Below are 50,819 nucleotides of genomic sequence, written 5' to 3' on the forward strand. Positions count from 1 at the left end.
TGACCACAGGGTAGAGACAGCAGCTCTTGCTAGTACTCATGAGCAGTAGTGACCACAGGGTAGAGACAACAACTCTTGCTTATACTCATGAGCTTGTCCACAAGCACCTGACCTCCAGGAACCAAGCATAGGAATGGGAAACTTAGAGAAGTGAGTGATTTAGAAAGTTGTAGCTGCCTTTCTCTGCTTAGACAGAAATTGGCCTAAGTCTGGCTCCCTCAAGGGTGTGGGATTCTTTTGTTGACTCTAAGGTTAGACACATTCATTGTAGGTAGAACATGAGATATCAGAAGTCTTAAATCAGCTCATTTGAAATTTCTTCCACATGTCTGTTGTGCAACATTGTGGCAATTTTTATGCATGGAAGTATAGATACAGAAGAAAAGTGGGCAATCTGGAATATAGTATTTCAGATGTGGTAAAAATATATACTTCATAATATATACTTTGGTATCTTTGTGTACAAAACTATATGACAACTGTTATCTCCAAAATCTCAAAGTAACATCAATTAATCTTGGAATTTTGAGCCTCATATTTCTTAATATAGCTTCTCTTGTCTTTGTGTCAAGACTTCATATATATTAATTCACACACACATACTTTCAAACAATAAGCATGAATAACTAACTAGTGCCTTCATTTCTTTTAGCTTTCACAAGTATTAATGTTAATCCCAGAGAGAGTGTTTTGAGACATAAGAATGGTAAGTTTGAGTATATATTTGCATTTACCTCTTAAAAAAGTGTTTTTCTTCTACCACCTCATTTTCTGAACATTCTTGGATTGAGGTAAAAAGACAAAAACAATTGCTAAATGCTGTGGAAGTCTGAGTTGCATTTTAAATCAATCTTTTTCTCCATGTCACTATAGATTACAATTTCCATCTGAAACTTTACCTACAAAAATAGAAGTTTTCTTTCCTTTATCAGAAAGATTTGCACTGAAATGCTCAGCCTTGGTAGTTAAAAACAATAAAAAAGAAGTAATTTTCTAAGAAATATTAAGATGCACCAAGTAAGTGCTGTAATGCATGGCTGTAATCCTAGCACTTGAGAGGTAGGGGCAGAAGAATCAAAAGTTCAAGACTAGCCTGTGATAGATGAGAGTGTCTTTGTTAAATGTTTTCATGTGTTCATGGGGCTGGCGGGGGGGGGGCATCTGGGAGAGTATGTGTTCAAATTCATGTGTGTATATGCATATGTGTGTGTTCTATTATAGTTTCAGTGAATACATTTTTGAGACCTATAGCTAGTTTTCCCGTTTTAAGTTAGCTATTCGTGTGTGTGTGTGTGTGTGTGTGTGTGTGTGTGTGTGTGTGTGTGCTACAGGAAAACCTTTGGTGTCATCCTCTGAAATGTTAAACACCTTAAGACAGGTCTTTCACTAAGCTAGACTGCCTGGCCATCTAGCTTAAGGGAGCCTGTCTTTCTGATTATATAGCACAATGATTACCAGAAGGTACCTAGTCCTAGCATTTTTATGTGTGTGCTGGAGATCAAACTTAGATTCTTATATTTTGAAAACAAGCACTTTTACCAATGGGTTTATTTCCCAACCAATGACCCTGTCTTTAAAAGAAAAATCATGTAAGATTTTTGACTATACCATTTAATCCTATTTCTTTTCTCACACATGGAATCTTTCAGAATTTAACTCATTTAAGTGCTATTGTGTAATTAAATACAATGAATGTGATTTGTTTAATACATTGCCTGGTATAGTAATTATCAGCTTACAAGTATGAACTTTCATTATCAATTCTGTCTGATCCTCTCTCTCTCTCTCTCTCTCTCACACACACACACACACACACACACACACATACACACACACACACACACACACACAGAGAGAGAGAGAGAGAGAGAGAGAGAGAGAGAGAGAGAGAGAGAGAGAGAGAGAAAGAGAGAGAGAGAGAGAGAGCATGTCAAATAGTGTCCATGGTAACTCACTAGAACTTGTTCTCATTTCTTCTAGTTAACAATTCTACTAATCTGGAAGCTTACGTGAAAGGAAGAAAGGGTATGTCCTCATTTCATTTCTTTAACTTTATCTTGTCATAGAGAACATGGTCTCAATCATCTTAAGTTTGAACTTCTGTGCAGTAAAGAAAATCCACGGCTGGAGCCGCAGTTTAGACTGAGTGATATTGTAATTTGACCCATCATTTCCTAGTCATATCAACAATTTGTGTTTGTACAATACGATTTTGACTAGAGGCTATAGATTTTTTACTACTTTTCCCCCTACTAATCACATTTCCTAATACCTACAGAGTCCATTTTAGACAAAAGGCCCTTGAGCTGGGTTCTGTATGTCTTGTGTATCTCTCTTGTTACTCCTCTATACTCTGTAAGTTTCCTCCATTGTTCAGATGTGGCTAGTGAGCTAATATCAAGTCCCCGGTACATGTCACACATTCAGATCTGGGGTATAACTCAGATCATCAAATGGCAGCTTGATCTCTCACTCAGTTTTGCATTTTCCCTCTAAGTCACAGAATAAGGTATTGTCTTGTGTAAAATGCTATGAGTGAGGAAGAGCTTGGGCTTAATACTGGATCTTACTAGTGGTCCAGTCCTTCTAATGATCCTTCTGTACATATGCATGAGTGACTTTCATTCTGTAAGCAAAATGTGCTTCACCTAGCAATACAGGATGATTACCCTAAATTCCCGGGTACTGAGATGAGTGCCACAATGCCAGATGCCCGGCATATTTATCATATTTAGTGAACAAAATGAGTCTCTGGTTCTTTCTCCTGATATATACACCAAAATGAGACTCATATATTTATTCTAGGGCTAACTCCTCTTCCATTTCCTCGGAGCCATGAGCTCAGAATCTGAGGTACCACATGAGGAATGGACCTGACCAAGGACAGAGTTAAAACATTTCATTACTTGCTATCTTTTATCTTTAGTTCAGAAAGAATCATGGCCTTGACTGATTAAGTAGCTACTTTTGTGGCTCTCCAATTCCGTCATTGCACTAGATGACAACAGCATATATTTCTTATAAAACTCCAATTACCCATTATATACTAATGAGAGCCCTGAGAGAGAGAGGCGTCTTGAGAAACCTGGATTGACAGGTTGCCTCAGGCTTTTCTGTAGTGCTCTCTTTTACAATCTCCTGTTCATCCCACTGTGCTAGCATTGGATTTTCATAGTCAGAGTCTCCTGGAGGAGCACTGCAGGCTTCATCTACAGTACTTCAGATGTTCTATGTTGTATTTGTGCTTATATTTTTATGCCTGGGCTGACTGTTTTTCTTGAAAAAATACATAAAGAAATTAGGTAACATTTATTTAAAGTCACTTCTGTAGACAAAGTCTTAGGCTGTGGGTTACTCAATACATGTTAGGCAAACTATTTTTTCTGTGCCCTCTGTTTGATAGCAAATAGAAATAAAAATTCTTCTTTTACCAAAAGCTATTGATTTATGAAAAAGATAAACATTTTATGTGCAGAGATATCAGAATATTATTTAGAATTTGCTTTGTACATGATGGATATTATGTTATTACTTAGATACTCCAGAAGTGAAAATTTCTAAACTTATACTTCACTTAACCTTCAAATGGATGCATCTATCCTGAGTGCAACTTCTCTTTTCAGTGGTAGGAAGATTACAAATGAACTTATCAAGGTTTGTTATTAATTTGACTTCTAAGATGAATCCTCTTGTTCCTTCTGCTAAGAGCAGTAGTTGCTGAGTTGTCCCTCAATGCAGGACACCAGAAAAACAAAGTTGCCTTTGTGTGCTGTTTTGTCAAATGAGCAGATGAAACTAACTCCAGGATTCTTTTAGATATGCTGCAGCTTCAGGTCACCACCACCTATGCATTCTATACCTACCTCATTCTGTTCTCCAAGAGCATGGTCCACTTGGCCTTCGTCGTATTCTGTCTGTTCAGAAGAGCATCCTTGCCTTGTAATGGTCAACGTTCATAATGGATGATGAAACAGCAGGGTCCTGCTCTCTTCGTCCTTTCTGCATCTCAATATCTGCTGAGGGTCTAGCTGGCTTTGCTTGCTGTCTTTGACCTCCTCAGGGACACATATTGTGGGTTTTGTATCATTCATTTCTATACTTCTCACAGCAGAGAAGAAACTGATCAACTTCACTCTTCAACGAATAGTAGCTCCCAAGCATGCAGCCATCATAACCCATCCTCTCTCAGCCCCGCTAGCAGCCCCTAGCATCACAGGCCCAGCATACACAAACTGCAGTTCCTAGTTACCTCACTTCATGCCCTAGAACCAAATAACGCCCCCAAAGCCTCTACTTCATATGCCCTAAATAACTTTATTTGAACTTGAATCTTGTACTTTGTTTTACAAAATGTAATAAAAAAATCCAGCCTACTTTTAGTGTGATGTGTGTTTTTGTGACAGTGATTGAAGGTTCAAGGTGCAAAGGAATGTGACAACTGAACTAGGACATGTTATGTCTGTTGGTAACAAGGTCCAAAACTATAGTCCTAAATCTTAAATGATTGTTGGGAAATATTTTGGAGCAGTGGGTCCTAGGAGATACAGCCCTGTGCAGAAGCCAATGGGACTGCTCTCTCAGGGGGAAACTACGTCATCCAGTTTAAGTCATTCCCATGGAAACAGGATGTGTGCTGTGTGACCTGTGCCTGTTTCACAGTAACATGCTTCCCAATCCTCACATTGTTCCCAGGAGAGCTGCCTGAACCCCAGATAGGAAAGCTAGTGGAGGAGATGAACACATGGACTGTAGACCTGAGGACCTAGGTTTCAACCCTGGATCCAGAATTTAGAATCTGTATGAGATCAAATACTGAACCCTAATTTCGTCCTGTGAACGAAAGTTAGGATGTGTCTTTTGGAGCTGTGCACATTACATGGGTTAATAAAGTTCTTTGCTGGCCAGTCCTTGAGAGCCTTGGGTTATACTCCAGACTCTACCTTAGAAATATTGGATACCACACCCAGACCTCACACAAAGGCACAGACTTAGCTTATAATAATGCACCAGGCAAATTACAATTCTCTGAGTGCACTGATGTGAGTACAATTCTATCCTATAGAAAATTTACATTCACTGATTTTCAATTAACAGTCATAATTTGAAATGGTTTGTCTGAATTCAGTGCACTTGTTTTATAGACATAGGTAAATTATGCAAGTATTATGTGCCTTCCTCTAAGTCACTCTCCATTGAGAAAACAAAACAAATGGCTTGAATCATCCCAAGAATTTCTTGAGGAGCGTGCATGTCTGTTTTCCTTACATATACTCCAGGTCACCTGTTGTTCATCAATTCTCAGTCCTTCCTCTTTGGGAAAGACTCTGCTCTCCTCTGGGATCACAGCAGTCTCCCCCTCTGCCATCAGCAGAGGCTCGGCCTTCACCTGTGAGTACCTATCCTGCCTCTGCTCTTTCTGGGAGAGCATTAATGAAGTGGGCTATGGGCTGCAGGTACCACGGGGCCATTATTAATGCTCTCGGGATGTGAAGAACATTCTGACACCAGCTTTTCCACTCAGTGGGCTCCAGAAGTCCTCAGACTTGACTTATGGAAGACTAAGATGAAGCCAAGTACATTTCTGAGGAGGAAGACAGTTGTGCACCCTTCTTCATCCAAGACTTCCTCACCAAAATTGATACATATAGGAAAGGCATGTGCTTTGATGGGAGCACCCTGGACCAGAAATCACACTTCAAAGCCATTTCAAGAGTGTGAGAAAGTCTCTCCCTTCCCACAGTGATCCACAACATGTATACATAATTACGGAATCCCATGCTTGATGAACGTCTACACTGTAAAAACTTCAAATCATCGCAAACATCTTTTCCTTAAATATTTTACAATCTTTGAAAGCATTAATTTTTTTCTCCCAGCTATGTGAAATAGACATTATATTATGTGTATGATTTGGTCTCATGATGAAATTTAACTATGTTGTAGAGAACATATTCCAGGTTCTATGCACCTGCAAATTCACAGAAAGCCTAATGAAGAACATTTATCATGGTATGTGGAGCCTTAGTTTAGATCTCATTCGTACTCAGTGAGACAAGGGAAAGCGACAATAAATAGGTTGGGAAACCAAGGCCAAGATGAGTAAGAAACCCTCCTATGACTATGCAACTAAGAACTAGAGAAAGGAATTGAACCCAGGCTGCCTGGGCTCAGCAGTCCAGCTCTTGCCTTCTAAATCATTTGACTATGGAGCAGAAAACGATATGTATTCCTCAGGAAAATCTTCCTCACCAGGCAAAGAACTGATTGAGAGAATGACCCGTCTCCCTTTCATCTCCTGGTTTTATGCTGTTGTGAAAAACTACAGAGCTAGAGGCCAACCTGTTATAGGTTGTTTATGCAAGGCCAACTTCCACAGACTTCCTGTCCACCAAGGCTCTTGTACTACATACCACAGGTTGGGATAAAATAAATTTGGGAACAGAAGTCTGCACTCAAAGGCACTCATAGAAAACAAAGATTGGCACAATCTCACAAGCAGAAAGTCCTTCATATACTTCTCATTATAAATACAACTAGTTTAGAAACTCTATGACTCATTTATAAAGCAAAGAGAAAACTTGTAGACAATGCACCTCGGAGTTTTCTCCAGTACTTTGTACATTTTTTTTTATTTTGCAATTAAATAAATTCCACAAGACAAAAATACATGTTATAATGACGAAAGCTCAAATCAATCCCTAAAGTCCTCAAAAGAATTCAGGAATGGTGAAATGCACTTTTAATCTCAACCCAGATGAGGCTAATATGCATATTCTTGGTGCTCACTGGCCGGTCAGCCTAGCTTATTTGGTGAGTTCCAGGCTACCAAGAGTAGACAGTGCCTGAAAGTCAACACTTGGGCTTGCCTCTATGTGGACATGCACACTTGCACATTTGTACGATCACTAGTACCTTATTCATGCTCTAGAGAGACACTGAGAAGATATGCCAAATCCACCTTCAGAGAGCCCAACTTAGCTCTGCAGCTCAGGTGTATGCGAACACCTGGAAGAGGCTGTCACACTTCAGTGCTACCTTCCAAGTAGAAATCAGGATCTCACAGTGGCATCAATTTATTTTTTTCTGAAAATAAACATCTCATCAGTTTGCTGCCTGTTTAGATGTCTGTTTACATGTGTCTACTCATGTTCTTTCCCCATTTCCTACTGTGTAGTATGACCAGCAAACATGGTACCTCTTAGTGCATCTCTGTAAGCAGAGATAATAAGCCAAATGTTCTACATGCACTAGCTAGATGAACAAATGTTCTACATGCGGTAGCTAGATGAGAGTTCAGTGTTTGTGACACACCTTTTCTAAGGGACACTTACGAAGTCAGGACTACCTTTGAGTCAATAATATCTAACTTTAACACTGGAAAGGTTGTTTTACAATCAGCCTCAGTCTAAAAAAAAAGGAGGTTCTTTGGGGAGCAAGCTGAGCGACATTTTAGAACAATACGTGAACAAGACCGGGAAATAACTCCTTGATGGTCCCGAGTTGATCAGACTTTTTCAGTTCAAGTTCCTGGCCCAGCTTTCCAGACATGGCACTCTTTCTGCAGTGGCAAGTACAGACTGGGAACTGACAACCAGCAGCAGGAGCTTTGTGAGGGCGTGACTAGCCGGGACACAGGAGGCATCTCCTGTGGTCAGACATCTCAGCACCCTCCTTCCAGAGTCCACGTGGGCTGGCAAGTCCCAGCAGTACAGAGTGCCAGCTGCAGGGGAAGGGGGCGACGCTGGAGGTTAATGGTGTGCAGGGTGGCACTGCTATGGCTGGTGGCTTTATTTTCTCAGGCATCTTTTGTTTACCTGCTTGGTCAATGTGGTTGCTTCCTGGAAAATGTTCGAAGTCAAACCCACCACTACTGATTGGGCCAACACAAAGGGTAGCTAGGGTGTTAGAAGAGAAAATAAGAGCAGTTAGACCGCAGCTAGCTCTGCTCTGCTTCACAAGGCCATGGCTAGTATAAAAAAAAAAAAGCTTCCTGCTGGGTGGTGGCTGTCCCACTGAAGAGTCACACTGAGGACAGCAGGACTCCTGGGGTGGACATTCCATGCTCAGTTGCTTCAGCTGGAACCAGATGCTGACACTTTTAACTTTTTTTTCTCAGAGTACAAAGAGGGGTTAACCGTACCTTCTGATTCCAGCTGACAGAGATGTGGGCCACAGCAGTGTGCTTTATGAGGGAAGAAGTGGAAGTCAACTCAAGGCACTGAAACACTCATCTGGGCTGATACCAGAGGCACGGCAGTACTGCTGACTCTAGGATACCATCGTGCAGTAATGAGAGGTCAGAGAACAGGCTGGGTGCAGAATTAACACCCACACCCCAGGCCTCATTCGTCCTGAGCCAGAGGAAGCATGACTACCCCTGAGCTAGTCTCCCTAGAACACAGTGTCTGATTTCACAATTGCATACATACAATGTCCACCTGTGACTGTGATTGATCAACTAAAAACACATGGCTGCCATCTTCCCGAGAGGAGTGTCCGCATCTACTAGCTCAGGTCGGCACTCTTTCTCAGCACTGACATCCAGCTAGGTTTCAAGTCCTTACTGCTCCACTCCCGACACAGGAAATTGTCACCGAAATGGTTCCATCAAGTTCCTGAGGTCCTGTCCCAAGAATATACCTGGAGACTTCCCTCTACTCTCCCTTACTATAAGGAGCACTTTGTGGTTGCACCCAGCCTCCTTGCCAGACTCCTTGTGGCACTGCTAAGGTGGGCACCCTCTTGAAACAGTGCATACGCGGGACTGGATCTGCACAGGGCCTGTTTCCACCTAAGCCTGAAGCATTGCTGCTGCATGCAGTTAACCTCCTTAGCATGACACAGCCAATGATGGAGCCTCACAGTCTGCCCTCCTGGGAAGCCGAAAGTGAATTTGGAAAAGTGACTGGAAAAACAGTTGATGATGTAAATGAGTTCATATTAATACTAAAGAAGTAAACATCCAGGAAACGTGGTAGCAAAAGAATTCTCAGCCTTTGCAGGTTGTTTGTGAGCAGAACATCAGACCCTACCTCAGAACAAGAATTCCCAAGACAGTCACACAAAACACAGGACAATAACGTCTACGCACCCAGGCCACACCCTCTTCCTTTTGTAAACCACTACTCCTGGTCAAACGTATAATATAGACAAAACACAATAGTTATTTTGATATGTTGGATTTATTATTTTAAAATTGTATAAAGAGCACATGTGCATGAGTTTAAAAACACAAGTGAAATGTAAGGAGTTAAGAAAGAAATACAAAAGAAATCTGAGACATGAAACAAAAAAAAAATACATTCTGAGAATTGAAATAAAAAGGTATCTCACTTACTACAAAATTGTTACTTCAATATATTAAGCAGTCTTTTGATTCAGATGCAGCACAAGACCAAGTTATTCATTATCAGGTCATACTGAAACTCACAGACTAGAGGAAGGACCACAGCATGACCCAATGGCCACAGGCAGGGATGATGTGAGTGGAGCAATGTCCATGAGGTATCACCATAAGTAAAGTCACTAGCTCATCAGCATCCAGCAGTGAGCAGATCCACCACTTCAGCTTTCGTCCTTGGATGACTCGCAGTGAGGCGCTTCACACTTAGAGAAAGAGTGAAGACACAGTGAGTACTGCCGGAGCCAAGTGCTGTGCTGCCTGCCAGTTACCTCGCTCAACTGCAGGCGGGCTGTGATGGAGACATAAAGGACACTGGCATGACAACATATGGCTTTATTTTAAAGGGTTTAACATAAAGACTGATTGTTGTTTCATGCTGACGGTTTTGCCTCTGTGTGTCCAGCTGCTGTGCTGTGCTGTGTGCTGACAGTGTCACAGACACGGGGCCCATCTGCTGTGGCATTGGCTGGGCCAGCAGCCCATCTGCCTTCCCTTGCTTTGAGAGCCACAGTCTGATAGCCTCTTCCCCAGTGGTTATGGTCAGAAGTACTGCTGCCTCTCTGCTACTTACTGTGCCTGCATGAGGATGTTCAAGTGACCTTCCTGTCATATGAAGACACTCACCAATGTCCTCCATGCTAGAGCTCACAGCTTTCCTATGAGAAGTGCTAACACCCTTGAGATGCATCCCTATGGGGAACTGCAGATGTCCCTGGGGTCCAACTGGGTGGCTCTGAGCTCAGTTCCCCACTTTATGCTGTGCCGTCTCTGACAAGTCCCTCACCCACCTTCTCTATCCACAAGTGTAACAGGGAGGCACATCAATCCCATACCTCACAGGATGGCTGACCTTAAGACATGTTAGGACAGTGTTTGAAATTAAGCCAGCAGCTGGCACTGATAGTCTAGCCAAGTTAATCCTTATTTTCTTAGAAAATGCAGGTCTCTGAGGGATCTTTCAAGCTACATCTTTACAACCCATATATAATAAGAAGGCCTCGATCTGAATTGTTTTTACACACACACACGAGCAGGATAAATCTGGCTCTGGCTGGTCGCACACTCCGTGACACACTTCAACACTTTGTTGGTACAATTTCATTTATTAACACTCACTTCACAGAGCAGAACTCATAGTTCTAAAAGCGGTTTCTCACTATCCTGCTTTTCCTCAGCTTCTTCTTCAGATCCTATGAGGGGGGAAAGAAAAGAAAAGCCAGGGTCTTACTGTGTTAATGTTACAAATTTCTTTGCTGAAATGTAGTTACAAAGTATAATGTAGATATAAAAAAAGAAACAGATTAATAAACTGTCATTTGAAAGTCTGACCTTAGGTTCTGTAGGAGAAACTTCAAATGCCGCATCTAGCTTGGACTAGGTTGGTCAATGGACTCACTTAAATACTAGTCAAAAGTCTTCACATAACAAGAATTATTATCAGTTCCTAAGCTTCATCTCCCTCTTTGTTAAGACTAGTTGGTGTGTTTTAAACTTTTAAAATATATGTATAGGTGTTCTGTCTGCATATGACTGTGAAATACATGCATACTTGAACATAGGTCTCCAGAACTGGAGTTATGAACTATAGTAAGCTCTTACATTAGTGCTGGGAATTGATTCCAGGTACTCTGAAATGCCAGCCACTGTTGGCCACTGAAGCATCTCTCCAGCCCCACTGTGTATATATTCTTAAGTATAAACCACATTTAATCTGGATGTTTTTAGAAACCATGGCACAAGTTGAACTGGGCATGGTAATGATTCCTTTTTTTTTTTTTTTTTTTAAGATTTATTTATTTTATGTATATGAGTACACCATTGCCCTCTTCAGACACACCAGAAGAGGGCATCAGATCCCATTACAGATGGTTGTGAGCCACCATGTGGGTGCTGGCAATTGAACTCAGGACCTCTGGAAGAGTCAGTGCTCTTAACCGCTGAGCCATCTCTCCAGCCCCACAGTAATGATTCCAAATGCTAGAGGAAGGTGCTGCCAGATGGTCAAGTGCCCCAGGGATCATTGACCAGCTCTCTGGATAGAAGATTTTCAACTTTAGGTTTTTCCACAATTGTGCAAGTTGTCTAGTTCTGAAATTCCTTCCTTTTTATCTTTACTAAATAAAAAATACTAACTATCATCAAGGACTTTTTCCTCTAAAGATCAGAATTCAGAGCTACCAGTCTGAATTATATTCTTTTGAGCTACATTTCTGTGAAATAACTTGCACTCACTTAAAATTAATTTATATATAATTTATAATAACATGGAAATTATTGCAAAAGCAAACTCATAACAAATAGTTAAGTAAAAAGTTTACACAGTCTAAGCTTACATATGACAAAATTAAAAACCCAAATATAAATACGCATGTGTGTATGTGTGTGTGTGTTTGTGTTTGTGTGTGTGTGTGTGTGTGTGTGTATGGAGAAATAATAGAAAGTAACCATATAACATAACACATATCTTTGAAAATTTCAAAATGTCTACAACAAAATGAAGGAAACTAATTTTTAACTCCTAACTTCATAAACAGAATGTTGCTTTTCCTATAGGAAGTATAGGCACCATGGTGTGAAGTTACACACACACACACACACATACACACACACACACACACACACACACACACACACACACATACACACGCACACACAACTAGAAGAATATACCATGAGCTATGAGCTGATATTGCCCCTCAGTTTGATGGGCAGGTCAGCTTTGCATGTTTTTATGTACGTATACTGGCCAAATGCTCCTGGGGTTGTTGAGAGCCATTAACCCATATACCTAATGGCTGAAGAAATGTGAATAAGGATCTACACAAAGAGCCATGTCACCAACCTGTTGATAATCAGGAAACACTACAGCAGGTCAGAATACGTGCGTACCACTAAAGCAAGATCTAGAAGAAACTAGAGCTTTAAAGGCCTGTATCAGATCGTAAGAAAGGACATATGCCAACCAAGTAAAATAAGGTACGTTTTTACAAAGTAGGAAAAGATTATACTAAATGCAATCCAAAGGGAGTCAAAGAAACCACTGGCTTGGCACACTCTGAGTGAATGACTTTTAGCCAATATCAAATGGGTCAGTGGGGAGTCACTGTTTTAATAACTGTTTCAAAATGGACAGAGATATCTGACGTCAATAGAATACGCATGTAGCCTTGTATTTCTTTTATATATGAAAAGTAATTAAAATATACTATAGTCCTAAAAAAATGCAAAACCAGCCAACCAAGAATACCCTAATCTTGATCGAAACTTCTAGATAAAATCCACAGGCAAATTCCTTTATGACCCAGAATGAAGGTTGAGATCTTAGCTATGACTGCTAAAACACTATCATCACAAGACCAGACTGCTGGGAACCATGAGAGCCCTGAGATAAATATCCTGCCCCAGCTAATTGAGAACCCGGAGATTAACATCCTGCCTGACAATCACAAGGATCCGGCTTGGCCCTGGGAAAAGAACATTCATGGAAATCCACCCCCTCTCCACCTGTCATCCACCCCCTCCTCACCTGTCACACCGGAGCTCAACCCCAGAAGAGTTTGTAACCCTCCATCTCCCTCCTTCCTCTCCCCCTCCCCTCCAAGATTTTTGCTTTAAATATGCTCGGCTGCACTAAGTAAACGGCTCTTGACAAGCAATGCTTCCTTGAGTCCTGTCGTCTCTCTCGCCCATTCTTTATTCACAGGTTGTGACTCTCCTCGTTCCCCCGAATAACATGACCTGCAGGCCAGGTCACCAGACCCATCATCTAGGAGTAATTAACATTAAGACACAGAACCCAAGAAGACCATACTCTTAGGGTCTTGGATGGTTGGCCTGAGGCTTCAGCCTTGGTCAGAGAAGCTTCTTTTTGCCACAAACTGGGGTAACTGCAGAGTCTCCTGGCTGCTGAGTGCTGAGAATAAGAGTGTGTGTGCTCAGTCCTAACGAGGACACCTATATATCCTTGGAGACTCAGAGACCATCACAGGGAAACAGCAGACTGCAGGACCACAACAGGGAAGACAGTGTGAACCACTCTATCAGAGGGGCACGATCTGGATAGCTGATAATAAACTTGCAGAAGCTGTAGCTACCTACACGAGACTGGGAAGATCAATAACCAATCATGAATGAGGTTTGGGTGGTCAGGGGGGCTCTACTTCTCCCTGGGGAGCTAGTGAATACTGGTGGCCACTGGGGAAGGAGTAGTCGGTGTCGTCAGTAGTGTGGTCACTGGTGAGTTCCCCATGCTCCAGTGGACAGCATTACACCTATGTAACAAGGACTCTGGTTAAATCCAGTAGATAACAAACCAAATGAGAAGGCATGAGAATGAGAGAGGGACCTGCAGAGAGAAGAGGGGGGTTCACCAGGGTGAGAGGGGTGGGGTAGAGTGTATGGAATTATTACAGAATTTAACTGAAATGTGAAGTAAATATAAAGTGAAAAGACACAAGGGATGTGGAAGAGATGTCAGCATGTAGGAACATGTAAGTTAAAGACAGCGAGCACCTCTGTAGTTCTGTGATCCTACCAAAAGCAAAAGTGTGCAAACAGCAAATAGTGTTGGCATGGAGTCATAACAATAAAGCCATACTGCCAGAAGTATGTGTGGAGTAGAGGACTGCGAGGAATAGCTTATGAAAAGTTCAAGAGGCATTTACCACATCATTTAAAAATCCATCCGAGAAAGGTATTAAATGTCCATACACGTAAGTGGCTGTTCATGGCTCAATTACTTATTAACAGCCAAAACTGCATTCTGAAGTGGCAGTGACTGACAAATGGTGCAGCGTCACACTGTAAAGAAACAAGAACTGATGCCTGCAGAAAGAGCAGCTGAATGCAGAAACCACAGAGCATGACTGTTACTAGTATATGTCCAGGAGACAGAGCATCAAGATAGGAAGCAGAGCAATAGTCACCTTAGCATGACTGTACAGGAACAGGGGCTAAATGCAACCATGCATGAACAGTTTATTGATATAATAAAATGATCTAAAAAACTACCACTAGCCATAACCCAGTGGTAATTCCCCAAATGACCACTAGGTGGCGGACATCACAGATGAATTGCCCTGTATCCTCCTGAGAAGTTTGATGGGGTAAAACTACTTCATTTAATTATCATTCACAAAAGATGTATTTATTTGTAGTATGTAAAGTTATATATACTTCCATAGAGCTTAAAATATCCATTAATTAATAATCCCGAAAATGGGTTTTTAATGCTTTAAATATTCCCTATACAAAGGGTGATGACCTAATTGAGAACCCTTCTGAGGGATGAAGGAATGAGGCAAGGCTGTCCGCAGGCAAAGCAGGGGCATGATAGCTCTTGGAATCTTAGCACATTTATTTTGACGTGCCCAGAAAAAGTTAATATTATACATCTGTCCACTGACTGGGATCAAACCCATGCCAGACAAGTGCTACACTTCCATACTACACATCTTCAGTCCCAAACTAGTCGGCATTTCAAACCAGACTTCTCATGGGGCTAAAGAACTGTCCTGACGTAAGCATTCCACTTAGTTCATTTGTGCCCAGTCAGTATCTTCACTCCAGTCCCCTAAGAGGCCTGTGACTTCCTCCTCTGTGCACGGAACAAGCAAGCAGGCTATTGTTAGACACATCAGCAGGCTTTGTGGACAAAGCAGGGTCTAGTTCCCAGACACACATCCACTGGGATGTGATGATTCCTGAATGCCCATTCTAAATTTTGAGCTGTTCCTTCTTAAGAAAAGAAAATACCATTTCTAGGTTTACTTCCTTGAATCTCCCTCTCTACTTTAACCCACTCCTCTCACAGACAGAAATCTATCATGTGTCAAGTATTAGTTTGGGTGCTGGGCACAAGGCGGGCAAGGCAGCCCCAAGTCTTCTGACAGCACCAGTCTCTGCAGGCAAGCAGCGCTCCTCCCTCTCGAGAGTATTATGAGAGTCTGTGTGAGAGAATAGCTTGCCAGTTTTAAACACATTACCTTCTATAATAATTTTATTTTTTTCCAAATTGAACATTCAGTTAACACAAATGTAACACAAGAAAGCAAGCTCTTTGAGAATCCACCTCTGTTTATCAATACTGATGTGTATCTTGTATAAATATAGCAGCTACCTAAAGGAACAGAATTTTCTGTTCCCAGTGGTAATTCCCCAGAAGACCACTAGGTGGTGTCAGACACCACAGACTAAAGGCCCTTGCGGGACCAGGAAAGCTTGACCAGGAAGAACCACTTCATGGATATTATTAGCCTGCTGATCTGAGAAATCGCATTAGCATGGGGAAACTAGGCTAACAGTTACATTTTTAATTAGATTGAAAATTCCATTTTTTGAAACAAGTCCTATGACAAAAAATATTGGAATCAAATAGTCAGATGAAGTAGTCAAACGTTTCACTTTAAATTCTCCTTTCTCTAGGTTTCAGACTGATACTAAGCTGTACATGTGATTTGTCCATTTCATGCTGTTTTGGACCCTACAAGAGCGACACACAGTGTAAGTAACCCAGAGCTCCTGCAGTCCGATCCCACTCACTGCACAGAGCTGCGCCTTCCCTTATTCTCACAGCCTCTCGCCTTAAATATCCGTCTATCTAATGCTGGGACTACACCGCAGCCTCTAATTCAAGTTACATCCCAGAGGTAGAAACAGACCAAATGACTGCTACCTATGGGACACATGACAGGGCTGTAGAACAGGACCTAGAAGTCTAAGGGTCCCCTAACCAAGACAGTAGCAGGATGGGCAATGGACAAGGCTGGATGGAGGCTCTTGGAGCTTTAGCTAGAGCTACAATGTTCAGAACAGAAGCAAAAGGAAAAACTGCGCAATGGCTTGAGGCCTTGGAGCCTAGATTTTCTGAAGACTACGAAAGGTAAAGAAGGTAGTGTAAGAGGTGGGACAGTGAGGGAGGGAGGTCAACAGAGATGACTTGGGCCAGGTCACTGAAGGCGTTGGGCAGAGAGCTGACCCGGCCACTCTGGCACTTCCACAGACACGGGAAGCTATAAGCAGCAGCTATGAGCATGGACTCTCCGTGAGCATGGACTCTCACACTGGAACCACCACTTACTGTGTACTTCTGCTCTGTGTCTGACTGTTTCTCTCTTGGTACAATAAGCTCACAGAGTGGTGGTAAGATGTGAATGAGCCCCAGTGCCCCTTACTTGCCTGGTGCCTGTAAAGTCCAAACAACTTAAAATATTTGATATATTGTATGAAAATAAATGTAAATGAAATCAAGTCTTTTAGGCACTGTTTTTACCTCACCGACTACAACATGTAACCACTTTGAAGTGTTCCATGCAGTGGCTCCAAGGTCTATACTCCTTCCGCCATCCTGAGCAAGCACTATTCTACTGACTCGTTGGATTTGACCTCACTAGTACCTTTGTGAATATACAAAGGCCTGCAATGGTTACTTTTTACATCTGGCTTATTTTATCTCATGCATTCTGTTCAAGGTTCACAGATGGTCATGGGTCAGGATTTAGTTCCTTTTTAAGGCTCTCATATATTCACCTGGATGCACGTGTCACATCTGTCATCTGTTGAAAGCTACTGTACAAAATGCTGCTAGGATTACAGGAGCTCACTGTGTCTTGAGTTTGTTTTCCTTTCTCTTGGATAGATAGTCAGACAACCACGGGCTGAGTGACGTCATAACTCTACACTGAATCTTGTTGGGAAGCACCCAGCTGTTTTCTACTGGGGCTGCACCATTTTGCCCTCTCAACTGTTGTGCATGTGGGTTTGACCTCTTCCATGTGTATGGGACTTTAACAAGGAATCCTTACGTTAACACGGTACAGTGGTGCCTTAGTATGGTTCTGTTTGTATTTTTCCCAAAGGTTACTTGTGTTGGCATGCTTTCCCACAGAACTGGGTCTCTGCACACCTTCTTTAGGAATGAACATTCCAGACCCTTGTATGTTTTGGTCAGGCCCACTGCTGCTGCCATCTGTCACCACTGGTCTCCTGGAAGACTCCCCTACTTAGCTTTACATCACGGCATGCTCAGGGTGTGCTAAACAGACTGGGAAGTAGACAGGACATGAGAAGGAAAAATGGACCAAAACACAGTCAGTGATGGCTTACCTGCTTCAGATTCAGGAGGGGAGTAAAACTGACCATCAGAGAGCCCTGCAGGGATGAGAGCTGCCCTCTCTGATGCATCTTGAACTAGTAGGAGTCCTGGGGGAGAAGAAACACAGATGTTAAGAACCACATCTCTCTCCTGGTAGCTTCCTAGCAGGATTAATTGTTATAAAAATGACATTTCAATATATCAAGTAAACTATTAGAAAAACAAGGTACTTTGACAAATTTTCAACCATCAAATAAAGATTTCATTAATAAAACCACACACCAACCTTGTACAGATTAAAGGAAAACAAATCAAATAGTTTTAATAATCATTTCCAATTACACCTGGGCTCAGTATTTAGACCAATCTCCTGAGGAGTCTCACTTCTCTACAAACATTAACACCAAGTTCAAAACCAAAAAAGACAAATGACAGAAACTCATACAAGGAGGAAGACCATCTGTCCTTAAGGCTTCTTTGCTAAAACCAGTGTCAGTGTCAGGAACTGTGGTAGCAAGTCCCTGGCCACAACAGTAGAAACCAGGTATGTTTCCTATGTGCCACTACAGTGAAGGCAAATGATACTTTAAATTTCATGAAATATGTACTCATTTTTTGACATAAAAGTCAGTTCACTGTTAAAACAACAACAAAATCCCCTCACAAATAAATCCCCTCACAAATCCCCTGTGCAGCTAAATGAGCACAGGCACCAAGTGAGCACTTGCCCAGCCCTGAATTCTGCACCTCTCTGTGGACGTCTACGTTAGTATAGCTATTTTGAAGCCATGGGGTTCCACTTAAGTGTTTTATACTGTTATTATCAATTATAATCTTATATGCTTATCTACCACAAAAAAGAAAAAAAAACAAGTTAAAACTAGAAAAACAATTTGCTTCATATCCGTTCATAAGTCACGTGTCCTTTACCTGCATTGTCCTTTCTTAGCACCTAATATTTTCCTATTCTTTTCTACATGTGATACTGTAGCCAAAAGTATGTGTTTTTACACACACACACACACACACACACACACACACACTATATCTAATGTATATATTATAAGTTAGGATCTACATATGGCAGAATATAGAAAGGATTTTTTCTGATACTAGGTAGCTTTGCTTTTCCCTTTTTTTAAAAAAAATTAATGTTTATGTATTTGTGTATGCATGCCTGTGTGGGGTGAGCATGTGTCACAGTGTATAATCAGAAGACAATCTGTGAGAGTTGGTTCCCTCTTTCCTCTGTGTGGGCTCTGGGAACAGCATTTAGGCTGTCAGCCTTGGCAGCAGGTCCTCTTACTCACTAAGCCGTGTCTCCAGCCTTTCTGCTCACCTTTATTAGACATTGTGAAACTGGTTTAATCACCTAACTATTCAAACTTCAGTCAAGTGAACACTTGATATTTTCAACAACGTCGAGTTTAGAATTTATTATAATAAAAAGTGGCCTCCCTACAGTAACTTGACACAGCCCTTCTCAGCTAGAAGGAACGCAGAAGCATCTAGGATCACTGTTTAGTGTGCTCTATAAATTCACTCTTGAATCACAGTTCTTTTGTTTGGTTTGCCTTCTCTGCTAAGGAAATTCTTCAAATCAAACTTAATGTAGAGTGATTCTTGATCCTGCTGCTTTTAGAGCTATAATTATGCTTAATTTTCTATAAAACACAAGATTTTTTTCTTCTTGTTGGGGCAAACTGAGCCAGATGCTGGGAAAGGGTCCAACAGGGGCATGTCTAAAGCAGCATGCCCTTCTAAACTGAGTTATGATCCCTTTCCGTCCTAGAAGGATGGACATTGTATCTCCACTAAAGGTTTCCTACAGAGAAGAACCCCAGGCCAGTAACCAACTTTACCTCTCTCGATGGACCATTTGATCCTCCTCCCTAACATCAGAGCACACTGGATACCCATGAGGTTATGTAATCGCTCTGTCAGATCTTAGAAGAAAGTGGTGCCATATGTCACTCAGTCACTTAAGGGAGGACAACAGACCGCTGAGCCGGCCACTGAGTTCTCCTCTGAACCATCACAGTCCCAGTGCCAGGCACTTAGCTGTTCTATTTGTGACCCATCCTAAGCCTGCTATATATACAGCGATATGGCACTCTGCAGAGCTTCTGACTACTTTAAAGCAGCTTCTTCCATTCACTTAGAATTGGTCCCACATTCTCTGCCCCTGAAAATACACAGTTCTGTTCTGGATAAATGCTCACAGACCTGGGAATTATAATGAGAAAAGGTCAAGCTGCCCAGGGAGAAGGAAGCAGTGACTACTTTATTTTACGAATGTCTGTCCAACCAATGGTCATACTTTCTAAGGGACACATGGTCCAGGTAGAACGAGGAGTCACTTTGAGTCCCTATGCACTCACATGTCTACCCAGTTTACCCTCAATTCTGACACAGCCACTGAAGAACATGTGCCCACCTGCCTCAATTTGGTCTCTGAAGCTTCTCTCACAGCAAGAAGCTGCATCAGTTCCCTGCAGTGTGATATGTGCAAGCCTGGCAGGCTGAATGTGCTAAAAAACTTACTGTTTTCTTCTTCTGCCTCTTGAGGTAACACTTTGAAATCCAGGAACCATGTCTCAATCCAGGCGAGGATGAATGAAATGATGGGCAACACATAGCCAAATGCCCCTTGAGAGAAAAGCTAGAGAACAGGAGGTGTTGAGGGAAAGCAGCCACTATTCAGCTCACACAGGAAGGAGGGCTTCCTCGGGGCAGAGGGTGACAGCACAGGGAGGAGGGCCACACATACCTTTGAGAGGATCACTTTTGCTAATAGAAAGGCACTGGTCACTGCTGTTGTCAACTGCAAGACACAATATAACACTCCTCAAACAGGACACTTAGCACTGTGAGTGCCCCCCTCAACAAGAAACCTGGGCCAAGAGCAGACAATGCTCTTGTATTTGTGTTTTCCTGCACACCATTCCCGGCAAAATGGGGTTTCTGAGGCTTATAATCTCTGAGTGGCTGTCTACATCACTCCTCCAAAGAAGCTGTAGAAGGCTAATGTGTTGGGAAACTTGTGTCCAGTCAAGGTACAACTCTAATACATGTAAGAAAGGACAAGTGACATGCAGATGGGGCTCTGTCTCCCCAGGGTTGTGAAACCCCGAGGAGCACTCACTTTACAATGAGCACTATTACCCACTTCTCCAACTGAGGCTTGAGCAAGGTAAAGCCTAAGAAGCATGGACGGCAGAAATGACTAACGTGACTGGCAGGACAGAGGCCAGGAACATGCCAAGCACATGCTTATAAGCTGTAAGTAGATACACACACACTCAGATGAGAGAAGAAATTTACTACCAGACAATAATTTATTTTAGAGCCTGACATCAATTGCTCTTAGGTGCCTAGCTGATTTCCCTTCCTGCAAATAATGTAAATAATTTGAAACAAAAAACTGGATCTGATATATCAGACCTTTCCTTATTTAGACTATCTGAGATGTGACACTGTACCGATGAAACTAAACTGAATTCTATTTGAAAATGAAAGTAGGTGCTTTACTGTGACTCAGTGCACACATCTTTCATAACAGATAACAAGATGGACAGTCTGACAAACATGAGTCTACCTGGAGACTCTGGAACAGAATGTCCCAAATGCAGAATGTGATGGAAAAACAAAAAGGGGTGATGAAGTCAACAAGAGACGGGAATAAGGCCTGCTGCAATAGCCAGCTACATCTTTGAAGCAAGAGTCAGAAGGACAGGAGGTCCGACCTGTATCTTGTGATGTGAAGGCAACACACAGCCAGCCCTGATGACTGTCTCGGGCTCACATTTGTGTCAGCCCAACCAGGGACTGCTACTGCTGGATTTCAACCTCCTCCTGAGCTCCCTCTAGTGCAGAAGCACCAGAGCTCTGCACCTGTCCTCCATCTCAATCACTAGGTTTGTGGGAAGGGATGAACAACATCCAGGACATCCACAGACAGGGTGAAAATGATGCAGGTAGTCAACTGTCTCCAATATTCAGTTTCTTAATATTTACTGAAAATGAACAGACTGAGTGCAGTCAGCTAGACACAAGGAAAAAGATTAGGCAGGGGGTGGGGAGGTGTCCACTCATCTGAGGAAAACAGAGGAACAAAAGGAAGAGCTTGACAATGGCTTTTCCCTCTTTAACAGTTGGTTAACAGGACTGTGGACATGTTGGGGGTTTACAATCACTTAGCTGATAAACCCCGGAGCATGTGTGTGAGGATGTTTCCAGAGAGGCTTAATGGAGGTCAGAAGCCCACCCTGAATATCGGCAACAGTGTCTCATGGGCTGGGGTCTAGGACTGAGTACAAATGAGGTAAACTGGGCACCAGTGTTCATCTCTGCTTCCTGACTGTAGATGCCATGTGACCAGCTGCCTCATACTCCATGGATGCCCTCCCCACTGTAACAGACTATATCTCAAACTGTGAGCAAATGAACTCTTCCACTCTCAAATGCTAAAATCACTTCAAAAGATAAGTAACCAGCAGAGACTATCAGGAGAGGGCTGAGGGCAGGGAGAGGGGCTGTCACCAAAACAGAGACCAGCACATCATGTGACTACAAAAATTATGAAGCAAGGCATTTCCCACATATCTCAGTGGGCACGGCCCTCCACTCTTATCTAAAAGATGAGATGGAGGACAAGGGGAGGAGAGGCCAGGGCTTACTCCTGGCCCCGTAGACACCTCCCACCCCCACCCCACTATAGAGCATGCCAGTTATGTGGTTAACTGTTTTCACTGCAGAAAGACCACAGGTATATTAAGTCTACTAAAATGAAGGAAGAGGACTTAGAAAAGCTGGTGAAACTAGAGATCATCCAAATCCTGTCACTTCTCAGCACAGCCTGCTGGGAGCTGCCTGGCCACCAGCCTGGGAGATGACCCACTGTGATGCACACTCACCGCTATTGCCCACCAATGGCGCAATCTGCATACAGCATACCCAAGTATCAGCACTTTGAATCGGAAAACTGCCAAAAGCTGAGGAGGTAAAATGGTAAGAAAAGTTATGTACAATATGTAAAAAATAAAGCGGCTTCAATTCTATCATCAGATCCCAGACTGTCACATGTGGAACATATGGAACTGCAGCCCTAGGTTTCAAATCAAGTCCCTATTATCAATATAAACAGAGGGAAAAAACAAAACAAACAAACAAACGAACAAACAAAAGCCCAAAGACAGACCAGCACTTCCTCCAGGGACCAGGACCTGTCAGTGAGTGTTACTGCAACTCGGGAGAGGATGAGCTCTCCTGGCAAGGGCTCCTGGTCTCATTCACCTTTCCCTTTCTTGCCCATCAGTTTCTTGTTGAGCCAGAGAACACTGAGTGGGCAGGTAATTCAGGGAAAACAAACATGCTCACTGCTCAAAGTAAGGAAAACTGGCACTGCATTTAAGGCCTATGTCAAGGTTGGTTTCCATCTCATTATATCTGAATCAGGATATAAAAATACTTACAAATATATCAAAGTAAGAGGAGTAGTAGTCATAGTGAATCACTTCCTTCTTCAGTGTGTTCTCGATGCCTCCGTTCACCTGGAGAGCAAACAGCAGAGTGAGGAGTGAGAATGAAACACAAATATACATCCTTTTACACACACACATGCATACTCACACTAATTATCTATCTACCTACCTATCTATCTATCTATCTATCTATCTATCTATCTATCTATCTATCTACCTATCTACCTACCTATCTATCATCTATCTATACACATACACAACTATCTATGTATGTATATACATACCTATCTAGACATACTACATGCTTCCCTACATACCTCCTTGGAACTCACAAATGCTCAAACATGGGATAACAAGCTCTTACCAGTTTAGTTTGTCTTCACAGAGTTCTTGGAAGGGCCAGGGAACCCTGACCTCACAACACTCATCCCCAAGGTGCGTTATAACACAGGACATGTGTGCCAACATTTTCTGTGACAAGTTTTGTTTTAATTTGCTCTTGACATTTAAAGTTTTGACTCTAATAAATATAAATGCCTTTCTTGGTTTAAGAAATAGGAACAGATTTGACCTACAATTGTATATAACGTAAGTACAGGATATGAGGGCAATAGAATTCAACAGGGTAAATTTTTTGCTTATTTCTTATTATCAAAATTAATCTTAAATGATCAAGTTCAGGATTCTACAGATTAAACTAGGCAGGGAAATTTAAAAAAAAACAAGTAGGGACCACCCCCATATATTAGGCCAATTATGGAGTCCAGGTAGTCTCTCTATAGCCCTAGGCTATGGCTCAGCCTGGTCAATTCAAGTTTTTCATTACAAATGCAGTCCTAACAGACAGATAGATACAATTTACCAGGTAACTGGGTAAGAGCAGAAATTAACGGAAAAATGTCCCACAACTGTTCAAGTTAGAATAGAAATGGTCACACAGGGAGGGAGGTCTTAAGCTATTTTACTAGCTTGCATGTGCTATAGGAATGAAGGCAAAGCATGAATACTACTCTCTGCCTTACAACTCTTGAGTTTAGGGGTCTGAGTGGTGAGTATGGATCAGCTATAGATCTACTGATCTATAGAGTATTGGCTATTTATCTGTACATGTGAAGTGCAGAAGAGAAGTCATATGCAAGTAGCCATCTAGCCTCATGCTGTGTCTCTGCAAACTACAGAAAGCTGCTGCTCAAATATTAAAAGAATGGTTACTACTGGTTGCCCAGGCAAAGGTTCTCGATCAGACAGCTCCCTCTGCGTCTGTTTCATGGGTGCACACTGGCCACGGGGGACTGCTTCCTTTGCTATCTCTGAGCACTGTAACGTGACTCTCTCTTGCCTAGAAGCAGAGTTCTTACAGTTTAAGTCTGCAACCCAAACCTGTACTTTAAATCCTTATTTCACAATCATGGGTTCAGAGGTTCTCGAAGAGACTAACTACACTTCAAACAAAATCTCTTCCCAGTAATCTTTCTAGGTCAGGCTGAGCATCCCGTATGCACACATCTGAAATCTGAACTGCTTCAAAAGCCCGAGGCTTTCTAGGCACACACGTCACTGCAAATGGGAACTTCCACACTTGACCTCATAGGAAGGGACTCAGTTTGACGTCAAGTTTACAAAGAGTGTAAACTGGCCATTAGACTATGAATAAAGCATGAATAAATAAATGTCACTAAATTGGGTTTCATTCCTAAGATAACTTGCTATATAGATATTTTAACACCCTTAAAGCCCAAGCACCTCAGGTAAGGGACAGTTATGTGCTTCTATTTTTCTGGGTTCCATCAACAGTGTAGTTTTAAATACTGGGTAGATACAAGTCTGCCCCTATCTCCAGAATGTGCCTCTCAGACGAGCTCTTTCTTCTAGTCAGGCACTTGGAGCAGCATTTCTTCACCAGCTTCTGACTTCGTGTTCTTGCTACCAACCTGCCTCTAGCTTAATCAAGTCGTTCACCACTGCCACAAAGATCTTCATCCATTCACAAGTATCTGCTGGGAACCTACTGAGTGCTAGGCATCGTTCCAAATATAGGAATTATTTCAGTAAATAAAACAATGTCTGTCTTCAGGTGCTTGTCAAAGTGTAAAAAGATAATAGCAACCACAATGAATCAATCACAAGACACAGATACAAGACAAGGTGACAGGATAATGATGCCATTTAAACTGATATCAGCATGACAGGATCCCAAAATACAAGAGGATACAGGAAATTAATAATTTTAGGCAGAGGGAACACTACTATCTTAAGACAGATAGAAGCCTGTTCCAGTCTGAAAGCTGGAGGCCAGAGTATCTGTGGAATGAAAGGAATCATGGACAAGTAAGGGTGAAGTGTTTACATAGAGAAGTCTTCAGGCTAGGTGGTGAGGAACACAAGCAACCAGACCCAAGGCTTTGGAAACAAAACATACCAGGGTTAATTGAACACATTAATTACAATAAATTCCATCAGGTTATTTTAATTTTGTTAGTGTACATATAGAGAATTTAAAATATGTTAAGCTTTATATTATATTTCTATTTGATAGTACTATTATAGATAATAACTGCAAAGTTTCCCAAATTATTCTAGAATTTGTTCAATAAAATATGAATAATCTCTTTTGTAAACTCTTACACGAGGAAATTTAAAAGCACATATAATATAGCAAGCATATTTCAGAAGCACTTTACACATATACTTTAATATTAAAAATGATCTTATGTGTATGGGTGTTTTGCCTGCATGTATGTCTATGCACCGTGTGTGCCTGGTGCTCTCAGGGGCCAGAAGAGGGCATCAGATCCCCTGCAACTGGTTACAGATGGTTGTGAGCTATCATTTGGTGCTTAAAATAGAACTGCGATCCTCTGGAAGAGCAGCCACTCCTAACACTGAGCCATCTCTCAAGCATCAACAATTTTGTGGTTGTTGCTTTTTAGAAAAAGAGCTGGTAAACATAAAAACAAACAACAAAAAAAATAACCCAAACAGAAAATAATTATTTTTGTTTTTCAAGACAGGTTTTCTTCAATTTATTTGAGCCAAAGGAGAGACATAGATAAACAAGCCTGTGTACAATGACCAGAGCTATGTCCTAGGGCAGTTTCATGAATATAGATAGCTGAATTTGTTCAACAAGCTATGTATTTTCAACTCTGTATTATTAAGCTGAGAACCAGGAATTCAAATTTCAAAACCCCAGAGGAAGTAAATTTTAAGTTTACCAGGTGTGCTTCATTCACATACTAACACTAAAAGTAAGAAAATTCTAAATCGGATGAGGACAGGTAACACATCATTTGAAAAGAGATGACACTGCTAAATAAGACAAACATAACAAGAAAAAATTTCAACATTTTTACTTCTGGAAGCAAGAAGTCATGAGCAAAACCAACTTACATTTAACTCTATTATCCACAGTAACGTTACAAATAAGAGGTCAAAGGTGACAAAGAGACAAAAAGTCCTCCTGACATCAGATATGCCTTTCTTTTCCCTTCCTTCATAGGACTCAATCCTGGCCATGAGCTGAGCAGGGCTGATGGAATGTATGTCACGCAGAGAGGCATGTGAGCTCTGGCTCCCCGTCAGAGTGTTCTCCATGTCTTCTGGCAGGTGGTTCATCCTGGAGGAGGACTGAAGGAGTCTCCTTCCAATTCCACCATCCCTAGTGAGAAGCAACCTGCAGAGATCAAAAAAGAAAATCCATGTTAAAACCTCTGCTGATGTCATGTGATCATGCTGCCCTCACCACGCTCACTGAGCCACAGTGCTGTGACATAGACATTTATGTTTGACAGAAACAAAGAAGTAAAATAATATATAAAAATATGTATTATATAAAATATAATATATATTTTATGTTATATCATAAAATATATATTGTTATGTTATATAAAATAATGATATATTTTATAATATGAAAATATATAATATATAAAATAGTAATATTGCACTCAATATTACTAAGTGGCTGCTTGGAAAAGAATATCAATGAAGAAAACAAAGTTACATTAGAAAAAGGTGAAGCTAGGGTATTAAGCACAATACCAAAGCAGTCTCGGAAGCCAGGAGCCAGTTTCCTGGCCACATCAACAGGTAAATCTCCATAGTCTTATTATTACCATGGGCTACAAAGCCATATTCCACACATCTCCCCAAAGAATGAAGCAGAACACAAGAACTAGCTACAAAACTGTTCCTAGTGAGGAGTTGTTTTCTCCAGAAAGAGACATCACTATATTTAGCACTCCCCATCCCCTCTTCAAAAACAAGCATGTTTTCTGGGAATCTTCTTAGGAAGGTTGTATTTAAACCCCCAGAGTCCAGCACAATGCAAATACCAGAGTAATAATTCCAGAAGTTATGGCTGCATATAGAGGTTCCCCAAGACCTGGAATGCTTCATCTTGCCAAGGAGCAGTAATCCAAATGAGCTGATTCCTCAAGGATAGGTAAGTGCGTTTGACAGAAATGATGGGTGGCTGCAGAGCTGAGCATTACAGCTTTCCACCCAGGGCTACCTCTCTCTGGGGAGGACTGCTTGTGCTTCTGGCTCCACTGACATTCATGTTTTGCTTTGGCCGTGAATGTGGACAGAGTTGGGTGGTACTTGTGTCCAAATTCATACCCTCACCTTTTTAAAGTGTCACGTGTCGTGACTGGCAGTATCCAGACCAGGCACATCTTTAAAATGAATGAAACAGACTATGAGAATAGATTGCTAAGATTCCCCCCAGGCAGTGTGGTCTCACACAGTATACCTTCTTTCTTTACACTTTGCTCTGCTCGTTACCTTACCATACTTGGGAACTAAAGTCCTTTCCATACATTTATACCAGGCAATGGGGTAATATATTATCTTTAAAGCAATTTAATGACATGAATTGGTATCTTAAAATATACCACTTGCTATAGGAACTCTACTCTTAGAGATTTAAAGGAAATTCACCAAATCACAGAGATTTAATGTGATAACTAATCTGTCTTGGAGGAAGAGAGGGGCATAGTGACTAGAAGCTCAAAGCAGGAGTGTGTTTAGGGAACTTGTAAAGTTCCATTTTTTGACCCAAGGAGTAGTAACACAGTTGTGTTCACTTGGGGATAAACTGTATTCACTTGGTAGTCTCAGTAGTGTGCTGACTGTTTAAATTAAAATACCTTACCTGCATTTACATGTACATATATGTGTAGCTTTTCAATAATATTCCATTTAAAAGTTTATCATAAAATTACTGTAGTTCAATTAGGAAGCAAACCTGCTACTTAACCAAAGGAACAATTAGACAAATCGTTACATGGAATAGCCATGTAAGACTGACTTAAATGTATCCTTTTCAAGCCTTTATGATGATTTAGGATAATGTTGTATATGTTATATTATATGTTAGGCTATATTGGATTAAAACTTTAATATTAAGTGGAGCACATACGTGTGTATATTTATGACCATACAATTAATTCCTCAAAGGATCATATTCATAAAATATATCAGATACTAGCAAAGATTACTATGGGTGATGAGTTTTCTTTTTTGTTTTTTCTTCAGTTCTTAAATGTAGTTTGTGCACAATACGTTTAAAACAGGAGGAACTAAGTCCACACATCTTGCTGTTAGGATTCTTTACAGAACTGGCCAGAAGTCTATAGAGCTCTCTTCTCTTCCTCCAAGCTGGGGAACATTAGCATAGTGTTTGGGTTATTTGTCTCCTCAGAATAAGCAAATCAGCAAACAACTTTGAAAACCTCGGAGGCAATCAATTTCAGTGTGCTGTGAACAAAAACCAATGCTTTAAATTTAAAAATATTTTTACATGATTTCTTTGTCAAGTAGGTCACCAGCACTGTAGATATTGCTACAACTAGGCTGATATCTTTCCCGGGGAGAGTAAACCAATTGGTTATCCAGTACAAAATGGTCAACCCTGAAAACAGACATATAAGTAAAATTATATAGACTGTATTTAGAAATATGTGTATGTACTTAGAAACTTATATGTATATATATGTATATACATAACAAAAATTAATGAAAACGAGATGAATTTGAAAAAGAACAAGAAGGAATATATGGGAAGGTTTCTAGAGAAGAAATGGAAGGTGTAAATGATGTAGTTCTGCTAACCTCAGCGTGTGTGTGTGTGTGTGTGTGTGTGTGTGTGTGTGTGTGTGTGTGTTTTAAAAAGAAGAAATACAAAGAAGAGCCTGCCTCAGGCAATCTTGAATGAGAGTGAAATTAGGAGCTGTCCATAAAGCTTCAGTAATCAAAACAGAATGTAGCTAGATTAAAGATAAATGAACAGATCACAGGACATAGCTGGACCCCTAATAGATCCACATGTATATGGGCATCTGACTTTTGATGAAGATACCAAAATAACGAAGTAGAGAAATAAAGCTTGTCTTCATAAAATATGCTAATACAACCATATAAAATTTGAAAAAAAAAAGATGAATTTCAACCTCAAATTTGCATCATGTAAAAAACTAATTTAAGATGGATCATGGATATAAGTATAATAAGAACATAAAGCATAAGAAGGGGTAGAGAGATGATTTCCATATATCCAGAGTATATGGAAATATAATAATAAAATCCAGTATTCTGTATGCTAATTGAAATAGCAAAGGATTTCTATCAATGCATCTATTATAACTTGTGGAGAACACTTTTACAGTATTCTTATAGATACAAATTTCTTAGAAAAGGTAAAAAAAACAAAATTTCATGACTGCATATTTTTTTTTTTTTTTTTTTTTTTTGTGCAGGTTGCCTTAAAAGACCATTTACTGTTCTATCTTAAACAATGTGAACATCAACGTAAGAAAGACTACTGATAGCATGGCTGGAATTCATTCTGGAAAACAATCTTAAAAGATTATGGCTACCTTGTAAAAGCAGATTAAGAGTAGGCAGGAAGTCAGAAAACCATGTAGGAGGAAGAAAATTAGAAAAGTCAGTTTATAATTCTCAGTGCAAAAATTATTTAGGCAAGTAATATTAGTAGGCGCTAACAAGTATTTTAAATTTATGAGGAGCAGTCTCCAAGTATACCTCTTACATAAGCTCTGTTGGGGGACAATATACCTTTATAGGGAGAGACTTGACAGTCAGCACCTGGACCAGTGCTGGAACAAGTTCACATGATATCATACATTGTGTTGCAATAAACATACAATAAAAATTACAATATTCTCCACTATAAATGTTTAACCTGCATGTAGCCATAAGGAAGTAATCAATCACAGACAACTTTCCTAGCCCCCTCAGGAAAGGCAGTGAACGAATAGTCAACAAAACAGTCAAGTGCAGCAGTGCAAATACTCTTCAAAATGAAAAGGGCATAAAGCCCAAACGTAAAAAGTAATGAAGCGGCCTGGCTGAGTAACAAATGTAAAAAGACAAATGTCAGTAAGGAGACACAGTAGGTCATTCAACATGAAAGTCAAGCATACCAGCACAAGTTCAACCACTGGAACCCATACAAAGGTACAAAGAGAAAACAAACGCCTCAAAACTGTCTTCTAACCTCCACATGCATGCCAGCACATGGTGAGCAACACACAAAAACTCACACCCAGGCACAGTTTTCTTTTAAATGTTATTTTTAAAGAACAATAACAAAAAGAAAATGCTACAAAAGAGTATTAATGAACTGATAAGCTTTGAACTTGTTATATGGAATGCCCTCAAGTGAGTAGAATGTTACAGCTACACCTCAGCACTCCTATCTCAAGACCGCTCTGGAATCAAGATTGCTCTTTGATTTCTCTTGCTTTTTACAAGCTACTATCAGTCCAGGATAATTAAAACAACAGGGTCTCCATAGTAACCATCTTCCATTTCCAAGTTTTCCCCTAGAAAGGTACCTTCTAGTGCTCAAATGGATTTAGCATTTTAGGCTCTAATATTATACTCAAAATTATTTTATCTCCACACAGCACCTAAAAACTATTTTATCTCAGCGTCTCAGAATAATGGGTTACCTCTTCCAGGAGTGGCACTAGTAGAATGTGTTCCCTTGTTGGAACAGGTGTGACCTTACTGGAGTAGGTGTGGCCTTGTTGGAGAAGTGTCACTGTGGGGGTGGGCTTGAAGACTCTCATCCTAGCCACATGGGACACAGTCTTCGCCTGTTTGCCTTCAGAACAAGATGCAAAACTCTCAGCTCCTTTTGCACCATGCCTTCCTAGAAGCTGCCATGCTCCCACCCTGATGATACTGGACTGAACCTCTGAACTTGTAAGCCAGCCCCAATTGAATGTTGTCCCTTGTAAGAGCTGCCTTGGTCATGGTGTCTCTACACAGTAATAGAAGCCTTAACTAAGTTACCTCGTTTCATGTTGTCCAATGTTTGTGTTATCTTTTTGTGGTACCTCAATAAATCCCAATTTAGGCTATTGCCAATGCAGTTGTTTACTCAACAGATTTTGACAGTTAGACTCTATTGATGACACCAATATACTTGATTCATAGACCACAGAAAAATTTAGCAGATACTCAACTAGAAGTTTCATCCATAGCTACTTCCAGCTAGCCTTCAAAATGCTGGAAGATGAGATGCATGTGACTGAAGAAGAAATGTAATCATCTATCTCACCCAGTTGTGAACCCTGCAAGCTCCAATCTTGTCTTGCCTGGCAAAACAGGTCTACTGGTGCAATTGTGGCATGCCCATTAGAGGAGTTACCAACCATTTTTCAAACTGGATATCACTGTCAAAGAAGTCAAGAACTTGTGGCTATATGGACACTGTCAACAAGGTCAAGAACCTCTGGCTAGATAGGTCATGGGCACTAGAAAAGAACCTGCTATTATTTTGCTAAAAGAGCACAGAACTAAAATGCCTCCTGATGACTCATTGCTATGTCCACAGATTAATTCATCACTCAGCCCTTATCAGAGGCTTCCTCTTGCATTAGATAGCAATTAATATAGAGAAGACTCAGAATCGGTCAATGTGCAGAGAACAAAAGACAACTGAGTGTTCAGTCCAAATTTAGTTTCCTTTCTTACATTTATTTTTTAAAGTACGTTTGTGGATCTATGTATGGCTGTGTGCACATGAGTGCAGGTGCACATTGAGCCTAGGCATCCTTGATCCCCTCCTGGAGCTGGAGTTATAGGTGGGGTTATAAGATACCATATGAGACTGTGCTGGGAACTGAACTCAAGTCCTTTGGAAATGCAGCACGAATTCTTAACCACACAGCCATTTCACCAGCCTCTTAATTTACTTTCTAGTTTTGTGATAAATACCATGACCAAAAGCAACTTGGGGAAAGGAAGGGTTTCTTTCATCTTATAATTCTCAGGTCACAATCTACCATTGAGGAAAGCTAGGCAGGAGCTCAAGCATGAACCTGAAGACAGGAGCTGAAGAAGAAACCATGGAGGAACACTACTGACTTCTGCCTTGTTGTCCAAATTTACACTCAACTACCTTTCTTATACTCCTGAACTACATAAGGCCGGCACTACCCATAGTGAGCTAGGTCCTCCTGCATCAATCACTACCCATGAAAATGTTCCCCAGACTTGCCTATACAGCAATCTGATGGAGACACTTTCTCAAATAAGGTTCCTTCTTCCTAGCTTGTGTCGTGCATAAAAACTAACAAGCACAAGCCCTAAATGTGATCACTCTATCTTACCACTCAAGACTAGGGGATCATTACAGAAGAAAGATCAGAAAGATTTTAAAAGCCATGGGTGGTGACTTCAAGGAAGTAAGGAAGTGTTTGTAGACAACTGATGGCAGAAGCAAATATAAACTCAGTGATTGTGACACATGCCTAAGTCCTGCACAAGCTTACTCCAGACACAATCCCAGCCTAAAGCAGGGAAGTGAGAATGAGGTCCCACTCTTATTTGATATATATATATATATATATATATATATATATGTATATATATATATGTATATATATATATATATGAATCTGATTGCTTTGCAGAGAGAGAAATTTATTTTCTTTAATGAAATTCTCAAGTAACTAACAAAGGAATTATTTTTAAAGTTAAATCTCATATAGTAATTATCTTGCACCTCAAAGGCCAGAACTGAGATTGTGTTTGTCACACATTCTTCATGTTTCCCAGGCCTATCTTTTCAATATAGACAAATAAGAGCTTAATTCCAAGAAGCATCCTAGTGAGTAGTCGACCAGCTCCACAAGCCTCTTCAGAGAGAGATGAGTTCCTATTCATTTAATATCACAAGACTCTTTCTTTGGAAAGTAGGGTAAGAACTCTAGAACGTGTTATTCTAGCTGATGGCAAATCAACCCATTGTCTCTACTGTAAGAAGGATGCTAAGAAAAATACCTGGGAATATTCAGCATCAAATTCCCCTGAAGTCACTTGAGACCACCTTCTTCCTTTACACACAAGAGCATGTCAATAAAAAGATAAGCCATGTTGTCTATGACCAGGAGTATTTATAGGTAAAAGTTGCATGTGCCATTTCCTATAATGCAATGTGCACACAAGATGGCCACAGCTTCAAAACTAATTTTCTAATCTATACTATAAATAAATGCCTGCAGTTGAAATCTCAGTGAATATGAGTTAGAGATGGCAATCTTAAAATGCAGATGCCTATATTTAAAAAAAAAGAAAAGAAACAATACTATTTTTTCTTTTTTCATTAGATATTTTTCACATTTACATAAGAAACTAGATCCTCATAGGACAAGAATCAAGTGCAACTTTCAGGATCATCTTCATCAGGCTAATTTGTGCCTCAGAAGACAAAATCATACACAACAACAAAGACCACTCAGAGATGCAATGCAACTATAGGCTGATATTTTGAAAAATCAGTATACTGCACACCCGAGAGTAAAAAGTCCTCTCCCCTTTCCTCTTCTGTCCCTCCCACATTCTTTTTCCCCTCTCTCTTTCACCTCCTTCATTTGTTTAGAAACAAGGTCACGTATAGCTTAGGCTGGCCTTGAGGAAAACCTCAAGCCTTTTGCCTCCACCCCAAAAGTGCAAGTGTAGGAATGACAGGCATGCCTACCATGTCTGGCTATAACAGTATCTCTAAAATCTTATTAGGAGTCTGTGGAGTTTAAAGTACCAGCATTCTCAAAAAGCTAAATCTTGTAACTTTTAGAAAGAGATAAGCAACTACAGTATCAAAATTGTAGTGACTAAATCAAAGATTCTGACATTCACACATTACCTATAAAAACATCCAAATATCTAAGAATAGTTGCTAATCATCTGTAAGGTCTTATTTACAGCTCGAACAGAAAAAGGTGTTAAGGATGATTCTGCTGCTGCTGGCACCATCCTCGCGGTGAAAATCATGGCCCCAATCAGCTCTCACCAGCATCTTCACCAGCATTTTCTCAATACCTCTCATCCCACAATCCAGTCTTTCTAGTTTTCAAGCCTCCAGTTCTGCCTTGTGCTCAGAAACAAAGCTTTCCTCCCCCTACTGCTCCAGCTGTGCTTAGGAATTTGAGTTCCTTGTACAGGTTTTGGGATCTGCACCTTTGCTATACTTCAGCTCCACCTAGAAGGACTATTCTGCCACGACCTATCAACAGCCTATCCACTGCTGAAGGAAGCTCACATGACACCTCCCCAAAAACACTCTCTGGATCCCTGAGGATCTAAGAGGCCTCTTTCAAAGGCTCAGGTGCTAGCAGCTTGGTTCTCAATGTGGAGAGCTGATGAAACCATTAAGAGGCAGGGCCTGGAGGGGAGCCTGGCTCACTGGAGAAAGATATTACTGTAGTTCTCTGGACTGGGTGATCCTGAAAAAAGCACAAGATTGGAAAAGAGAAGTTGTGGGCCCTGAGTATTCTGTTTTACCAAGGGTCCCTCGCTAGAGACTGAGCTACCTGGCCATGAATTTCTATCCTCCAAAACAATAAAGTAAAAAACTTCTTTCTTTTTAACATTGATGTGAACTTTATATAAAATAAAATTATAAAATTTAAGTGTACATCTCAGAGGCTTTGAACATACTCTCTATTGTATAATTTTTACCTCTTTACAGTTTCAAAATATTTTCATCACTGCCAATGGAAATTCCATAGCAATTACACAGTACCTCCTTATTCCTCCCCGTGCCCTACCCTGATCTGTTCTGAATATTTCATAAGAATGTGCTGTAATTTGTGTGGAGCTTCTTTACTTATCACAGTGTATTCAAGATGCACCTAGTCTATATCAAGTGGTAGCAAAGGGTGGCATGCTGTTCTCTTGCTGTCTGCTGCTGTGATTAGCAATATTACCAAAAGCAACTTGGGGAGAAAAGGGTTTATTGGTTTACACTCCAGGCCACAGTCCATCACTGAGGGAAGTCAGAGCAGGAACTCAAGCAGCAGCAGCAGCAGCAATCACTGAAGAGTGATGCTCACTGGCTTACTCCCAGGTTTGCATTCAGGTACCTTTCTTAAAGGACCAAGTCCACCTTCCAGGGATGGCTCTTCCCACAGTGGGCTGGGCCCTCTTACAGCAATTACCAACCAAAAACTGCCCCAGAGACATGCGCATAGACAAATCTGATCCAGGCAATCCCCCAACTGAACCTCCTCCAGATTGTGTCAAGACTATGACAATTCAAACTGTGTCAAGGAGACAGCTGAAGCTAACTAGGAGACCTATTTACCAACTAAACCACTTACTTATAAAATTATTCTATAGCAGACATTTTATTACAGAAATGAACTACTTCTTCTAGGTATAATTAGGTACATGCACCTTCAAGATTACCTCTATTATTCTAAGTGGTCAGCCCCCAAAACCTATATATACAAGTAACATTATATAAACTGAATGAGTTGTAATTATACATACACATACACAAACATATGTATATAACAATAATAAAAACAGAGACCATAAATGTGAGAACAAAGGGAGGTATATGGGAAGATTTGGAGGGAGGAAAGGGAGGGGAAATGATGTAATTATTTTTTGAGCTTATATTTAGTGTAGTAATCTGTTACAGGATATTTGATCACACTGTGAACCCCAACATTGTGTTATTTACTGAAAAAAATGTTTCTAGTTGTGGTGTGGCTCAATTCTTAGCACACAATCCCTCTGGCTGGAAATAGACATACCCTTCGGATTCACTTTTAATCCCAAATAATGAAGGTAAAGTTAGTTTGTAAAAGGAAGCACCCATGTTTGAAAGTGATATGACAAAGTGATAAATCAGAGAAAGATTTGACAGAATAGGAGATGTCCAACTCTTAAAAGAAGAAAGGGAAGCCATTTAAGACAGCACAGTGAGGAAAAAAAACAGGAAGGAGGCAGTTTTACAAGTTGAAGAGAAAATGCACTAGACATAGTTGGAGAAAGAAAGAGCCAGAGAATGAGAAGGACACAGAAGATTAGAGCAGATTGCCACAGTTAGTGTGAGGCCAAGCAGAGCAAAAAGCCAGAAGCCAAGAGAGATGCCAGACTGACTCAGTCAGCTTAGAGAGGAGTTTGAGTCAGAGCAACTGAGCTGAACTTTCCAGAGTTCAGGAAGAAATAGGAACAGGTAAGTTTACTCAGCAATAAGTCTCAGAAGCTGAAACATTCTAGGCTAGATAAGATTGTATGGAAGCTACAAGCTTCTATGACTAGGCCTAGGTTAGCAGCCTCTGAGGCAACAATCGCGTCAGGCAAATAAAAGTTACTTTTAAAGTAGTATATTATTATTTTCAAAAACAGAAGCTAAAATAAGATATAGATATAGATATATATTATTGACATATTGTTCACAGGGCTTCTGTGAAGCACAATATCAAAAGCTCCTATAGAACAATGAGGTATCTTTTTTATTGCCTACATATCAAAAGCTCTTAGAAAGCCAGGCATAGGGGTGTCCACTCTAGTGGTTGGGCTAGGAGGAGCACAAGTTGAAGGTCATCCTCAGCTACGCAGAGATCTCAGAGTCATCTTGGGTTATATGAGGCCCTGCGAAAAACAAAATAAAGCAAAAAGGAAAAAAATAAAAGGAAGGAAAGAAAGAAAGAAAACAAAAACATACGCAACATAAGCAGAAAATTTCCTAGAGAACAATTCTGTACCATAGAGAAATGGCGGACATGCCAGGCATTCTATATGCTTGTTAGATTTTTAAACTCCAAATACCAATGTGTAAACATAACGAGGGCCAGGTGTGGTGGCACATGCCTTTATCCCCAGCACTCAGGAGGCAGAGGCAAGAGGATCTCTGTGAGTTCAAGGCCAGACAATTCTACATAAACTCCAGGACAACCAGGACTACATAAAGAGGCCCTGTCTCAAAAACATGAAGGGGGGAAAAAAGAGTATAGAGCCTGAGTACTTGCTAATTAAAATTTAAAATTAAAAGAATTTACACACATGTTTAGAATTTCAACATGATATATTAATAATATACCAAGAATATTTTGGTTTTTTTTTTTCTGAACTAGGGTCTCATGATTTCCCTGTATAGTACGGGGTGACTTTGTCCTGACTCTCCTGCATATACAACTATGCTTATCCCCAATATTAATTTCAGTATCTATTCATAAAAACAACCTAACCTTCTCAAACAGATTAGATCAGTCATCCTTCCAAAATGTAAAAGCACAGCACAAAAGGGCTATATACCCAGAAAGCATAAACACATCAACTATATGAGTCTGACTTACCCAACCCAAACAAATGGGCATATTTATTAAGAATCTACTGCATGTAAAACATTGTGCTAGTTGCTATGAGGGAAAGTCGGATGGAAAAGACACTGTCCTTATACTCATGTACAAGTTATACAAGTAATATAAAAACAAAGTATAAAATAAATATAAAAAGAGAAGGCTCAGTATCAGTTTGCGACCAGAAATGCCATCAAGAAAAGGCTTGTCTAAGAAGAAATTTAACTTTGAATGATCTGAAAGTGTATCGATGAGGAGGAAGACAAAGGCAACTTAAAGTGGAGCAAACACAAGCATGTCCACTAACATGAGTCAACCTCTGTCTGGAGAACCCAGATGAGGGGACTGAGGGAAACAACCGGAAGGCTGAAACACGTGTGTGCACAAGTGAAAGAGGGCTGAAAAGCCAGCAAGAGAGTGACCACCTTTCTCATAAAGCTGGGCTGAGGAGGCCAGGATGCTAAGGGCAGGGCAAACATCAAAGGCCAGCAAGAGGTCAGTGCATCTAAATCACGTTGGCAGAGAACTTCCTTGTTCAGAGAAAGGTAAACAAGAACTCCAGGGTAAGTGGCTCTCAACAATGTGAAGTGCACTCTGGTTCATTTCTCCAGGACCGAGCCACTCAATTCCAGAGTCCGAGTGTTCTCAATGCCCTGAAAGATTTTTATTTAAGCACTGAGACAAATGCAAGTCACAAAAGAAAAGGCTGCGAACAATGCTGTTGCAGTTCTCACAGTCGGTACAGCAGCAAATGCAAAGCATGGTAGATGGCCAGCTTTAATCTCCACATTCCTTGGGCTGAAAGAACGCCAATGCCTGTGTAAGGAAGCCTTCCTTGCCCATCCTCTCTGCGCTCCTGTGCCCTCCATTCAGCATGAATTGACTTCCATCATGGAGTGGATGCACTTGTTCTTAGGTCAGCAAAACTCTACCACAGACCTCTGAAACGGAGCTCAGCTACCCAGCAGAGGCTATGGTTTCCTGCTGGCTTACATGCTTTCTAAACAGGGAATTGCTTGTCAGTATGTAGAGATGAACGTTATTTCACTGATGAAATCCCTAGGCTTCTAGTTTCTCTTGAAAAAAATAGACAACTGGAAAAATTCTCTATCTTGCCATTTTGGCACCTAGCCAGTGTGTTTACTTCTGGCACCAGCTGGTTCCTGCTGGCATTTGTTTTCCGTTTTTATTACCAGGTCTTTGGATAACTGATAGTGTTATCAGAGGGGCACTGCCTGGTTTTACAACCCAGTATTGCCACTTTGGGTCAAGTTACTCATCCTTTCTATGTTTTACAAAATAGGGACAATAATGCTTCAACCTAACTTAGAAAGAGGTTTGGAGAATAAATACAACAGATGTTCCCAATGGGACAGGGCATTACTGTGCTCACAGCCATGTAGTTTTGCTCACAGCCAGGCACTTGCCATATAGCTGTCTATCTAGGACTACAATACAAAGCCCCATAACAAAGACTTTTCTAGTCCAATACGTCAGTGGGGACTGAGGATGAGAAACCCTAACACAGGCCATCAGAGCACCTCTGGACACGGCAAATCTTCCGTGCTAATTACTAGCAACAACACCAGAGCAAGTCCTGGCTTGGTGACTTTACCTCTGCTGGAGAAACTTCTAACACCTCAGGAGCTGCTTTCCCTTTGATGAGTTTACAACATCACAGGAACAGAAGAAGGGCACTAGGAGCTGGAGAATCACACAGCATGAAGAGCAGAGAATGCCTCTGCAGAAGACAAGAATTCAGTTCTGTTGGGAGTGGCTAACAACCACAGCAACTCCAGCTCCTAGGGAAACAATGTGATGCTCTCTTTTGAACTCTTCAGGTGCCTACACATACAGGTGCAGAAAGCCAGACTCCAACACACACGAACACATACACAGATTTTTTTTAAAAAATGTTTAAAATAAGTTAAAAAGAAAAATGTTACTGGAATTACTTGATTCTGCATTATTAAATCAGTAGGAAGTGACTAATTCAAAGAATTATGAAATATATTTTTCTAAAACAAAAATAAGAGTGTACTATAATACTCAATAACATGCAATATTCAAAACATCTATTTCCTAGAGAGATATAGGATACAAGAAATCTATAAGTGCTTCAACTTTAAAAGCTCTAAACAAAATCATGCATTTAACAAACTGAAGATTAACTTGTCACAAAACACTGAGGGGGGAGGGGTAGACTTTGTGAAACTGAAAAAAAAAACCGGAGAGAGATGTTTCAACTCAGAGTAGAAAACCAATTCTAATCCAGCTCCTGACTAGGAAGACCCTCTAGATAATCCAGCTCCTGACTAGAAAGACCCTCCAGATAATCCAGCTCCTGACTAGGAAGACCCTCCAGACTTAAACAGCCTGAGGCAAAAACCCCAGGTGCGAACTGAGGCTTTGGTCTCCATTCACCACAAGAAAAGAGGATCTTGATCTATATCTAAATCTGTTCACAAAGAAAGGAAACAATCAGGAAATCTGTGACTGATGTGCTTGCCAGGAGTTCTGAAGTGCAGCAAAAGCTGTAAGTGCTGACCAGGCCAGGTAAGCGGCCAAGAGCCCCGAGGCCAGTCTCTCTAGACCCCAGCTTTTCCGTCTATAATATTAACAATATTAATGATTATAACTATTTTAACACAACTTTTTCAGGCTTGTGCTCTCAATATTTACATCTAAAGGTTTAAGATTCTCAAAAGAGACCTACTGGAGACTATGTCTGACCCAAGATGGAACAGGATGACAGTTCTGCGGAATCAAAGGCAAGGGAAGCTCACCAGCACTTCTTGTAATCATGGTAAGGAAACTACCATTTGCATTTAGTGCAAATAAAACTAGAGGGCTCAACTCTCTGCAAAATCTACAGCATGGACAATCCAGATGAAGTCTTTTAAACTTTAGCCAGCATAGACCTGAGGGTGCATCTGTGGTAACGCATGAACAAAGGAATGAAGATAAAACATGATGCAGAGAAAGTGTTCCAAAGGTTCTGAGAAAAGAGAACGGTTCTGTCAACAGGAAAAGAGAAATAAATGTTTTATTGAGAGGGTCCAACATTGGGGTGGACTCGGAGGCACAGTTACAGCTCTGGTGCTCATCAAGCAGAACACAGCAGTGGCACAGAAGTGGTCAGGGTCCCTGTTTGGGACACTGGACTCACCATGACTAGATAGTCCAGATGCCTACGAGGTAGAATCTGATGAAGATAGCCTAGATCTCTAAGAATGTGTGCATCAGTTACATGAACATCCTTCCAGACAGTGAGACTTGCTCTAAACATACAGTTCTGATATTTTGAGATCAAATGGAAAAAAAAGCTCTTTTGCATAAATTATAAAGATCTTTTGGCATTTAAGAATTCTATTTACAGCCGGGCGGTGGTGGCGCACGCCTTTAATCCCAGCACTTGGGAGGCAGAGGCAGGCCGATTTCTGAGTTCGAGGCCAGCCTGGTCTACAGAGTGAGTTCCAGGACAGCCAGGGATATACAGAGAAACCCTGTCTTGAAAAAACAAAACAAAACAAACAAAAAAAAAGAATTCTATTTACAGTATTTTAAAGCTATTAAACGCAATTTCCATCTTGACAGCAGCTCAAAAGGGCAGCCAAGAGCAAATTAACCTACTGATTTTAATTTTTATAACTTTACTGTTGTTAATCTAGTATAATTCTTCAAATAAGAGAACCTTACAACTAATGGTTCTTTTTAAAATTTAGGACAACCAACCCTATTTCTCAACTATATACCAAACTGGTTCTTCAACCACATAAAGTTTATAAACTAGCTTCGACCTTTTTAAAGTAGCATGAGAAAAATTACATCACTGAGTTGACCCAAGTGCTTCCTAAATCACAGGAAAACTTGACTCGCTACCAGAAACAAAGAGCCGCAAATCACATGCCATACTACTTCATGTCGAAGAATAAGATCAAGCTAGGGAAATAGTTAACAACTTTTAAATTTCAAATATTTCTGAAATTACAACATGAATTAAAATTGTTTCAGAACTACAGGGGACTGAACACAGGCCTGCTCGGGCATTCTTTCCCTGAGCTACAATCCTGCCTTCTTATTTTCTTTATCAGGAGACAGGGTCTTGTTATACACAGGCTGGCCTACAACTTGGGAATTCCTCTCCCAGGGCTTTGCATATAGTTGGTATTACACGTGTGTACCAATGTACTGGGAGTCACTTACAAGCCATATGCACAACTGTACTGGGAGTCTCTGACAAGCCATATGTACCACTGTATGGAGAGTCATTTACAAGCTATATGCACTATACTGGGAATCACTTACAAGCTATATGTACTAGGACACTGGAAGTCATTTACAAATGAAAGCCTTCTAACAAAAAGGAAGGGTGCATGTAAAGTGCTGACATACACTTCTTCAGAAAAAAAAAAGGAAAAACACTAAAAGAGCTTTATTTTAGTCCAAGGGAAAACATTGCCCCATCTTTGAAATTGTCTTCTGTGATTTTTAAAAACATGAGTTTAGTTTCTGGATACTGACATGCTGTACTTTGATATATAGGATTTTCAAGAAGGAAATAGAACCAAAAAAGAAAAAAAGAAAAAAACAGGAAAGAAAAAAGGACTAGCATGCAAATTTGGAAATAAGCATTTGGCATTTTTGGCCTTTTATGTATTGAATTTTAGAAATGGCTGTATATCTATAGTTCCAGAGCCCCTTCTCCACTGAAAGGGTCCAAGACATGAGTTACAAAATGCAACACTAGGAATTGAAACATCATTAACCTGTAGATCCTGCTACTTGCTTCAGGGAGAAGGGGTGGAGCACGGTGACGTGGAGTGAGTTAATGACCTCCATCAGTCTAGCTGAGGAAACCTAGCGTACATTTTCTTCACTGACGAAAAGTTTAGTATCTGCAATATGTCTGAAGGAATAGAATGCATTGCCACGCCCAAACACCTGCTTGGACAGAGTAAGCCTTAGAAATGAACGTGCTCACCTACTTGCCGTTACACTGTTATACTTTCTTAGCACTTGTTTGGACAGAGGGGGCTGCCTGCTAGTGCTTTCCAAATGCAAAGCAGGCGATGACTGGCCTGAAAATGATTGACAGCTGCAAGTAAGGGGATAAAAGCTAGAACTGAAGATAGGCAGAAGGTTTGAGGCTTGCACACAGCAGCAATGAAAAGAAAAATAACTGTGGGATCCAGTACTAGAGAACAGAAAGCCATTCTTAAGAGGACCCTCAAAGAGAAAAATATAAATATGATTAATGGTTTCATCATCAAAATGAATAGAAAGCTGCTGAGAGTTTATGAGTGCCTCGAAAGGAATCTGAAGTCTGCATTTCCACGAGGACGCCTGTTCCCTCTTCAGCACTGCCCAACCCAGGTCAGCTCAACCACCTCACTATCCCACCATTTACAGATTCAGCCCTGCTGGACTCTGCTCCCACTACACTTGCTCTTCCAGCCTTTGCATTGTAACTGAACACTTCCTGCTCTTCCCCTGATTAGATCACTCTAAACCCTCAGGTCTCATCCAAACCTCTTCAGGGACATTTTCCCAGATCCCACACCACAGCCACACCTATGCCCTTTACTGCCAGATTTTCTAGCACTCATTCCTATCTAAAATCATGCTTTTATCTTCACCAAAATCAAAGGAATTTGAGGGCAGAAACTTTATCTAGTGTCCAATACTCAATTCCCAACGCCTAAAACAGCATGTGGCATCATATAAACTGTCTAATAATTAAATCCAAATGATAATCACTATCCTGAGAAGATAAGTCCTTGGGGCAGTTCTAATTCCATTTCTTTAATGCATTTGATAAAGCAATCTCTAAAGGTTCATGTTTTAGATAGGAAGATCTCAAAGAAAAAAGGTATTCTTCCTTACAATACGAAACATTACATATGTATTGTAATGTATTGTATTACGTAGAGGGGGCACAGTATACACTGTCCCTTCATGGGCATGATTATCTAGCATTTTACTTATGCATAAATACAGCCAAAATACTGTAAATTGCTCTTTGTCATCAAATCTTGCTCTAGAAGTGGATGATGGACAGATGAACCATAGATGGAAATTACCGTTAGGACCTTTAAACAAAAACATCACATGGGACTTGCTATAGTAACTCCAGTACACTGAGAAGTCAGACCTGTTACTGTGTTCATTCAGCCTCACCAACCTTACCCAAACTAGTACTGGGTCTAGTGATGGATTCCATCTGTGAATAGAAACAAATGCCTTTACAACTGCCATATGAAGAGAACACTAAGAAAAGTTCCACAGTGTCCACCCATGTTCCAACCATAAGAGGAAGAAAAAGAGACCTACTGAGATTTTTAAGAACTAAAGACAGGATGAGTGGGCAAAGTGGAGAGCTGAAACCATGGCTAGAACATTCATGACTCATGCTTTAATTTTCGTTTTGTTTTGTTATATCGGGGCTTTCCTTGACGAAGGCACAACGCCAGTAACAGACAGTACCTGCCGGTCTATACCCGCATGTCACCTTGGTCTTGAAGAGGGTGCAAGGCACGGGGCCGAGGCTGGACCACCTGCCTCCTGCTGAGGGTGGGAGTGGGCCCGGGGCCGACTTCCCTCCCGCCCTCCGCCCCGTTCCGCGCCTGCACCCACAGGCCCCGCGGCCCAGGCTAGGTCTGGGGAGCCCGGTGAACCCCGGAAACTCAGGCATTTGGCTTCGCGACCTGTCCAACAGGGCGCAGGAAGACAGCCTACCTCCTCCGCGGCGCGAGCCGCCCGCTGGCCTGCAGACTCGGCTCCGCGGTCCCCGCCGGCGGGGCTGGGGCGGGGCTGCAGGGCGGGACCCTGTTCCGTGACGTCAACACGCTGGTCACGCAAAGACGCGGCCTCTTGCCGGAACCGTGAATAGTGGCAGAGAAGACAGCCGGTTGGTTTGTAGAACTGTCAGTCTTGGGACAACCAGTAGACGGCTCAGACAGGAGACAGTAGGCGGGCCTAGAACTAGCCGCGCCTCCAATGCCTGTTAAGGTATCCAGCTTCCAACTGCAGGGTTGTAGTGGGTTTCATCTTTTCTGTGGAATTCTGCAGAAGGCTTCCCTTAGTCTCTTTATCGGGTTTAGGCTGCAGCCGGTGAGAGGTAACCCTGAGAGTGCATTTCAGGCCCTTGGCCCCTTGGTTTCAACTGTCCATTAAGAACTTGTCTATTCTAAGACTCTACCATAAGTCTCAATCAGCGCAGTCTTACTTAAGGAAGCTTTTTTTTCTGCACTCCCACTCAGTAATGCCTTTGTCTTTGATAGTTAAGGCTAACTGTATTTGCTTAATTGTTAAACACGAAATTGGGCACTAAGTGATGTTTTTATTTTTTCCAATAGATGGTACAGTTACGTCCTTAAATGCAAGAGTACAAAGGAAGATAAAATGGTACTATGAGTTCTGAAGATGCTCAGCCTGTTTGAAGAAAATAGTAGGGCTGGAGAGATGGCTCAGCCCTTAAAGGCTAGGCTCACAACCAAAAATATAAGAAAATAGTATTAATAATAGTACTTATAATAGATACTCTTATAAAGTAGTTTAATCACTTTTATAACATTTAAATTACAAATGTGAATTTATATACATGCAAAATTTTGAACAGTACAAGTTGGGTGAAACCTGTTTTTATACACCAGTTAAAGGCTCAGTCTTTGTGTGATGGGTCCTTCCGGTGCATTGACATGTAAAAATATTTGTTAACACTCAAGTTCAGTTCTTCAGTTCTATTCTTAAATGTGCCTCATTGCTTTCTAAATGCAGTATGAAAGTCTTCAATACCGATAGATATAATTTGCCATTTCTGTGCCCTTAGATGTACAGTTTGTTTGTTTTTTTAATTGCTAGTAAGAGAAATGCTACCTTAAACATGTGTGAATGCATTTTCCTACTTCTGTCCAAGTACTGTTTATTGTGCAGATGACAACAAAAGAACAGACTAGATCTCAGGCATACATTTTCAATCCTAGTAGTAGATGCTTCCGATAAGGGCCCCTAGTGTTGCTACAACAACAATGAACAAATGGTTCACTTCCACCCATAAAATTTAAATAATCCTGTTTACCATCCTTTGGAAGAGAAATAATATGCGAGCTGCTGTTGTTGTTTTCAAGTTGATGAGAATGAGAAAACTTAGGGTTAGGGTGAGTGTATATATCCAAACTAAGTGCGGGGGGTCTTGTATACAATGATTTGGGTGACAAAGTGAAGCAACTCGTGTGACTATTGCAATGCAGAAGCCTCCCACTTAGTAATTAAAACACTACACACTATCCTAATACTGTCACCGTGCTTTCAGACTTTTGTATACATTCAAAATACATACTTACTCCAAGGCTCCTTTTGGTTTTTTTTGTTTGTTTGTTTTGATACCTGTGATGGTTGGCATTGGTTATCAGCTTCACACGATCTAGAATCATTGAGAAGACAGACGTCTTGAGCATGTCTGTGTAGGTTTCTAGGTTGTGTTATGTGAGGTGGGAAACCCACTCTAAAGCCACCTCATTCTGAGGTCGCAGAACAAATAAAATGGAGAAGCAAGCCAAGTAGCTGCATTCATGTTCAGCATTTCCAGACTGTGGATGTGTCTGATCATGTGCCTCACACTCCTGCCATCATGTAAGACAAGAAGCCATGGTTTTCACTTCTGTAAACGAGGTTGTTCGCCTCAACTGCACAGGATGTTCTTAATCACATGTATGTGAGAGGTACATAGGCAGGAAGTACATCAGAATGTATGCTTGCCCCTTATTGGATGAAGTCAGGAAATACATAGCTGTGTGGGGTTTGCCTTCATAAGCAATTGACTAACATAATTGTGGCCATTCTCTGGGAACCCTGGTTATGGACCTGGCCAGTATCCATTATCCAGTCTAGTATTTAATAAAACCTACCTCAAATTTGACTCAAAAATTGTGGTAGTAGTCTTATTCTCACCTAGTAGGATTAACATGTTCCTACAAAATCAGACAACCTACCCAGATTTTCAAGCCGGACCTTCATTCCCAGACTCCATGCCTTCCTTAAGAGGTATACAGCTGGAGGTATCCCAAGCCTTCGAGAAGGGCTTTTGGTTTTACCTACTATTAAAGTGAACTGCCGTGATGAGAAAAGCAACAGGCACCACTAAGCCTTCTCCTGGTAAGTCGCAGTAAGTTATGGTTCTGTCCTGTGTATCCTGATCTGGAGCATGGGTGGGTTCAACAAGACCCAAATGCTCTTCCACCCAGGGCAAAAAGCAGGACATCACCTGCCCCCTTGGTTCTGGAAGTTTGGAAAGTTTTTGTCTGTCTGTTTTGTGTGTATGTAGATAGGTTTCTGTTTTGTGGTATACCCATAAGCTGGCAAACATGGAAGCCTAGATGAGTCTGGGTCAGGCTCAGCTGGATATATTAACGACAGTGGCCACCGCATGTTTTGTTTCTGGCTGATGTCCTTTGTATGGGAGAGCTTTCTGTTCTGTGTTTATTGATTTTGTTTTTGCTCTCCCTGCTGCAGCAAGCCACCAGCCACCACCACTAACTTCACTTGTCATGGTTGTTTTGACCGCCAGAGTTCCGAATTTATCTCTAACCCTTCTAGTCACTGGATTCAGCATAGCAGAGATTTAAACATTGTCTAGGTGTGGATAGTATAAGAGTTGTTTTAGACTGTTCTACTTTATTGACGTTCTGGCTCTGGGGTTGGGTTGCAGCTCTCCCTTCTCTATACCTAAGTATGCTTATTTAATAGTTTCCTATGTCCTTTGTCAGAAAAGCCACCTGGGTCTATAGCAAAGGAAAGAAAGCAAAGCAGAACTGCTTTTAAAAATTGACTATTGAGGCTAAAGATATAGGTGGCTCAGTGGTTAAGAACACTGGTTGCTCTTCCAAAAGTCGTAAGTTCAATTCCCAGCAACCACATGGTGGCTCACAACTATCTATTATGGACTCCAATGCCCTCTTCTAGTGTGTCTGAAGACAGCTACTATATACTCATACATACATATATACATATATATATATATACTCATACATATACATGTATGTATATATATTCATATACATATATAAAAATTATATAACATTACATATAATATATAATAAATCTTACATATAATATATAATAAATCTTTAAAAATAACTCATAAAATGGATTATTGGTTTCACTCAACTGTCTAAAACTTTTGCTAAAATATAAGCCTTACCTCAAGATTTGTAAGACTATTATGTGAATTATATGAACTTCCTGGATTTCAATATTTGTAAGTTTATTGGGTATGGTTAAGTTCTGTAATATCTGTAACAAAAAAGTTAACTTAAAACTCGTAACACAGGGGCAATAGTTAAAAAATCTATACTTGGGTGATTTTAAAGGAACTACATGGTGTGATGCCATCTGGGATATAAGTAACATATGGTTTGCTGCTATCTTAGCCCCTGCCCCCATCAGCATGGAGGTGGCCAAGTGTCCAGGAGCCATATTTGCTAGGGTTGGAGAGGGTGTATATCATGTGACTCCATTGCCATCTTGACTAAAGGTGACCACATTACCATGTCCAGTCCAGGAGGCAACAACAGGTCTCCAAGATATCTTGGAATAGAATGCATTTTTTGTATGATAATGCTTGTCCTAAAAACAAAGTAAGAACAAAGGTTTTGAAAGATAAGATTTAAAAACAGTGCTTGTTTTATAAGGTATTAAAGCTGCACCTTTATGTGTTTATATACAAGAATGAACCTCCTGCTGCCAGCCAAACTTTATAATGAAAGAGTCACTCCAAGTAGTATTGGCTTTAAAGGCATGAAATGATCCAGGAGAGTAACTGAAACTTGGCACTGTGTGGCAGGGTTTGAGTTCCTAAAGAGAGCCCAGGATAGGGACCCTGGCAGTTTTGAAAAGGCCAGTGCCATGTGATAGACACTAGAAACAAAACTCACAATTAAATGGAACCAGAGGAGCCCCAGAAGACGGGCTCTATGTGCTGTCTAGGGCAGGACCAGAGGGGCTTTCCCCAGTCTCTTGGGAAAGCCCAGAGGATCCTGTGTGAATAGTACTGAGTAGTTGGCATGGTTCAAGTTTGGTTTTGCCTCATCCAAATTATTGCCGTGTCCTGTTTCTTCCCACTTGAATTGGAAAAGGGTACTTTTTTTTTTTTTTTTGATATTGCAGGAGCCCCACAGTTGAGATTTTAAATTTTTTTAAGGGAAATTTCAGAGTTTACAGACGGTAGATATTTTCTCTAACTATTTAATGATTTCTTTAACTATTTAAATTTAAAAGGCTATGGGAAATTTTAAGTTTATAAAATGTTTTACATTAAGATATATTTATTAATATGTAATCTTAAAATAAATAAATAAAAAGCTAAAGAGTTAGGGCCACAGCTATAGGCATTAAACACTAAACACCGGAAACTGGGATATTGCTGTCTTATGATACAGTGAGACAATGATGTAAGCAGTCTGACAAAGACCCCATCAAATGTCTCTCCTTACCAATAATCTATTTGGGTGAACAGAAACTGATTCAAGAATGTGGGTCTAACCCATGTTTGCTAACTTGTTAAGCTTTAGGTGTTTTGATAAGCTGCATTATACAAGAAACTGTGATATTCTGTAATTGTATAATCTAAAAGGACCAAGAAAGCAGTTGCCAGTTTCCCCGTGGACAGCAATTATGATTTAAAGTTTTATTTTGATACTAAAAGAGCTTCAATTCAGAAATATTTATTTTTGTAAGGTTCAAACTTAGCCGGGATAAAGAAAGCTGCACATCCTAATTGTATAAAAGCTACTAACTTATTGTGAACTGTTATATAATTCATTTGCAATGATAAACTTTAGCTTCCTGTATGTGTTTTCAAGGTAAAGCCTGAAGATTGTAAATAAATACAAAGTTTTAGCTAGTAAAGCATAAAGCTGGTAACTAAATATAAAGTAAAAACAAAGTTTGTCTACCTCAGATCTACTTAACGGATTATGGTCCTCAAACTCTGCAGAGATCTGCAGAAAGTGGCATTTAAACTGTTTAATGGAAAAAAGTTTTCCGTAAGTAGACAGAAATGCCAAATTCTAGTAGCAACTTTAAATTTTCCAAAGACCATGGAGCACAGATGATGCCACCTGGATTGTGGTAACACAAACCACTGGGAAGTACTGCCCCAAGTCTTGCCTACCACCAGGACCCTACCCAAACTGTGGGCAAGCAGGCCACCAGACAGTTGATTGACCCACTTTACATAAACTAGATAGACCAGCCCCCCCCAAGTTCCTCCTCCACAGGAGAGTGTCTCCCATCTTCTGGACCTGGTGGCCAAAGACTGAGGCTGCCCTGGGACATCTACCCCCAGTGAAGCCACTGAGACCACAGGAGCCTAGAGTGACTGTCTAGATAATGGGTAAGTCTCTTGCCATTTTAACTGATATGTAGGCCGTTTGGATTATACTTCCTACTGAAGTTTACCACCTCAGATTTTTGAAGGCTGGCTAGGTTAAGTGTAGTTTTTCCAGTTTAACACAACAGATCCTTCCCCAAGGCTTCAGATACCTTGCTAGTTCATTTTCTCTGTAAAAATCAGGCCTTGCTTTTTCTAGAGCCTCTAGTGCTGAGAAGGACAAACGGGTTTCAAATGTAACTTTTTACAAACTATTTTTCAGTGACTCCTCTCAGTAAACAATCACTTGTGTCTCATGGTAAATTACTGGATAAAAAAAGGTTTAAAGTGTATGTAAGTTCTGCAGGTGTAAGAAAGTATTCTAAGGTATGTAAATGTGAGGTATAAAGCATAAGAAAATGGCTTAAGGTAATAAAAATATTTCAGATTTCTTTCCCAACTATACGCTACCGTTATACTAAGATATCGAAAGCTCAATTTTTAATATTGATCAATGGGGTTTTAATAAGCTGGTAAAGCACTGACTATTATTATCAGTTACAAGATCAAGATTTCAAATTTCCTTTGGTTGTCTTTCCAATGCAGACATAAAGTGCTTCTCATTGGGTTAAAAACAGGGCTGTCCATTATCTATATCTTGAGCCCTCTGGACAGAGAAAAGAATGTTTATGCTTTTTAACCCAAAGCCATATCTTGCTGTGAATTGAAAGCATGAGTGTGCTATAGCTGTTATAGTCTACAATGTAGATTTCAGTACAGTTTTCAAACAGTGGTAATGCCAATATATATGTTATCTCTTTTTGTAAACTAAAAAAAAAAAAAA

At 40.7% G+C, this 50,819-nt stretch overlaps 1 protein-coding gene and 1 gene segment (V, D, J or C); one reads left to right on the forward strand and one right to left on the reverse strand.

Annotated features, from left to right (window-relative positions):
• LOC116081474 overlaps window positions 1-4,373 on the forward strand; it is a 41,317-nt gene extending 36,944 nt beyond the window's left edge. The window contains 3 exon segments of the C gene segment in view: window positions 653-706; window positions 1,981-2,025; window positions 3,817-4,373. Coding sequence covers window positions 653-706; window positions 1,981-2,025; window positions 3,817-3,959 — 242 coding nt within the window.
• A 4,790-nt stretch (window positions 4,374-9,163) lies between these two features.
• On the reverse strand, window positions 9,164-44,448 carry Stard3nl (STARD3 N-terminal like). 2 transcript variants are annotated; one of them, XM_031358053.1, is made up of 9 exons: window positions 44,344-44,448; window positions 26,369-26,651; window positions 22,970-23,047; window positions 22,412-22,489; window positions 20,266-20,319; window positions 20,040-20,157; window positions 17,507-17,602; window positions 10,520-10,593; window positions 9,164-9,606 (listed from the first exon to the last, which is right to left on the reverse strand). In XM_031358053.1, the coding sequence occupies exons 2-8, from the start codon at window positions 26,591-26,593 to the stop codon at window positions 10,535-10,537; spliced, it is 708 nt and encodes a 235-aa protein (XP_031213913.1). In that variant the 5' UTR covers window positions 26,594-26,651; window positions 44,344-44,448; the 3' UTR covers window positions 9,164-9,606; window positions 10,520-10,534. The 2 variants fall into 2 exon arrangements, with proteins under 2 accessions (XP_031213913.1, XP_031213914.1); XM_031358054.1 differs by having other exon boundaries at window positions 9,164-9,692; window positions 44,344-44,432.
• Between the last annotated feature and the right edge of the window lie 6,371 nt (window positions 44,449-50,819).

This window comes from Mastomys coucha, unplaced genomic scaffold, assembly GCF_008632895.1.
Source record: "Mastomys coucha isolate ucsf_1 unplaced genomic scaffold, UCSF_Mcou_1 pScaffold7, whole genome shotgun sequence".
Classification (NCBI taxonomy): Eukaryota; Metazoa; Chordata; class Mammalia; order Rodentia; family Muridae; genus Mastomys; species Mastomys coucha.

Bases quoted from the DNA above. Each gene is read 5' to 3' on its own strand.
- Stard3nl (XM_031358053.1), bottom strand. From the start codon at position 26,593: ATGAACCACCTGCCAGAAGACATGGAGAACACTCTGACGGGGAGCCAG. The intron at 23,048-26,368 runs GTAAGTTGGTTT...TTTGCTCTCCAG, and splicing joins TGTGGATAATAGAGTTAAAT to GTGAACGGAGGCATCGAGAA. The intron at 10,594-17,506 runs GTAAGCCATCAC...CCCCCCTCATAG, and splicing joins CCCTCCTGAATCTGAAGCAG to GATCTGAAGAAGAAGCTGAG.